The sequence below is a fragment of the Dreissena polymorpha genome, chromosome 3, assembly GCF_020536995.1.
Source record: "Dreissena polymorpha isolate Duluth1 chromosome 3, UMN_Dpol_1.0, whole genome shotgun sequence".
Lineage (NCBI taxonomy): Eukaryota > Metazoa > Mollusca > Bivalvia > Myida > Dreissenidae > Dreissena > Dreissena polymorpha.
In genome coordinates, this window is record NC_068357.1 from 89,017,154 (window position 1) to 89,089,242 (window position 72,089).

Here is a 72,089-nt window from a genome sequence, read left to right on the forward strand (position 1 = left end):
TCAAATGGCTTATATTTGGTGCTAGTGGTCGGTGATAAAATGTGCTTTTTGCCGCTTAAACCTTCAATAAAAAGAACTGCAGAAAGTTTCATTGAAAGTTATTGATATTAAATTCGTTTTATCAATGTTTTCGGAACTTATCAAAACCCATATTTTTATCGAAGGTTCAGAACATACCAGCTGACCATTCTTTTATCTTATACATGCTCATCAAAGCTTTTTCAGAGGTCGCTTAGGATTCAATGTTTTTTTAATCTAACATAATTTCTACAATATGTAAAACGCTCTGTAAATTGAAGAAGATCGATACATTTGTTTTATTTGTGTAACAGGAAGTAAACTGCATGTGTATTATTCCCCGTAGCTACAACGTATTTAACGTTCAATGAACCTTTAAGATTCAATCAATTGGAAAGCCATATATGTTCTTTATTAAGTGGGTAATAGCTGGGGTATACAGAAATATCGGGAGGCATGTACCGGTATATAAGTCACACGTTAGGCTTTTTTTAATGCTTACTGACAGCGGAGAGGACTAGTAAGCTAGGTAATAAACATATGTATATTGATCGAGTGGATTAAATACCGATATTTAGCATTGCCATTGTAACACAAAATATTTTAAATTGAGGTTCGGATATGAGTATTTAGTGCGTAATTACCTGTAAGTCTTATGCGGTGGTTAAACGGCAAACAATATATTATTCTTCAACTGACAAAATGGGTTACGTGCTCGTATTTTTGGCAGTGTTATCATGGAAAGCTATTGGAGTTTCAACCGATACATGCGCATCCCAGATGTCATGTAAATCCTGTACAAAGAAAAACACCTACATACCATTCCTAGATGTTAAGTGCCGGTGGTGTCCGCTGGACAGGAAATGTCACACATTTGGCTCAGAAGAAATATCTTTCATTGGAGAAGATAACAACCCTTGTTTAACAGATATGAATGTAAAAGAATCTTCTCTCTGTGACAGCAACATCAAAAATCAAATATACAATGAAAGCAAGGCATTGATGTTCGCCAAACTGTCCGCTGTTGCATACGCTGAACCTGAGTATCTCTCTAAGTGCATCAATCATATTTTGCCAAATGATAACTTTGAAATTGTTGAAGCAATTGGAAGAAAATGTGAGAGATGGTTTGACTATAAGGAATGTTTCGCATATACAGCTATATCAAACAAGACAAAAACGATTCTCGTAGGCTATCGCGGCACGGCAGGAGGTTTTAAACAACTTGCAGATGAAGGGGAGGTAGAGCAGATTATGCTATCCAATTGGAGCGATCCAATAGCTACTATTGCATATAGAATATGGCGTGGACAGGTTAATACATATTTCGGTTTTGCCTTTCAAAGACTATATGATCCATGTATTCGACAAAGCGTCAAAAAGCTCGCAACTCAGTACAAAAATTGAGAAGTGGTAGTTACAGGTCACTCATTAGGTGGCGCACTGGCATCTTTGACTGCTTACGCTCTAGTAAAAGAGGGCGTTGTTGCGAAAGATCGAATGACATTGTACACGTTTGGAATGCCGCGTGTTGGTGACAAGACATACTCATTTGATCATGACAAGGCCGTTCCAAATAGTTGGCGTATCATCCATTGGCGTGACTTAGTTCCAAGGATTCCCTTCATAGCATGTGGATATTATCATCATAAAACTGCGGTCTTGTATCCTAAAGATATGCCCCTAGGCTCAAAATACACAATTTGCACAGACAACGAAGACGTAGCATGCCATCAACTTCCAGACCTTTCAATTTCCCAACACAAGTCGTATTTTGGACTAGACTTAGGCGGTTACTGCAAAACCAATTAAAAATACAAACGGGATACGGAAGAGCCTCGATTCCCCGAGGACCACTGCAAGGTTATTTCGTTGAAAGATGCAGATGAAATAATTAACAAAGGTAAGTTAAATTGTTCCGATATGAATCGCGGTTCAAAATAATCGATGCAAGTAGTGATTCGAGGCACGCTTTCATTGCATTTTGTGAATAAATACACAATAAAATCAATCCTACACTCAAAAACACTATTTTTTTCCAATAATATCATATGAAAGTTTAAAGCCAAACACCTTATTTGGTATATTAAATTAAAGTATAAATAAGAAACATATTTTAAATACGCCAATTAGAATATATCTGGTGGTTACAATGTAGAAATCCGTCTTTTTGCGCTTTAAAACTGAGAAATAATCGCGTTTGTCGAAATGGACGTATACGTATAGAAATCCTGCTTTAAAAGTTTTAAAAGCGGTACCGTTTGAAAAATAATAAATTCCTTTCCTACTAGGCTATAGATTTAATTTTATCAATGCCAATTAGAATATTTCTGGTAGTTACAAGATAGAAATCCGTCTTTTTTGCACTTAAAGACTTAAAAATAATCGCGTTTGACGAAATGACGCATACGTCTAGAAATCCTACTTTCGGTTTTAAAAGCGGTACCGTTTGAAAAATAATAAATAACTTGCTAACTAGGCTATAGATGCAATGAAAATTTTGAACACTTTCAAATTGAATCTATATGTATTGATTAACATGAGGCAAGGGGTGTGGCTTTAATCATTCAGAGCTTAGATTGTCGGGTTTTCTCGAAGGAAAACAGCTTCTTCACCTTCTTTTTAGTTATTAGTGGTAAGAAAAGCAAAAAGGCGAATACTCTCTGTGGCCATTCTCCAGCATCATACACATTAATTTCATACCATTATTATATTTTCAATTTCAGAAATAAGGACACTCACAAGCTCTGTTTGCGACTTTCAAAAGGACTTCTGTGACTGGACGCGTGCCAGTGGAAGTACGTTCTCCTTCAAAAGGATCAAAGGACCGAGCGATGAAGCGGGTAAAACAGGACCGGCATACGATAGACGTAAATCTTTATCAGGTAAATACGTTCAAATACTGGCAAAATTGTTAAATTGTAAATTCAACTGTGCATAATGCACATATTTTTAAATATATATTATCAGCATAACTGTATCAAATGATCACCTTTAATTTAAAAAAACGACAGATCAATTTATATAGTGAATAAATCTTTCTTATAAATTAATATATTTTTTTTGAATATTTGAACATTTTATTTATAATGAATAACCCCTAGTTTTGCTTCGAAATAGAGATTACCATACTAATGTGATGATGCGACATCTAAAAATATTTTTTTGTGGAATTTTCAAACTTGTCAAAAGATATAAAACGCAACTTCATGGCATTTTCTCATTGCATGCACATAGCATGATCTGAACAGGGCTCTCGTGTTTTCTCACGGCATACCCGTTTCGTTGATTTAGGTTACTATATATTCGCTGATGCCAGTAATAACGAGGGACAAATCGCCAAAATTCGCTCACCGAATTTCCCGGCCGGATCGTACTGTGTAGAGTTCTACTACCACGTGTTTGGTGTTTTGTATAAAGGGAACTTAAAATTGGTGATGTACACAACAGAAACAAAAAGTGAGGAAATATTCAGCAATTATGTCTCACTTGGTGATCAATGGAATCGTTTCCGCGCCGACGTAAAAGCTGACACTCTACGTAATGGAACATTTCACGTAAGTGAAGCTTTCATTAATTTTATCAACTGATTAAACGAATAATATCATAGTATCATTTTTGCTCGTCTATTTACCAAATGTGCTTAATAAGAATGCGCATTTTCTTTCAATTGCAGTTCGAATTTGAGGCGAGGATAGGTAATTCGTTCACCAGCGACGTCGCTCTCGATGACATAAGCATCACAAAAGGGCGATGTCCAAAATAGCAGGAAAACATAACAGAAACATCACCAAATGATAAACATTCGTTCAAGTTGGTCTTTGCGTTTGACTATAATATACGTTAGGTAAAAACGTGATGCAATGTAAATTGCATTTAATGTATTCTAGATATGGGGTAAAACGTGAATGAAAAAGACAGCACTTGTAGTAAAGATCATTATTAAAATTTGCGTTGAAATAATAATTTATAACACTTACATCGTTAGGCGATATTTTTTTTAAGTTTTTGGTATATACATCGATGTTGTATAATTAACATAAATTCCAATCAAGAATTTCCTTTTCGTATAATGCACTTAAATAATTTGGGGAAACATTCAAATGAATATAAAACATTTTCAGGCAAATGCTGCTTTTTAAAATTGTATTTCATTATTGTGTAATGCATTCACCTTTGAGCTACATTTACAAGGCGCATTACTTTAAAACAAATGTGGGTAAAAAGTGGACTAGTGCAAACTAATTAATCTCACTGAAACCTTTGAATTTGGAAGCCATGGTATCATATTCAGTGAGAAACTTATGAAGTTTTCATTAGTAATCAACGTTGGAAATACAGTATGTGTTAGTTGATTGAAGTTTAAGGTTTGTTAATCATTTGTTGGTCTATAGCCGTGGCAATACATGTACATTGTCATCGGGGTTTTTTTCTAGTGTGGTGCGTGTTGTTTGTGTTGTTTTGTTTTAAGCGTGTTTTATAAAAACATATCTTTGACTCACCTATCAAGTTCTTACACCCGCTAGAAAGACTTCACAAGTTACAGCTCACCTTATGTAAATTGTAATAAATAACATATATATCTGTAGATAGTATTTTTTTCTAATTTAGTTTAAGTTTGGTTTATGAAGTTTCGTTTAAATAGAGTCTATAGAATCTTGGTATGGTATACACCTGTTAATCTTTATCGTGAAACATTGTTCATATTTACTGTTCGTTGTTCGGAAACGAGGATTGTCGTTAGTTTGAATTTACTAGATGAAAATGTATAATTAAATGTATATATTCTGTTTGCGTAGCATTATTCTAAAAATTTGTGTCAACCTTTAGAGATAAAAGGCACCAGTGGATACCGTGGTTTATACTTATTTATTTACCGGTAAAAAGAACGAGCATAACAAACGCACCCACGCATAAGGGGTCGATACAAGTTTCTGGCATCTCTGCCCATCTAGATCAGGGATCAAACCTCAAAGTCATTTCGAAATCAAGAACCGCCACACATGAAAACACACAAAACAGATTTTTTTTAAATCAATAGGCATGTTGCTTCTTATAAGTAGGGCCAACATACTTCAAATAATGTGTAAACTAGCTAGCTTGATTTATTCCAGGAGTTTGTGATTTTTTTTTCTCGCTTCCGGCCTATTTTTAGCAAATTTCAACAACAAATTGATTATTTCCTGTTTGTCCGACCAGTCTCAAAAACCGCATTTTAACATGCCAGCTTCTGAAAAACGTATCTACAACAGAGATAATTCTCAGTCAAATGATTAAAATTTCCGAATATGGCAACCAGAGCTGGTTATATATCTGTTTGCGAATTAAGCGATTCCGACTTAAAGTGTAACAGTCTGGTTTCCAGTAGCAATAGTGTAATATTTTATAGACATTCTATTTAAACAAATATAGCTTAAATTTGACATTAATGACTTTTTAAACACTTAAAATGGTGCTTAGTTGCACAACATTTTCTCTCTTAAGGAATTGTCTCGTATCAAATTTGTCTTTGATGCTTTAAAAGGGTGTTGTGTAGCCTCAAGTTGGTTCTGTGGAACCTTGCACAATATAGAATTCATATCAATAGTTTTTCTCGTAATATGTTGCTTACAAAACAGCGTTTCAGCCAGCACTCCAAACATGCTCGTTTCAGTAAATAACGATTAACTATACGACAGAGTATATATATAAGGTTATTACAATTGTTCTGATTTTAGTTTATAAACAATAAATCAACCAATATTCAAGTTTCACTGTTGTATCGTTATTAATTATTACACATAATGTTAAACTTCTTAATCCTTAACCCATTTACAATTTAAAATATACATTACATTAATACATTTTGAGAATAAGAGTTCATTCAGCGTAATCATCAATTAAATCGCTGATGCAACAAATAAATTTAATCTGAAAATATTTCGTTTTCTTGTGTGGTTTGGTTAAGAGCATAATTGTATTTATTTGCGTTTAAAACTCTTAGTAACATTCAAAATTGTCTATCCAATCAATAATAGTTAGATAGTATACACGCCATTTCATTCTTAGCCATTATTTCTGTTCTACAAGTTTATTCATTGAAAGCTACCGCTTCGCAGCACGGAACTTTAATTCCTAAACAGGAAGTAAATATCATGCCCATTTCGCACAACCACGCTTAACCACAACTGAAAACTACATCCAAATTACTTTCTAACGATGAACCATTAACTGAACAAAAGAAAAGAAAGCTTAACGTCTATTCATCGGTTTTGACAAGTTGTGTATTATTTACCGATGGTTTCATATTGAACACACATTTCATAAGATTTATGCAAGCTTTTTGGGGGTTATTAAAAGTCAATTTGACATGAGTTAGGGTTTGAAACAGCTAATTTGCATATAGAACGAATGGACCTAAGGTCGTCGTGGTGGTTATTTATGTAAAACATCTTATTTTTCGCATTTAACCACGTATAACACGAGGAAATCCTTAAAACAAATCTATATTTTTTTTTACAAGAGTGAACTATTATTTTTGGAAGTTGTAGTACTGGACAATGCTTAATAAATGCAACATAACAACAAATGAAACAGAAAATGTACAACAATTTTCTAGAAGCTTGGTTGCTGGCACTTGTCAATTAAAACTCTGATAAATGGTTCCTGCTAATCATGTACCCACGCACTAATACCACAATTTGAAAAAATTTGGTCCAGGCGATTAAAAGAAAAATTGCGGTGAAATGCCCGGGTGTAGTAGAAAGTTGGCAGACGAAATATATCAGATAATTAACATCGAATTTTTAAATCCTTTCAGTTTTTAACCAAGAAACTTTTTTTCGAAGATTTTCCTCTGATAATTTTTCTAGAACCATTTTAAGTGCAGTTATGTACGACCATTTTTAGTGAAAAAACGTTCTAGAAGATTAAACTTACATCATTCAAAAAAACAATTTTATTATTGGCAAAATCACGTTATAGTCAAGATGGCAACGTCTATGCCGAGGCAGATTTTTTGCCGTTTTATACCCTTTATTACTTGTACTAATTTTCTAATTGCCGGTCACTTTCAAGCCATATCAGCAAGAAAGAAACTAATGTTTATTTCTTATTTGATCGAATATTCGCTCAATGTCTCGACTTTGCTCGCTGCGAAATTTTTTAGCGGTTTGACCTAATTACAGAAAATTTTCATTAAGAAAATCAATCGTGATACATCGGCTATCTCCGGACTCCTCTGTAAATAGGCAGACCTCTGTTATAGATGTGTTATGCTTCGCCACAGTGGTAGACCGGCAGCATGGCGCTGTGGAAGCGCATCCGCTTGACGATCGGGACATTACGAGTCCGAAAACCGTCGTCGTACTTTTTTTCATATTTTTCTTAATATAAAAACTAGTTAAGTCTATTGAAAAACATTGAAGATTATAAAACAATCATATCTAATGACATTTGAAAAAAATGCCAGTTTGTAATAACAATTCCCTTAAAACGTGGATGGGAACGAACTTTTTATTAAATTATCGTAGTTCCGCTTGTTTCTTATATGGCATCATTCCAATAAATATGTTCCTAACATTTGTTTTGTTTTTAAAGTGAATATCGTCGTATTTGATTTCGAGATAACATACTTTTTTAAATGTATTTATTTAAAGGGAACATTACATAAAACAGTTTTAACAGATAAATTATTGTCTTGTTTCTTGCAGAAGACTGTCGAGGGCTGTAATATCGTTAACTTATAGTTAATTTCGGGCGCCAAGAGAGGGGGTCATATAACAGCATTTTGATATTAATCAGCAAATTATTTTTCATTCTTATTGAAATTAGTTTTATAATTTAAATAAGGATTTGCAACTGCAAAACGTGTGCTCAAAAATAAAGCGTGTATGGAATATTTTGCGTAAATCTAACAACAACAACAACAACACAACAACAGCAACGAATTGTATCTTTCTAATTAAAATAAAATGACGCAATCGTAAAAGTATACCGAATTTTAGGTAACAAAACAAGAAAAAACAAAGATATAACTTTGATATTACCTTCCGAATGAAAAGGTCGTTAAGTCTTGTAAATAGTTATGATGTTATGCTAAGGTTAATTAAAATACTAGCATAAATAAACGTCTAGCCAATCTGAAATGACATTAACTTCCGGACATTTACTTGCCGCAAACAACCGATCTTCATTGATAACATTTTTGATTTTCCGATTAATATAGGATGGTTCGCAATATTTCTACATATATTGCAAACCATCCTATTAAAGGCACCAGCCCACTGGATCGTCAGTGCCACACATTTGAATACATAGACAGCCCTTGCAATTCAGACACGAACATACAAAACGTTCTTCCTATTCAAAGGCTCTACAATTGATTCGAAAAACAAGGAATACAAATACGACACGTCCCACATAGTAGTAACATGTCATTTCCTTAGCGTTTCTATGGCATCTTTTACGGTCTTCTATCTCGTTGAAAAAGGAGAAATTACAAAAGATCGAACGTCAATGTACACGTTCACATGAATTCCATTAAAGGTCATGAAACGGTGATATATCCGGAAAACATGGATACGAATTCTGAGTACAAAATTCGCGCAGACAATCAATATTTGAGATGTAGCAAATTCATAACGATGTGCGGTGCACAGCATATTTCGTATTGTGGAATATACTTAGGTAAATACTGTCAAACTGAGTTGAAATACAAGAGAGAAATGGATCAGCCATGACTTCTCGACGGTCACGTTGAAGTCATAATGTTGAAAGACGCCGGTGAAATGTTAAACACTCGTCAGTAATAAAATAAATAATATTCATGTTATAATATCACACAGTGCCATTTGAGTGTTGTTTCAAAAGCTAAATAGTTTTACAAGTATTTTAAATGCTTTGCAGACAGTTTCCCTTAGATTTTTCAATGAGATCAATGTAGTCTTTTGTAACTTGCAGTCATATTCAACGTGACGGAAAGCTCATGCGACTTTGAGAAGGACAACTGTGAGTGGACGAGAATTCACGGAAATGCATTCGCTTTCAGGAGCATTATCGGTCAAAACGGCAGTGCAGGAATAACCGAGCTGAATTCTTATTCCACGTGATCCTTCTCAGGAATAACATATATGAAAATGTGAAAGATGGTAATATTGTATGCCAAAATATCATTGCTATGCGTAAAACGGTTTTCACGTTATTAATAAAATAAATAAACTTATCATTCAATGCAAGTTATTACATTTACGCCGAGCTTCAGGAAACATGAACTTCTTCTCGGATCGGTATTGCACAGAGTTTTTCTACCACGTTTACGGTGAGAATATGGGTTCTCTTACACTCACTATGCACTCGTCGAATACCTCTTCTAGAAAAATGATTCACTTATCTGTCTAACAAGGGAATCAGTGGAAGAAACTGCGCATACACGTGGCCGTTCTCAAATGGAATTATGTAAGTATGTGTATGATATTACTTTGAGAGCTTCATGGTCTTAAATGCCATGCCCCTAAAAAATAAAGTAATACAACCTCTTCATTATTTCTTATTAATTTTGATTTTACTAAAGCTGTTTCGTTTGTAAGAAGTACGTTTAATTATGTCATTATTCAAACGCGCTTGGACTGATATGTTTACTACAGAGAAAACATACGCTATACTGAGTATATGCGACTGATAATTACCAAATCCCGTTAATATTGGACTAATTTTTATGATGGATTTTTGTTCTTTTTTGTCTGTTGGTCGGTAAGTTGTCAATTACAAACAACTTCGGCAAGCAGTATTGGTAGAATAAAAGGGCTGTTTGACCTTTATTATCCCCACGCTTTTTAAAGCGTGGGGACATTGTATTGATCTCCACTTTCTGTCCGTCTGTCCTGGCCATTTTCTCCGCCTACACTATTAGCACCAGAACCTCGAAACTTACACACATGGTAGCTATGAGCATATGTGCGACCCTTACGGCGACGGAATTTTGGTCTGACCACTAGGTCAAAAGTTATAGGTAAATAATTGGGTAAAATGGGTAAAAACACCCCTCATTTTACTAACAACATGCGACGCACATGATAATAACTTTTGACCCAGTGTCAGATCAAACTTCCAAATAGTGCACCGTCGCACATATGCTATAGCTACCATGTGTGTAAGTTTCAAGGTTCTAGTGCTAATAGTGTTATAGGAGATGGCGGCCGACCACGCCCACCCGCAATTTTGTTTTAACATAACTTTTTCATTTATTCACCAATTGACTTCAAATTAATACTGAACATCTCTTATGACAACACGGTCTACCTCGACCATCCATGTCCACATTAACCACCTCAGGGTCATTGATAAAGGTAACCGCTTGGTTCCAGTCCTCTTTCAAATTTATCGAGAGGTCCACGGGTACTACTTCCCCGTACCCCCATTTTTTTTCGTACCTAAATTATTTTTTGTACTCATATTTTTTCGTACCCAATTTTTTTTGTACACACATTTTTTCGTACCCAATTTTTTCCTCGTACCCAATTGTTTTTTGTACCCAAATTTATTTTCGTATGAACCTTTTTTCGTACCAAAATTTTTTTAATACCGATTTTTTTTTCGTACACAATTTTTTTTTCGTACCCATTTTTTTTCGTACCCAAATTTTTCCGTACCCAATTTTTTTTGTACCCATTATTTTTTTGTACCCAAATTTTTTTTCGTACCCAATTTTGTTTCGTACCCAAATTTTTTCGTACCCAATTTTTTTCTTACCCTTATTTTTTTAAACCCAATTTTTTTTCGTACCAAATTTTTTTTTCTTTCCCATTTTTTCTTCGTACTCAAATTTGTTCGTACCCATTTTTTTTCGTTCCCGTTTATTTTCGCACTCAAATTTTTTCGTACCCAAAATTTTGTTTAAACATAACTTCTTCATTAATAAACCAATTGATTTCATATAAATACTGAACATTTCTTATGACAACTCGGTCTATCTCGACCATCTATGTCCACATAACCCATCCCGGGGCCCACCGACATTGGCCTTGCCCACCCAAAATTGCCTTTTAATATAACATCTAAGCAGCGTGGGGATACGCGTCGGCCTCTGCCGCGCCACTTCTAGTATTTTTTTAAGTTATATATCTATTATCGATTCTTAGTCGATTTTGTAAAGCAATACTTTTAGCCAGCCTTGTATGACTGATTCATTTTTGTCTTTACTAAGGTTCGATCAATCAAAAATGCTACATTTTACGGTTTACTTTTAATTCAATAATATACCAAGATCGTACTGCAGCTAAATTCAACATTATAAATTTTCAGTTTGAATTGGATGCGAGGATTGACAAAAGCTACAAAAGCGATATCGCTATAGACAGTATCCGCAATACGCGAACACGGTCTTGACAATCAATATGTGATGTGTCTACTTAGTTTAATAACTAAACAAATCTACTTTATGTTGTATTTTACGTGTACTCAACCACATAATATAGTGTTTTTTATTTTATATAATTGTACCAGTACCATAACGTTTTTGTAGATTTTTTATTCATGTTTTTGTTGTCAATTACTTCTAACAGATCGTTTTCAATAATCGCGCTCGTTTCGGTAATTACTGGATACCCGGTTTTTATGTTCGTGAGACAACATGCAAGTCTTTTTGTTTTAATGTACAGCGTTTGAGCAACACCGATATTAATGTTGGGGTTCAATTTAAATTTAGAGACATCGTGTGTGTAAATCTAATAGTTATTTCGACAATTAAATTTTTGATAACAGAAATAAAGAAAGTGCTTCACAACAAATTTAACAAATATATATATATATACTGAAAATAACATACAGTAATTGTTGAATTTAACACTTTCACAAAACAACCGTTATTTTACGAGCGAATATTTCAAGACCCTTTTGTTCCTGTCCGCCACATTGGACATATAAATTCGTTATAACGTAGTTCATTTACTAGTCGGTGTGACGTCATTATAGATCTAGTATAAATAGAGACCTCAACAGTCGTTTAGGCTTCAGTTGACTTAAGTTACTTAGTGGTAAAGACAGGTTAAGGACACAATAAAGAAACTTATTGGTAATGAAATACCGTTGTAAGTTAATAACAACAAAATGAAAGACAAGCTGTGATAACACAACGACCAATTAGTTTCGTTTATACAGATTCTAGAAATATATAAACATTTGTGATGTTTCATTTATTTATTTGTAGTGTGTTTTAGACGCCTTCTTACGGCCGCCAGAAAGACAAGCACATTCATAAGAATATTAATAATTCCATTCTCAGCTTTCCACCTGCAAGAGGCGTAAGGTAAGAAAAGGATATATAGAATAACAAAACCCACGAAAAGTGCTTCTCCGATCATTTTTTGCGGACTAGAGGAAGGTCATGTGAGATATTATACGTAAGTGAAAAAACCCGGGTTTCACGGTACGCCTAATTTGCGTGTGGTTATGGAAACCACGCATGCTATTACAAGAGCACTCCAACCAAGGACAAGAACACACATCTTAATTACACATGTTATTGCATATAACTTTAACTATATGTGTGCCTTTTAAATTGGTCAATAAAGCCCGGAGTAAACATATACGAACATATAGAAAAGGCAAAGCTTTTTGACACAAATTTGTCGAACTTTTTTTTCGTGATTATACGTCCTTTCGAGACTGCAATATGTAGAATTTCATTGAACTTTCACACTTTCTTTTGCGAGAAACACATTCTGAAATTCATTCGTTATGTACAAGCATTATGCCCACGCTGACATGGTTAAGTTGACGAATACTAATTATTTATAAATATTTAATACAATATGGAAATATTTATAGTTTTTTTGTTATAAATGTTATGCCGATCCTACCAGAAACATGATTTGTCTGACCTGACAAATACCACATATTTTCATATCGACCGACGTTTTTTAAATAATTATTTGAAAACGTTTTCTTGAACGTTCGTGTCATTTGCCAGCATTGCCAGTGGCTGGCGAGAGAAACTTGAGAATCACAGACGGCAAACAAACCAATCTGTCGGTTGGTGGAGAATGCGCGGAATGCACTGGGCGCAGTTCCGCAATGCAGTCAATCCAAACTGGCTTTAAATACAGAAATGAATATTCAATTACCAACCTAGGAGGTAACAATCTTTTCAATATGTCGTTTCTTAAACTAAGAAACACTTTTAAACGAGAACTTAACTATTTTCGGGCCGCCCTTCCAGATTCCGCTTGTATGTGAATTAATATGTTACCCCGATTAATTTGCAACGGCGCTAGTGCTTCGGACCAGGCGATCGTAATAAAGTGAAAGCGCATCAATTTCTAGAGTTGTCTGCGCGCAAACATTTTTTACAAAGCACAAAATAGTGTCGGTGCCGATCGATTCCAAGATGTCTGGGTTATTTTGGAGCATTTGCGTTCATCTGTCGGATTGGTCTAGAAATGTATTTGGTTTGCCATCGCGACGTTCATCTTAAAGGTTCTCTATATGGGCTAAACCAGAATTTGTGGGGGAAAACATTATGTTTCCCGGGGTCGGATGGGCATTCGTATCTCACCTAGCAAATCTTTGCGTTAATGACTCAACACATTTGCTCGAATGGACTCTATCCTTCATGCGTAGTTTATCATCGAGTTTTGAGATGTATTGAAATTTAACACAAACCATCCGAAAAACTTTACCTTACATGTACCCATCTCTGTATTTAATATTCATCATTCATATTGTGTAAATATTCACAATGGCTTCCTGGATAATTACTTCTACATATTGATTTATTTAAGAATACGTTAACTCCAGTCTTGTCATAATTTGCGTGTGTTTAGCTTTGATAATGGACTTACATAATCTTATTAGCGTAAAAATCAATAATTAATTTATTAACGTAAGACAATTGTTTAATTATATTCCAGTTTTCCAGGCAAATGTTGCTAAACAAATTTATGCATTTAATTATAATGCTGTAAATCTCTCACGTTTTACAGATGTTCTCGCCTTTCATTTCAGTTCTTTCCTCTCTTGCGTGACCGCTGTACGTTTTCATATATAAGAATGTTGGTAGCATGTGAACGACTTCGTGCATACACAATAAATTGCCCTTTAAAGTTCAGTTTTCAAACTGTTTTCATCATTATTCAGCTAGTGGGCTACAGTTTGTGGCATCTGTATATCGATTTGTGTAATCGATATGTCATGGTATCCACCCTAATAAATAAATAAAGTCAGGGTTTGCTTTCCACCAATGCATCGTTTGCTGGTTGCGTGTTTTGAGTTCATGTGTTTTTTTATGTATAAAACTCCAGACTTTACTCTAGAATTATGTAACGTTATTCTTACACTTGATTAAAATAGTATGTAACCTACAAGACACAATGAAATATATATCGTACGCTGCTTTTCAAATAATTTTATGTTCAAAAAGGTTTTCCATTATTTCCGTTTTGCATGATAGGTAACGGGATCTTCATTAGCGAATGATAAATTATTAAGTTCCTAGTAATTAACAATACTGTCCATTTTTCGATTTACGATCTTAACGAATAGTATTTCTACCATATTTCAATTTCAATTAGCGTTAAGCGCTAATATTCTTTGACTTCTGAGAATTAGCGTTAAGCGCTAACATTCTTTGATTTATGAGAGATGTAAATAATTAAATAAATCGGTAGTGTAAACAGTATATATGTAACGATATTGATACTCATTATAGATTAACAAATAATACAGAATATTATTCAATTTCACTAACCAAGCATTAACATTGTTTTATCAAATCACAAAATAAAGAAATTATTTATTTATAAGAAAACAGCACTATTAGCTTTACTAGTATGATGCCTATAAAATAGCGACAATCATAAATAAACAATATATATTTTTATTCGGATATTGTGCAGCCACATAACTTTCTTAAATACCCTACAATGCAGTGCAACCAAAAAAATGAAAGTAGCGAACAATAATTAAAGTATAAATATATTTATTTGCATCAAACAATAATTTAAGCTTGAAAATAGATAAATAGCAACATCTAACATGAAAGATATCAGAACACATGATGGCGAGATTGCCACGCGCTGTTCTTTAAATATTCTTTAAGGGGCAGCTCCCTGAAATTTGATCAGGCTTTTTCCAAATACGTATTCCACGTGATCCCACGTGGCCTCACGTGACACGTTTATATACCTACTTATTCATATTTATTCGGGTCAAAACTGTGGATGGAACTTTCTCGAATCTTCGAACGTTCACCCTTGGTTCCAAACTTGGAAAACAATATAGATTGGAATGTGGTATTCACTCTCTTAGCTGACTTAACTGTTTTCTTTCTATTTATTAGTATACCAAGGTAAGACTCCGTCATGTAAGAATTAATATGTGGAGTACAACAGGGAAAATATGCTTACGTAGTGCCTTTGGAAACCAATGCGTAAAACTGTTATTACTTTGACGTATTATTTTCAGAAAATGGACTGCACAATTCCTTACATAAAATTAAGCATTTATAACATTATGCAATAGTTATTTTAAAATTTTGTTAATTGAAATTAATTAAAACTTTGTTAATTATGATTAATTAAAATTTTTAAATAAGTTAAAATGAAAATTTAGACATTACATTCATCTCAAAAGATTGTGATTTTAATTGGATTACAATATTCAAAAAATGTGTATGCACTTCCAAAAAGAGATGCAGCATACATGGCAATAATAAATAAGGCGATTCTGCTACAACGTTATTATGGGCTAGATGGCACAGGTTTTTATTTGATGATCATGTACTTATCTAAAAATTGAATATTTAAACACATTAAAGAACTTAAAATCTATCACAACCTTCAAGTTTCTTCCATAAATCCGTTAACTGGTGTTAATATTGGTCTAACAGGGAAAATGTTGGTTATAGAACATAAGTTTCACAATCCAAAACTGTACAACTGTATTTTCAAATTCAAAATCACAGTTGTGTTTCGCATAGTAAATTATTTTACAGAAATCAAACCAATACTTGTATATATGCGTATTATTTTTTATCATTAAGTTATTAATTAAACGTATTTAAAAACAACACTTCACAGCACACAATATTTATTTTCTAAACAAAATGTTAGTGCCGATTGAGAAGAAAATCACGTAATCACAACAGAAAATAAGTTCAAAAGACTTTCTCACGGTTAATTAAAATTGGACAAAATCAGTTATGAATACGCATTTCATTACGAATACGAATATTTATTTTGCAGTCAAAGGCCACAAGCCCATAATATAGACAGTGTAATTTCATTATTATATAAAATGAACTGAGTAGTTAAATGGGCCTTTTCACGTTTGGTTAAATTGACTAAATTGATTTTTTTTCAGATTCGCAAAGTTTCGTTTTAGTTATAATATTTGTGAGGAAACAGTAATACTGAACATTTACCATGCTCTAAAAAAGACATAATATGCATCAGTTGACGATTTAAAAACCTGAAAATTATAAAGCGTTGCAACGCGAAAGGACTTAATAATTCGGGGAGTTCTGTTGTTGTCGTAATATTTTGTGAAACTACGAGGATTTCTTATATAAAGTATAAAACACACCTGTCTTTGTATCAGGAAGGATGACCGAGTGGTCTTAGTGGTAGACTTTTGACTCCAGGACTCTAGGGGTCAGTGGTTCGAGCCCTGCTGAAGGTTACTTTTTTAAATTTCATTCTTGATTTTTTACTGTAGGGTTTTAGATCCAATGTTTACATTTATCAATATAAAGCATTTAATGACAAACTTCAAAACATGCCAAAATCTGTGAAAAGGCCCCTTTAAAGATTACAAAATAATATGATGCAACACACCCAAGCACTTTCGTATAACAAATACTGCTATCCATTTTAATTTCACAATTTTTTAAATATCAAAATGCAAGTATAAATATATTTAAAAGGAAAGCCACAGCGTATGATTCATTATCAAAGCCAAACAATATAATTATACAGTATTACCACTAAAACATGATTTTCCTAATAATTGAATACCTCTGGCTAGTTAGCATGCACACTAGTAACATACTAATAGAGTAATCTAAGAATCATTATTCTTTATCAAAGATAAATAAACAATGCAATACAAACATGCAGTATTAAAATGAAAGCTAGTTTGCATGATAATTACGTAAGTGTGTTATACAATGTCGCATTAGACAAAATTTACAATAACTATGATTATGCTGTGTGTTCACGTGTCGGCCTTTATAAATCATGAGCTCGTGTCGGACATCTTTTTAATGCGTAAGGCAACTCGATTGACAGATATTGTTCAACATTTAGTAATGTTTTGAATTTCCGATAATATTTCGCCTCAGGCAAACTATCCATTTGAGCTTGGAGTTTTTGCAGAGCACAATCTTTAAGCCTGTTTTTGAATTAGAACATGACCATTTAAGCACTTTCGATTTCGTTTGATAACCAAATATAGCCAGAGCCATTCTCAAATAGTACTCTTTTAACATGTGTAGCCCAATTGGGTTTGCCTGATGAATCGAGGTTTCGAAGCAGCATGAATATTTGTCTCGGGTGTCTGTTTGTTGGCATCTGAAGAATCCTGACCCAGTATGCAATGAGTTTACCCGTGTATGTCACATACAAAGCCAGCCGTCCACATTCAGTCAAAACAAAGACATTTGTCACAGATTTGTTTAAACCACTTTTCAAAACATTCTTCATACTGGAAGCCCCATATTTCGACCGAGAAGCAAAGAATCAGCGTAATCATAGCGTCACAAATTTTGAACGCTTGTTTTGGGCTAAAATATCCAAAAAGTTTCTGCCACCTATAAATGCTTCCTAAAGCTTTCATGGCTTGTTTTGCTAGCGTCTCCTTCGTCATTGCCCATGATAACTTCGGCGTAAAGTACGCACCTAAATACTTATAGAAAGACACGACTTCTACATTTGATCCTTTGTATGTCCAGTGTTCATATCGGCGTAGACGACCACCATTTCTTAAAACCATGATCTTTGACTTGTCCAGATTCACTTTCATTTTAAATTAATCACAGAAAACTTCGATATTGTTTATTGATAAGTCGCTGCTATTGCACAGCTGTACCTGCTAGCCCCGAAACATCACCAGCATACATTAATACAAATTATCTATCGATTTCAGGAGAGACATATATTCCATCGCCTTCTTTGGATCCCAAAAAGTTAACCAGATCATTCATGAACATGGCAAATATAATCGGCGGCGACAAACAGCCTTGTTTTGTACCAATGTTACAGTCAAAGAAGTCTTTCAAGCCATTTTTAACTTTTACACATGCTTTTATCTGACTATTCATAGATTTTAACATATTTAAAAAACGACTATTAACACCATTTCTCGATAGATTTTGCCAAATCTTCATATGATTGCAATTGTCAAAAGCCTTCAGGTAGTCCACATACGTAGAAACGGCCTTCTTGTTTTGTAATATATTCTTGAATGATAGCGTGTAAATTGAATATGCTATCAATAGTTGAGTATCCCGACCTAAACCAAGCATGTGATTCATCAAGGACAATGTTTTCGTAACACCATGACATAAGTACTTTTAATATTGACAAACTATTTGCTTATACTATTCGATAGCGAAATTGCCCTATAATTGGTTGACTCTAAGGTTGATCCGTTTTTGTGAAGGGGAGTAATGATACTGTCAATCCAGTTCTCTGGAAATACACCCGTTTCAAATATAGGATTGAAAGTTCTTGTCAAAGATGGCACAATTCGTTCAGCAGTGACCTTAAACATTTCTATACAGAGACCATCTAAACCTGCTTCAGTATTGCTTTTTAGATCTTTTACGCTATTAAAAGCCTCTTCATCAGTTATATCTCGGTTTAAATAATCGGCATTAATATCCCTTGCTAGTTCAGGAAGCGCGTCGATATGGTCACCACCATCCATTTCCGCATTGTCAAATAATTTACGAGAATAATCATACAAATCATCACCAGAAATCATATCACTCGAATCGTTTCTACTCATATTAGCTTTTTTTAATTGGTCCGAAAATTGTGTTGGATTGTTGCTATTGTTACATAACTGCTCACGTTTCGATCGCTGTAATTGTGACTTTTTTGTTACATGTTCGCTAAAACTTATTTCTGTTTAATTTATATTGTTCGAAGTCACCACTTGTGTTTGTCGTACGAAACGTCCTTAAAGCTCGATACTTTCGTTTTTAAGATTCAAACATTATGCATCCCACCACTGAGTTTGAGTTACATTCTTGGTAACGTTCCTTCTTCATACATGTTCATGCGCCTGCCTGTTCAAAAACATTCATGATTGTGTTTATTTTTTCAACAGCGTTTCCGTGCGATGGCTACCGTTCAAAGGCGGTAAACTACGTTTCAAAAAGTTCTATAAATGTTCCACGACAGCCTTCATTCCATTTAAAATGGTGTGCAGTTTTCAGGTTTGAATAATCAACTGGGTGCGTATTTTTGCTGTTCAACTTAACATGCAGTTTTAACAGAAAGTGATCCGAAAAGTCTTTGCTCCCAACCTCAAAGTGACTAACATGCTCAAAGGGCGATGTTGGGATCAATATATAGTCAACTACACTTTTCCCACCGTTTGCAGTTCATGTGAATTGGCCTAATTAGTCACCATCTGATCGTCCGTTTAATGCATGAATGTCAAAAACAGAGCAAAGTTCACAGAGAGCAACACCAAACCTATTAAGCGTAACGTCTTTATTACTCCGTGGCGCACAGAACGTGTCACTTGGATATGCAGTTTCACCGAATATAAAATTGACGTCATCGTTTGGTATGTAGTCCAGTTTGTCAATAATCCTTGCGTTCAGGTCCCCGGCCACTACTCAGTGCGGTGATGGGCAGTCTGATAAAATGGCAAGCAGTTTATCCTGCAGAGTTTCAATGTCGTTTGTGGTGATGTCTTCGTAAATTGGTGATCTTTTGGCGGAATGTATGTAAAGTACAAGATTACATCCTGGCTTAGGCATATAAACTATTTCGATACATTTAATAATACACAATCATTAAACTTGTCGTATATTTGCTTAAAGTGCTGACTAAACGAATCCCGCACAAAAACTGTAACGCCCTCTGAGCCTAGTTTATTTCCACAAAACGTCATATTTGAGTAACACGTATAGCCACTTAAAACTTGATTAAATGCATCTGCACTTCTCCGTTAGGTTTCATAAAAAACGATTATATCGAACGATTTACAAAATTTATAAAACAGTACACCATTTTCGTGTTTCTTCAGACCTTGAATGTTTAATGAGCATATTTCAATACATGTTTATGTTAACCTATTTACATTTACACTGCAGTTTTGGCTTTGGACGGACCCCTTTTTAGGAACTAAACTGAGCATTTTAGTGTTGACGTTGAACACGTAAGTCTATCTTAAATCTCGCGGATATTTTCTCTGCTATATACTGTTGCAGAAAGGGATACAGTCCGGTGCGCGCTTTTACGATCCTTTCCGGTATTTCTTCCACTACCCTACCGGTTACGTTCCCCTGTTTTCGCTTTTGTCGAAAAGCATTTAACACTGCGTCGCGACTCTTTAACGCACAAAATCTAGCTAATATAGGACAATCTTTTTTGTTTGCAAGTATATATGCGTTGTCCAATAGTGGTTCATCCGGATTCAACGAGAAAATTGTATTAACGTAAATACCATGGATAACAACGCCATACAAATTTTTGTCGACCACGAGCTCAATTTGTGTGATAGCTCGGTTTCTTGCAGTTTCTTTCAGATGCCAATTTAAAAGCTTTTGTAGTTTCAACCAATATATTTGTTTTCCTAAGTTCTTTCAAATCATGTACGGGCATGAACAGCTTTTCACCAATAAAAACATCAATCGCCGATTGTGATTGCTTGATAGTAAGTGCCACTGATTTGAAGAATTCAACAGCCCTTTCGATTCCGATATGAACATCAGAAAACATTAAGTATTTGGCAGAATTCGCATCTTTTTATAACAAGTACATAGCAAAATCTGAAGATCATTTAGGCCATGTCCTAATAGGGATCTCCATACACCCCCGCTGGGATTAATTTTCACCTATATCAAGTTGTTCAGTAACTCAAGTAAGTATTTTTTTTCACTTGTCCTCAAACTCAATTGAAAGTGTTCATATCAACCAGTTTCCATGGCAACCGCCACTCAAAATTGGAAAATGGACCAGGTCGACTATATCACATTATTATTATATTAGATCTTATCGTAATACTGGTGCTGCCAATCATAGAAAACTATTCGACATGAATGAAGTAGCTACGGGATTAACTGAAGAGCTCAGATCAGCTCTTTTAGGTATACATGCATACTGCGGTTGTGACACAACAAGCGCTTTCAAAGAAAGGGGGCATATCAACCTATTAAGTTGATGGAAAAAAGGCCACGAACCGTTGCTCCAATGGCTGCTTAAGAAAATACTTGGACAGTTGCAAACGAAGTAGTGGGTGAATTGGATATATTCACGTGTGTCATGTATGGAAATGCTAGAAACGACTCGGTAGATAAATTGCGTTTTCTTAAAATAAAGGAGGTCTGTGATGATAGCCCAAATGCGTCAAAGAATGTAGACTTGTCAGTGTTGCCTCCCTGTAAGGAATGTCTCTTGCAACACATCCGTAGAATGAATTATCAAGTTGGCATATGAAAAAGGTCACACATACCCGATCCAGATATACTACTTGCAACGGAAGGACATGGATCGACTAAAAACACTGATACAGGCCTGATTGAACCTCATTGGATTGATGGAGATATACTTCCGCCTCAAATTGTGTATGTAATGGAGGACATTGCAAATGAACTTGAAGAAGATAATGACACTGATGAAGTGATACTGAAACGGAATGAGTTGGCGATGAAGATAGTTAAACAGTATACACAAAATGTATTTAAATTTAAAGGACAAGAAAAAGCAGCAATGAGCAACTAAATAACTAATAGAAAGAGATTATGTATTTTTCTTGTTTTGTATGTTTACCCCACCCACTTTTCGGGGAATGTTAAATCTATTTAGCTTCAAGAAATGTCCTTTATATCGCTCTTTTTAAATGTCTGCATGTAGTGGCTTATGCTGACATTCACAGATTACTGAAAACAATATGTACTTAAAATTGTTCAGTCTATATAGTGATATTTGTCTATTTTTCCCCGATTGTGTTTGTTTCTCATTTATATTCATGAATATGCAAATAAGATACATATATAATTTGGTCTTTTAAATAAAGAACAATGTGTAGCCTTTGTTTAAACACTAATTTGTTTGTATTACGATAGGATCTAATATAATAATGATGTAATAAAGTCGCCCTAGTCCGTTTTCCAATTTTGAGTGGCGGTTGTCATTGAAACTGGTTGATAGGAACACTTTCTTTTGAGTTTATCTTTGAGGACAAGTAAAAACATTTACTTACTTGAGTTACTGAACAACTTGGTAAAGGTGAAAATTAATCCCAAGGGGAGGGGGGAAATGCATGGAGACCCCTATTAAGACATGGCCTAATTAATTTCATTTTAAATCACGGCATCCCCGTTACGTTGATTTTGGTTACTAGATATTCTCTGATGCAAGTAATAACGAGGGACAAATCGCCAAACTTCGCTCCCCTTATTTCTCAGCCGGATCGAATTGCATAGAGTACTAATACAACGTGTTTGGTGTTAAGGTTAAAGGAAGTTTGACGTTGTTAATGTACACTACAGAAATAAAAGTAACGAAACATTCAGCAAATATGGTACTAAGTGGAACCGTTTTAGCGCCGACGTAAAAGCAGACTCTCTAGGAAATAGAACTTTTTACCTAAGTGATGTTTTGCTTGTCAAAAGACCAAACATGAAATAAAAATGTTTTAACAATTGCAGTTCGAATTTAAGGCGAAGATATGAAATTCGTTCACCATCGACATCGTTCTAGACGACATCAGTATCGCAAAAGGATGATGTCCAAAACAGCAGGAACACAATGCTTAGAGAACCCTCATTGATAACAACTGCACGGCAGAGAAGTGATTGCATCGTTAAAGTTTGCTTGGGCTTTTACATATTTTTAAATAGAAGCGTGATGTAATATGAATTAGATTGAATGATCTTATATATAATTGGAACAGTATGCGAAAAAAAGGCTTGTTATAAAGACAATTACACACATATCCAGTAGAATACTTTTTCATCACACAAATGTTCTTTTTAATCAATGTAGTCACATATACTTATAAGGGGGCATTTTCGTTCGAAGTGTTGAACGTATTGTTATTTGTGGTGATTTTTCGTTATATGTATATGCACAAAGGATTCAATCCATGACCAAATATTTGTCAAACAATCACGTATATACCAATTAAATGTAGTTTAACAAGGTTTAACTGGTCGTCTAGATCAGTGACCGAACCTCAAAGCCTTTCGTAAATCAAGAACCGCTAAAAATGAAATCAAGCTAAAGACACTTTTTTAAATAACGAGGCCTGAAGCTTCCTTAAAAGTTGGGAACACATATTCCGATTAGTTGGTTTAAAATATCCATCATTATTTATTTGAATACTTTGGGACAATTTTTCGTTTCGATTTCAGCATATTTTAGCAACTTTTAACAACAAATTGCTTATTTTCTATATGTTCGACCAGTTCCAAAACCTTAATTTTGTCCATTTCAGTTTTTCTAACGACGTATTTGCAACTGAACAAACTGGGAATCAACGAATTATTTTTTTCTTCTGAAAATTGCGACGGGAGCTTATAATTCACCTGTTTGCGAATTAAGTGATTCTGGCTTTCTGTTTAACAGTCTGTTTACCATTAGGAATCAGACATTTATGAATAATGAAACACCCAAAATTGTCCTTACTTGCTCAACATTTTCTTTATTAAGGAATGTTCACCGTAGCTCATACGTCATTTCGGCTTTAGATGGGTAATGAGCAGCCTAATGATGGTTCAGTGGAATCTTTCTTAAACTACTTAATATTCCCTCAACATAATCGCGTAGTACATTGGATGTATAGCGATAAAGCTGCTGTAAAGCATTCATTATGTGTAGTAGTAGTTATTCTATTATTTTAGAATATTTGCAGTTATAGAATATAATGTTTAATTTGACAATGTACATTTATTTTATGCACATAAACGTGTCGAAGATAATAAGGACACGCGATTCACAATACAGACTTAACGTTTAACGCTTTTATCGCTGATCTTCATACGAGTTGCAAGTTATTGGACAATAGATACTGAGGTGTTCCGACATGTTATAACAAAACAATGGCATTTTCAAGATTGTTGATAACGCCAAGAGCTTTTAATAAATAGAAAAATACTTAAATGGATACGTGAAATAACATGCACCAACGAGCAAGCATTCGATTGAAATATTCAATGCACAAGAGAAACACTGCAATAATTGATCGATTTTCGAATGTGACACTGTTGTGGAAAAAGGGTTGTTTCAACTTCCTGTTAATTCTTGCATTCTTTCGCACGTTGTTTGCAATAAATACATATTTTCAGAGTGGTTTGTAGATTATTGTACCTAACGGTGGACTCTTTTAATACAGACTTAATGTCAATCTTACTCTCTTTTCATCTTTAAAAAAGTCTACATAAAATGCTTGCTTGTTCGCTTATTGTGAGATAAGTTTATCTTAAACTGATATCATATTTTCACTATTTGCAAATGAACCATTTCTGCATCGCATGTCCATTCGATGGGTACCTGCATACTTCGCGAAAATTCTCTAAGGCTATTGACAAACGGTCAGTTTCACATGTAAACGTCTCTGTTATTCTGAGTAAAATTGATCCGATACCGAAACTGAACGATTGGTTGTACCTTTGTGGTGCTTAGACTGGAACGATATATCGAGACTTCTCGTTAGATCATATGCATTCTCAATCGATAAGACGTACCATCGGATATCAGCATATACATGGGCATGCCAAGCTCGAGCAGATCCACTACAAATCTGTTAGTTTTATACCGATAACCAGTTAAGTGTCGATTATTAATGTCAATAATGAAACGATAAAACAACTGTTTAGTGAAAAAAAACATTAACATTATGTTTTACGCTATTTAAAATGTTATTGCTTTTGATAAAATTAACAATCAGTTCAAAATTGAATGTTATATGTCAATAAAGTGTATTTAGTGTATTTGAACAGCATTTTATAATTCAATCAAAACCCTTTTGAACATGTCTTTCATGGTTTATGCAGGCAGGTATTTATTCATTCGAACTCTGATTGAATAGTGTAATCTGTTAAAGATATTTATATACGTCGATTTGTTCAAAATCAATACCGCTTCAACCCGGAAGAGGTGCGATTGGCCATAAATATTATAGAAAGTCACTGAACATAGAAAAACTATTCTATGTGTTTGGTTTACATTATCGTATCTTAGCAGTGTATGGCCACCGTTAATTGGTAAACAATGTGTATAATCAATACAAACACATGCTTTACTGTAACTTAATACTATACATATTGTTTTGTTTAAATAAAAGTTTACAAAGTTTAGAGTTACAAACGTGAACGACATTGTGGGCAGTTTAATATCCACATAAATGAGTTCATTGTTCTCCTTTCTGGTGGTATCATCTCAAATCATAACAATCGAAATTTACAACTAGTATGTTAGTTTATGCAAAGTATAATAATATCTAATTGAAGTACTCACAAGAATTAACTCCAGGTAAAGACAGTAATAAAACCCGTGCGAGAAGTGGATAATTATTGAAGATACATATCAATGTATCGAACAAGTAAGGCGAAAAAGCCGCGTTAAATGCTTGCATATATGTCTTGCTGCCATCGCTTAAAAGTGTGTCGGGACAGACGTAACAAGGGCTAATCACAGTAGTAAAGAATACCCCTACCCCGACACCGCTTATTGTTATATGTAGCAAGTTGGTCAATATATCGCATATAAATAGCGCTCCTTTTTAAATGAAACTTTACTCAAACTTAATTTTGTAACTTATATAGTACAGTAACAATACTGCGCTTATGTAGTTTGTTAAGCTACTGAACGAATGGCGCAATTAAACGTGCACAACAATCAAATTCTTTCAACAATAGTGGCTGTGTTTCAAAGTTTATAAGGTCTCGTCGCGCTTAAGTCTGCATTATGTGAGAAGATGGGTCCCGGCAATCCTACCAAATTAACTTGCGTCACGAAGCTGGGCGATGTGTGAAATGTATCTTCGAGCTTTCATTACGTCTTTATTTTCTGAAATATATTCAATTTTGGTGTGGCCTTCTGCTAGGCCGTGTGCCTTTTTAAGAGGGGAGGGTGAGGGACCGCGGACCCCTCATTAACATCCACCTGCTTGGTATGGTTACCACCAACCAAGCTAACATTAAACCGCAAAGGTATAAAGCTCTTGTACCAAAAACTTCGCTTACCGGACAGCCCTTTTAACAATAACTCTTACACATGGCCTTTTGGTGCCTTAGTGGCCGCTGATAGAGTCTAAGACTGTATGTTTTAGCATTGATAAACCTAAAACAAAATAACGGTAGCAATTTTAATAGAAACTTTTAAATGATTTCAGGTCATATCAGAAATCATGCCTTCGTCGCCAAAATATCCAGAACATACAAGTCGACTATTCTTCTTCATTATACCTGCTAATCGAAGCTGTTTCAGATGTCGCTATTGATTAACTGTTCGTTTAAAGCTAAACACAATTTCAAATACATGTTAATCACTCTATAATCTGATGTAGGCTCTACGAAGATCGAGGCATTTAGTTATTTCTGTAACAGGAAGTAAACTGCTAATCTTTTCTTCCCCATAACCACAACATATTTAACGGTTATTGAGCCGTTTGAGATTAAAACTATTGAGAAGTCATACATGTACTTTATTGAGTAGTTCAAAAGATCAAGTAGGTTTAATAATCATTTTCAAGCAAATTATACTTTTTCTTTAACTGACTTCAATTTTATTCATAATTTAAAGTACAGTTCAAATGAATATTCAAATGTTTCAGGAAATGCTACTAAACAAATAACTGCCTTTGATTATTAATATGTAAATTACTTCAGTTTAAGCGACATGAAAAAGGTACATAATTTGCCAACAGATATGGGTAAACAAGTGAACCTCTAAACACATGTTAATTTCACTGAAACTTTTGAGTTTTGAAATCATAGTGATATATACTACAATTTTCATTATTGTTCAACGTTTACCCATCGTTCTTGAATGCTGTTCAACTATTTGTGTTAATCATATGTTGGTCACCAGTCAGTACAAGTTTATTGTCGTCAGCCTAGTGTGCTGTTGATGGTGTAGTTTTATTTAGATTTTTCTACTCGCTACCATCTGCCCATATCCTTTCCGATAACCGTATCTTCACATTCCAGCTTCCATATTTATCTGCAACAGAAACATCTTTGACTTAAAGAAAAAAATTGTTTTCAAACCGCAATATTACGAACGCCTTTTTAAATTTCTTCCAAAAAAGGCGACAGGAGCTTACAAGCAGGTCTTAAGCACTCAAATCACGCTCGTATCATTAAATACAATAACCTATATGACGAGAACCATCTACGTGTGATTACATGAATATGTTGTTTTTCCTTTTATAAGGGTATGCACCAATGACAATTATCTCGTTATTTATAAAGCTTTTCAAACATAAGATTTTATATTTAATAATCTTCAATCATATACAATTAAACATGGGGATTTTATAGAAATTTGAGAATTGGTGTTCTTGTCACTTAATTATTATCATATGCAATCATGCAGCGTCATAAAATCCAACGTGAAGAACATAAACAAACATATACACTGTAGTGTTCTCCTATATTTTGCTTTGAAAAATAATAAAGCTTACATGCAGTATGCTTCCTTAATAACAGCATTATTTGGGCATTTTGCTAGCAAAATGTTTATATAAACCCGGACATATGAAAACCTTAAAACATATTGACCTAGGATTGAAATATAGATCTACATGTTTATAGTGCAGAGAATAATACTTTTTTAAAATCCGAAACTGCTTATGTTATTGATTTAACAGATATCAAATCGATAATAGCACTGAAGCATAAACGCTTTTTTATTCTTATTATTGGATTATTTTCAACAAGTTTATGCAATGAAAACCACCGCTTCGCAGCGCGGAACATAAATTTCCTAAACAGGAAGTAAATAGCATGAACAATTAGCTCAACCCACTGTCACCACATTAGAAAATAAATTGAATAGACTTACCTACGATCTACCAATAACTGAACAGAGGATTAAAGAGCTTTTCAACTATTCATTGGCTTTGAACACTTGTGTGGTATACATTTTACAGATTGGTGATATATGGAATACCCATTTAATAAAATAAACGCTAGTTTTGTCATGTGACTTTATGTCGAAAGTATGATCATTGAGGATTGTAAACAGTTAATGTGTATAATAAACGAGTGGACCTTAAGTCTTCGTGGCTAATTTTCCATTTTATTTTTCGCTTTTAAATGATGTGTCTAATACATATCAATACACATTGTTAACACACTGGATACTCAGGACTTGAAGTTGTATTACGGTGCGACGTTTTTAAAAAAAAGCACCATTAAATCATATGATACACAAAATGGATAACAGTTGTCTAATAGCTTGGTTGCTGTCAGTGGTCTATTTGAACGCTGTTATAGTTTCAACCCAATCATGCGGCTCCCAAAGTTCGTGCGAATCATGTACGAGCAGGAATACCTTTTCACCAAAACAAGACATCAAATGCCGTTGGTGCTCACTAGATAATCAGTGCCACATATTCGATGAATTCAACAACCCTTGCGATTCCGACATGAACATTAAAGAACGTTCTTTATGTAAAAGCTCCGCAAGTGACAAGAAATACAATGAAAGCAAGGCATTGATGTTCACGAAACTGTCCGCTGTTGCATACGCCGAACCAGAGTATTTGTCAAAATGCATCAAACATATTCTTCCAAACGACGATTTCGAGATTATGGAAGCTATAGGGAGAAAGTGTGAGAGGTGGTTTGACTACAAGGAGTGTTTTGTATACACTGCTTTATCACATCGTCATCGCACTATCCTCGTTGGTTACCGAGGAACGACACAATTCATGCAACTTACGGAGCAAGCTTTTTCGGGCAAGTCGGCTGATACAGATTGGGTATTGACACATGAAGACGGAAAAATTCATAGGTATTTCAATTTTGCGTTTAACAGGCTATATGATCCATGTATTCAAGAAAGCGTAAAAAAACTAGCCACAGAATACAAGACGTACGAAATAGTGGTTACAGGTCATTCTCTTGGCGGCGCTATGGCATCTTTAACTGCCTACTCTCTAGTTCAAAAGGGAGTTGTTGCAAAGGAGCGCATGTCACTGTACACGTTTGGCATGCCGCGAGTTGGAGACACAAGATACGCTTTCAATCACGACAACAAAGTTCCAAACAGCTGGCGTATCATCCATTGGCGCGACATGGTTGCAAGGATTCCTCCAAAGATTTTGGGATATTATCATCATAAAATGGCGGTTTTGTATCCGGAAAACATGCCGCTAAATTCTAATAATTACACAATTTGCACAGACAATGAAAATTCGACATGCAGCTTGTCGATAACGATGAACTTGGAGCAGCATAGTTCGTACTTCGGGATAAACTTGGGTGACTACTGTCAAACTACTTTGAAATACAAGAGAGAAACGGATGAACCCAGATTTCCCGAAGGTCACTGTCAGGTCATAACGTTGAAAGGCGCCGGGGAAATGTTAAATACGAGTGAGTTAACCCATTTATGCCTAGTGGACTCTCCCATCCTTCTATATTGGATCAATGTATTTCCAAAATAAGGGATGTCTAGTTTATTTATTTCTATATTTAGAATATTTCTTACCGAAATTCCTTTAAGCAAACAGCGCAGACCCCGATGAGACGCCGCATCATGCGGCGTCCATCTGGGTCTACGCTGTTTGCTTAAAGGAATTTTTTCTAGACGCTAGGCATAAATGGGTTAAAATATATCTTATGTTACAATATGTTTGTACAATTGTCATTAAAATTGTTTAATATTGTTATAACTGAGTTATAGTAATGTGTAATTATCAATAAAAATTATTTTCCATTATCATACATACATTCGTTTGTATTTGCAACGAATATAGCAATAGACTTTGTAAACATATCCACCATTAATTAACTAAATCTAAAAATCATTCACAAAAGTTAATTAAGAACATGAAAAGAAATTATAATAATATTGTTATATCTCACAGTACCATGCTAGTATTGTTTCAAAATCTAAATAGTTTTACAAGTATACAAAATGCTTTGCAGACTGTATCTCTTAGATTGTTCGATGAGATATGGATATTCTTCTGTAACTTTCAGTCATAATAAATGTGACGGAAAGCACGTGCGACTTTGAGATAGACAATTGCGATTGGACGAAAAGTAACGGAAGTACCTTCTCTTTCAAGAGAATTAATGGTTCAAGCGACAGTGCAGGAATGACCGGACCCAGTTTTGATTCCACGGGATCCGTCTCAGGTATAACATACTAAACATGCATATGTACAGGGTTTTACGTGCATTTAAAGACATTCAATTGACATATTTTCTGATGACTTTCAAAACACGAAACATTTTATGCACAAATTTTATGATCCGATACTATAAAAAATCATCATTCAATGCAGGTCATTACATTTACGCCGAAGCCTCAGGTAACATGAAGCAATTGACAAAACTGCGCTCTCCAAACTTCTTCTCCGGTTTGTATTGCTTTGAGTTTTTCTACCACATGTACGGCGAGGATATGGGTTCTCTAACGCTCACTATGCACTCATCGAAAACATCGTCCAGGGAAATATTTCAAGAATCTGGCGACCAGGGAAATCAGTGGAAGAAAGTGCGCATAAACGTGAACGTTACCAAATGGAAGGATGTCCTGATCTATGTAAGTGTTTTCTGAGATTGTTACGATTTCGTTTGTTATAAGTTTATTTAATTAGGTTACTGAAAAAAACGCGCTTAAGGTGATCGGAATGAAAAATTACTATACAATTATGAACAGTGTGTATACTTATACGACTTACTCTAGAGAAATCATACGATATGCCGTGTATATGCGATTTATAAAAACTCAATCGTAAATATTGGATCAAATTGTATGATGTGTTTTTATTACTGTTATTATAATTTGTTTCTTGAGATAATATCAATTAGAAACGACTTCTGACAAATTGCATTTTTATTGCGTTATGGTTTGACTTTCATTATTATCAAGTAAGAAATATATTATCATGTCTTAGTGGATTCCGTAAAGCATTACTGTTAGCCTTCCTTGAATGACTTATTCATTTCTTACTTACAAAGGCTGGATCATAGAAAATAATAAATGGTAATATGTATTCGCAACGCAATAATAAACCACAATACAATTGTAGTTTAATTAATTATTATGTTCTTTCAGTTTGAATTTGAGGCGAGGATTGGTAAAAGCTACAAAAGCGATATCGCCATGGACAGCATCCGCATTACACCAACAAGGTGTTGAAACTGATGATAGCAAACTGAGAAATGTTCAATATAAATACATCCAGAGAATCCTGGCTACAAAAACATATATTTTTAAGGCCAACCTGTCCAACACAAATTGGTGTGATTTATGTAGTGAACACATTGCTACAGTATTTCATCTTTTCTTGGAGTGTTAACATATTCAAACTCTATGGAACCCATTGACACCCTTTCCTTTTTAGAGAAACAACAATTACATTTTAAACTGTCTTAGAAATCAGTTTAAGGGTAAAGTCCTTCAAAATACTAGAGGTTAATAACGCTGTGAATTGCATTATTAGATTAACGAAGTATTTCATATTCAGCATGAAATACAGAAAAACTATAAATTGTTTTATCAATTATTCAAATATTGAGTTTCAAATTAAAAAAAAGAAGTAGCCCTCGACAATGATACACTAAACATATTTGAAAATAAATGGAAAGAAATTAAACTTTTAAAATCGAGTCCAGTTGTTTCTACCCAACTCATGCAATTTGTCTTTTTTATATTCCAATTTTGTTTTTTTATAAGCATCACAAACAACCAAAGCACAAAAGTACACATAAAAAGTTGTTGAATCTAAAGGAAAACTTAAGGTAAAAATATGTTTATATTAGCATACCTTGTATAATATGTTTAAATGTATTGCTACTATATGAAATAACTTTGTTTTGTGATCATATAAATGTATATATGTTATGTTTTATATTAGACATAAATTATTTAGGCTCTGTTTTATCTCATCTGTTGGTTCGTAGTTAGATCTGAACGCTATTCTTCTAATAGGTTCTTTTATTTTAAATATTTCAGCATCGTATATTCCCTAGCTAAACACATTTACTCTTCTATTCCCGGGACCATTTCTTCTAGAGTCCACGTGTTTGTTTTGGTAACAGATTCACTGAAAAGTAAATCTCATCCGTCGATTGTTTTTTTTTATAAATTTTTTGAACTTCTCTTCAAATATGATTCTTTTTTCTACAGCTAAATGTAGCCGCAAAAGTTCTGGGTGTCTCTATAACCCTAAAAAGACGGTCAATCTCTATAAAAACGTGTTCTGCACATGCAGAATCGAAAACACAGACTGTGCACCTTAAAGGGATCTTTTCACGCTTTGGTAAATTGACAAAATTGAAAAAAGTTTTTTCAGATTCGTAAGTTTTCGTTTTAGTTATGATATTTGTGAGGAAACAGTAATACTGAACATTAAACATGCTCTTATTTAGCCATTATATGCATCTTTTGACGATTTTAAAACCTAAAAATTATAAAGCGTTGCAACGCGAAACGATTGAATAATTTGGAGAGTTCTGTTTTTGTCGTTAAATTTTGTGAAACTACGAAGATTGCTTATATGAGGTATAAAATACGTCAAGAATGTGTACTCGGCGGAATAGCTCAGTAGGCTAAAGCGTTTTTACTTCAGGACTCTGGCAGGACTCCAGGGGTCACTGGTTCGAAACCTGCTCCGGGCAATGTTCTTTTCCTTTTTTTATTTTTGTTCTTGTTTTTTTACTGGAGCTTTTACGATCCAATGTTTACATTTATCAATATAAAGCATTTAATGAATAAGTTAAAAAAAATGCCAAAATCTGTGAAAAGGCCCCTTTAAAGACGAGGTTAGAGTTGGTTTAGCATCTGCCCTTGGTCTCCACCGAACCTATTTCATATGGCTTTAATTTGATGCCAGGTAAACAGCATTAACATTTCATGACGGCCGCATGTTGGGTTGTCTTTCATACAAGTTATGTCAGTAGGGAATGACTATACGTTTGTTGCTTGCCCTTTTGACTCATTTGAGAATTGTATATCTTTGGCCATTCCCTTAACCATCCATGTCCATCAGGTTATATATTTGCTGGTTAACGTTGCTATTGCAAGGTAGGTCAACTTGTTCACTCTCTTCTTGTGTTCCAAAGTCTAATCAAGACCTGTTTTGAACAGCGCTGTCAAAAGAACACTTCGCACTCACTGTCAGGTATATTTTACTGAGTCATCTTGTAATTTTGTGGTTAAAGACCGTTTAAATGAAATATTTACACTCTGTCATTTCAGACAGACTCATTCATTACTCTTATTAACATGTAAATTAATAAGCGCGAATGGCGGCGTATTATCAAACCGCAAAATTTGGCTGACTTAATACGTTGAGTAAATAATCCCACCGCTGCCATCAAATGTTGGGAAACAGTTCAGCGCAACTATCCTAGTGACAAATAAATTGGTTTACTAAAAGCAAAGCGAATATTCTTTCAAATATCTTTTTTATTTACAACCAATAACATTTTAGTTCCATGCATTATCATTAAAATATATGTTCAATATGTTTACTGAAAGACAGAGGTTATTGTATATGATCATAGTGTATATCTTTTAACAATTGATATAATAATAGATGTTTACTAAAAGTTGTGTAAACGGATATTAACTTATAGATGGAAATTTGTTGTTTGTGAACATTTCATCCATTTATTTCATTCATAAAGATGACATAATGTGCCCTGTGCCCAACACAAGACACAAGGTGCCTTCAAAAATATATATTATGCCGAACACAGACGAATATGTGCTTCGACTAGGTGCTCACACACAAACATTGGACTTCCAAATGCAGTCATCCATCAATTTGTTGGTTCCAGAAAGCGTGTAACATGATACTTGCAGTGTTTTATTAATCTGGTTGCGCTTTGAAAAAAAAAGCCAGAAGAAACTTCTGAGTAGTGCATTGTTTATTGTAAACCCATAAAAATAACTATCAGATCGTATTAAAGCATACAATTTCATCAGAATCTCACATCACAGACTTATTCATAAAACAAAGTACCTTTCACATTCTACGTTATTTTCTGTTGAAAAGTAGAAAAACAACGCACCACAATGATTCAAGTCACTGGCAATGTTCTTAATCCTTAAACTGTCTAATAAACACACTTAATTCAAAACATCGAGTTATTCGGGTATAAATAAAAAAAGTATAATTTAATGTCATCAGATTATTTCGAGACATATTATATTCCATCTGTTTTAGTCACACTTTATGTAAAGTATCCATCTTAAACACAATAATTCGCCATACTTTAATGGAACTGCGTTTCAAAATGCTCAGGCACTCGCTTCCTTGAAATAGCAATTGTAGTTTCAACGAAGCTTTTGAACAAAAAAATTAATTAACATAGCTGTCGAATTTTACTTTGAAAAAGTGTACATGCAGGATTGATCTTCGGCGATATTTCATAATTGGTTTTAAAACTTGCATGATTGTAAGTTATAACATAGTCATGTGACTTAATCATAAATGACAAAAAATCCTCTTATGACTCTAGCTATATTCACCATAGTTTATGTCCAGTTTGTCATAGTTACACATTTCAGCTAACACGCTGTGTCGTTGTCCCGCTCACGGGAAAATCGATGCAAAATGGTTGGTTTAGATCTAATCCGGTAATTCTTTGTCATGGCCATTTCACGGCAAATAAACCAGAATGACTTATTCAACAAAGAAATTATCCCTATAGAAAGATATGTACTTTGCCTTTGAACAGTTAAACTAAACGAAGACGGCACCTTCATTGCCAGATTTAACCTTTGGCGTTAACTCTGATTTCAACCAATATTTTCAAATATCCAAGAACCTTTATAGAACAAATATACATGTTTATTGAAATTTAATCAATCTCACCGGATTCAGTCAATCTATACATTCCAAACACATGTTATTTTTATAATACTTTTAAAAAACATCCAAATACTCAGAAACTGTTCACATTTTCTCAAGATTGCGTTTTTAAATTTAAATGTCATAACGCTTGCTGTTTGGCTTGTCTATACACCGCTGAAAGACGTATTCAATAACTATAACATGCGTAAGTCCATATCCTCGGTGATTAATGTACATACCCTTACTCAAGCCAGTCGCCGTCACCAATGACGAAACGATAGCAAACACATTTCCAAGTCTCACAAGATATTGATATTTCTTCTAATCCTAATTATTTCAGGTGACAGCCACCCCGACCCTGGACCTGGCAGCAGCTCAGTTTTTTTCTGACTCTGACTGTATCATACTATATAAACCAACTTAATAGTGGCATAAATGTGCATCTGAACATGCAAAGCATAAAACCAAATATGGATTATTTAGAAATTAAAGCTCAAGCTTACGATGTTAGTGTGTTTACAGAGACATGACTCAACGCCTCAATATCAAAACATGACCTATACATACGAAACTTTTCACCGCCAGTCCGCTGTCAGAGGGAAAATAAACAAGGGGACGGAGTTGTAATTTACTTCGTTCTGACCTGATATTGAACGGTCAAGAAGCATTATGCCTAGAACTTTCTGTAAATCTTTGATAAGTGGAATATCCCGCCCTCTTATTCTAATAACAGCTACTGGGATCTTCTCGACCCAAGTATTGATTGAGCTTTCACTCCATCCTATGATAACGCGCAAGTAACTGGTGATTTCAACATCAATATTAATGGCACGAATCTAATACAATGAGTCGACTAATCCAATCAAATAACGCCAAACAGCTGATCTTTGTAGCAGACCCATTAATTCATGGTCGTATACAGTAGCACTGTCCTGTTGTTGCTATCCTCAATTTTGACTAACCGATTCCTACCTTATTCAAAAGCCGTATTTGGCTTTACGATAAGAATGAATTCACAGCATTTATAGAACAATTAAAGCTAGTTGATTGGTCGGATGCAATCGCTAGTCATAACTTCGAGAATGTTTCTGACATAATATCTAATGCTGCGTTTACACTATGTTCCCGGCGACCACGGCAATCACGTTTCGGGCCACCATGGAGGAAACGGAATGAACGTGAGGCAACGTAGGGGAACGGAATAGCCAAACGTGACACAACGGGGTTGACGTGGTTGCCGTGCCAAAATTTTAAACTGTCAAAAAATTTGCCACGGCAGTCACGGCGGAAATGAGAAACGTGATAGAACTTGTTAAACGCAACACAACTTGACAGTACGTAGCAGGCCGTAACAGAACCCGAAAAGTGTCCGTACTCTGACGGGAATCCTTTTCATTCCCCGACATGTTAAGTTTCTATCACGTTGTGTTACGTTTTGTTACGCTTTGTCAAGATAACCACGGCAAGCTAGGATAATTGATAGCCGTTTTGCTACGTGTTTAATCCGACCCGTTACGGTGTGTTGCGTTTTGCAGGCAGATGCGTTACGGCCAGTTGAGTTGTTGTACGGTCTGACACGATTCGCGCGGTCTGAAGCTGAGTATATAAAAGCCGTGCTTTTCAGGAAACTTTCATTTCAGTCTGAACACTCGATGAGCAAACATGCCACCAAGAAAGCGCCGAACAAAGGCTACCCCCGCGCTGCAAACGACGTTCAAGTGGAGGAACAACCTGAAAGTACTTGCCTTCCACCAAATGCCTCAGAGTCAGTGCCAGTTTCAATCCAGGTGTAAGGGAGGAGCGATACTTCGTATCTTGTCTTGAGATGACTTGAGATATCTGTTCAAGGATCTCGTCGAATAGTTCTGGGGGCATCCTCAGATAATTCTGAAAGGTGTTGATATCTTCGTTGCGGAGTTCCCTGGCATCAAAGTGCCCCTGCTGCTGCCTTCTAGCTTCCGATAGCCATGGACGAACCCACAGGGACCTTGGCCTCCTTTTTCGTCTTTTCCCGGACTGTTTTGCTTCTTTCAGCTCTTTACAACGCAAAGATTTTATTAATGCTGCAAATAAGCAGGCAAACACAAAATCATCCTCGCCGTTCACATTCATGTCACTGGAATTATTTTGTTATAATAAATACTGTTGCTTGAGAGTTTTCTTTTATACCGGGAGCACAATCGTGCCTGAAACCTCTCGGATGTCCACGTTTGATCCGCACGGTATCTTGACAGAACGTGACAAATGAATGACAAACGTGTACAACGTATCAGACCTGCATGACAAACGCAAACAACGTGCGGGAACTTAACAGAACGCATCGTACCTTGAAGCAACATTTATACATCCGTGGCAGACCGTGGATGAAAACTTAGCGCACCGTCGAAGGGCCGCGTTTTCGCTTCGACGGCACGTCACGGATACCTTGATAAACCGTGAGAAAACTTAGCACAACCTACCAAACCTTGGATTAAAGGTCAAAATTTGCAAAAGCCACACGGCGCTATACGTTTCGGACAAACGGGACTGCCGTGGTCGCCGGGAACATGTTGTAAACGCAGCAAAAGGTGCCGCTTATACATTATTATTCTGCGTTTACACAATGTTCCCGGCGACCACGGCAATCACGTTTCGGTGGAGGAAACGGGATGAACGTAAGGCAACGTAGGGGAACGGGATAGCCAAACGTGACACAACGGGGTTTCCGTGGTTGCCGTGCCAGAATTTTAAACTGTCAATAAAATTGCCACGGCAGCTACGGCGGAAATGAGAAACGTGATAGAACTTTTTAAACGCAACAAAACTTGACAGTACGTAACAGGCCGTAACAGAACCCGAAAAGGGCCCGTACTTTGACGGGAATCCTATTCATTCCCCGACATGTTAAGTTTCTATCAAGTTTTGTTACGTTTTGTCAAGATTACCACGGAAAGATAGATTAATTGACAGCCGTTTTTCTACGTGTTTATTCCGACCCGTTACGGTGTGTTGCGTTTTGCAGGCAGATGCGTTACGGCCAGTTGAGTTGTTGTACGGTCTGACACGATTCGCGCGGTCTGAAGATGAGTATATAAAAGCCGTGCTTTTCATGAAACTTTCATTTCAGTCTGAACACTCGATCATTATAATGCCACCAAGAACCCACAAGGACCTTGCCCTCATTCTTTGTCTTTTCCCGGACTTTTGTGCTTCTTTCATCTCTTTAAAACGCAAAGATTTTATTAATGCTGTTAATTAGCAAGCTGACACATAATCATCATCGTAGTTCACATCCATGTCACTGGAATTATTTTGTTATAATAAATACTGCAGTTTGAGAGTTTTCTTCTTTACCGGGAGCACAATCGTGCCCAAAACCTCTTGGATGTCCACGTTTGATCCGCACGGTACCTTGACAGAACGTGACAAGTGAATGACAAACGTGTACAACGTATCAGACCTGCATGACAAACGCACACAACGTGCGGGAACTTAACAGAACGCATCGTACCTTGAAGCAACATTTATTCATCCGTGGCAGACCATCGATAAAAACTTAGCGCACCGTCGAAGGGCCATCACGGATACCTTGATAAACCGTGAGAAAACTTAGCACAACCTAGCAAACCTTGTATTAAAGGTAAACAATTGCAACAGTCACACGGCGCGATACGTTTTGGCCAAACGGGACTGCCGTGACTGCCGGGAACATAATGTAAACGAAGACATCAAACACGGCTGCAGCTTGGGTTAACTGAGGTCAATTCAGAAATCAAGTAACCAAGGCATTACAAAAGTCTCAATTTTAACACACACAAATACAGATAAAACGAATAAATTCAACAACTAAGCATCAAAATCATGGTTCCAATTAGCGAAACAATTATTACAGCAACATAACAAATCGAATTTAAAACCTACTCCCATTCATAATAACGTTGACATATTGGATATAAAGATTTCCTCAATCTATAACGACATCAGCTCTAAAATGTTGATGTGTATTTGTCGCCGACTGAAGTTTATGTTTGAAAATAGTTATTAATTTCAATTTTGTTTATTTATGCATTCTCTTCAATTTCAACGTATCATGCGATAAATCATTTATTTACAGCCAAATATTGTTTCACTGCCTGACTTCCTCTTGTACATCATTCAAGCAAGTCGGAACTTCTTATGTTAAATGTTGTAAAATATCTTCCGCCTGTATTGGTAAAACTTTTAAAATAAGGTAAATCCCCGGCATGAGCGTAGGTAAAATTCAGAAAGAGTCACCAATATTTAGATATACAACTGTGATTGTATATAATATTTAGTTGAGCTTTTTTTAACACAAATTTTATTATCTTTTATTCAATTTCTTATAAACAGGTGTTAACTTCCGTCAATAATGGCATTAGAAAGCTATGCTTATAATACATCTGCCTTCTAAAGCAATTGAAAAGAACAAAATCTCAACTAATAAGCAAACATAGAAAATCGGCATGTATCAATATTACAATTCCTTTAATCAAATTATATCAACCATGAAGTCATGGTTAAATATCAGGTGTTAGGTAAAACGGATGTTAGGGTTATAATACGTTCGTGCCCAGATATAATCATACATACAAATTACTAAGTTCTTCAAAAGTGGGCAAAATAAATCTGTGATTTGGTCCCGTTTTATCATTTTGAAATCCTATCGTCTATGTTTGATATAACATTCATGTTTCTATATATTTTAATGGCCATTTTTTCTGAAAATACAAAACAAGTACAGAGTTAAGAAGAAGATCATGTTATAAAGGTAAACATAATTAAACGTTAGGCGTCTTTTCCATTAATAAAGTATTGTCTTAACAATCGAATCTATCACACATAATCCTAAAACAACAAAGTGAATAATGCCTCAAAATCAGTGATAGTTCATGTATTAGATTGTTGTACGCGAATATTCATGCAACTATCAGAATTTTCCATGTAAAATGTTTATATTTAGATGTAATGCTGAAATACGCTTATATCAATCCTTTGTTCATGCAGTTTATAATTTAATATTCTGCTACCTTCTGCTTTTTGCAATAATTTACACTCATATAATTCAACATGCTTCGTTACTTTACAGTTAAGTGTCGCATTAAATAACTTTCGTGCGGGTTTTGTAACCGCAACAGACAGTTAGTGGGCGAACAGGTTGTGTAAAAGATTATTGAGGAAGTTATAAATAATAAGATAAGATATATGTATTTATACAAGTTTGTTGGTAAAACTGTCGACAAACATTTACAGTATACATAAATCAAAACCACTCGAATGTTCATTATCCTTTAAATAATTTACAAAACTGGAGTTGGTTAGAGCGGATCGTGCATTCATCAATAGTGGCTACATCGTACTGTAATGGGAATATTAGAAAGTCGTAACGCTAAATAATAAATACGATTCAACATACGTGTGTGATTTAAATAAACTAAAAATCTTCAATAGTATTAAAAAAAGTAATTTTGGGTTTTACTCAAACATATTAAAAAATTACGAATGATGATTTTTTTTTGTTAGCTCAACTGTTTGCAGTGATTTGCGTGAAAGCCGCAGTTTTAACTGAATCATGCGGTTCCCAGAGCTCCTGCGAATTGTGCACAAAAACGGGCACCTACATTCCTGGCGTAATATGTCGATGGTGTAGGGCGACCAGAACATGTCACACGTTTGGCTCACCCTTGAACATATGCCAATCAAGCGTGACGGAACCGGCTCAGTGCGAAGGAAGATACAGTCACAGCAAGGCCTTCACATTTGCCAAAATGAACGCTGTGGCCTACGCAGAACCAGAACATTTGAAAAAATGTTTTAACGCACTTTTTCCTGACAATGACTTCGAGATTATAGAAGCTATCGGCAGGAAGTGTGGAGCAAGGTGGGGCATTGACTTTGAGGAATGTTTTGCATATGTTGCAATATCTAAAAAGAGCGAAACTATTATCGTCAGCTATCGCGGAACGTCAGGAAATAAACTTCAACAAGCTTTACATATATTTCAACAAATGTCGTCATACACAATTGAGGTCAATTCATATTTCAATTCTACGTTTAAAAGACTATATGATCCGTGTATTCGCGACAGTGTCAAGCAGCTCGCTAAAGATTTCAAGAATTATGAAGTGGTCGTTACAGGTTACTCTTTAGGTGGCGCGCTTGCATCATTGACTGCTTATGCTCTAGTTAAAGAGGGCGTTGTTGCAAAAGATCGATTAACATTGTACACGTTTGGAAGTCCGCGTGTTGGTGGCAAGAGGTACTCGATTGATCATGATGAGACTGTTCCAAATAGTTGGCGAATCATCAATTGGCATGACATTGCTCCAATGCTTCCCCTCGAAATAGCTGGATATTACCACCATAAAACTGCGGTTTTGTATATAGACAATATATTCCCAGATTTAGGATACATAGTTTGCACAGACGAGGAAAAAGACGTTAGATGTCAATTACCGGTGCCTTGGCCGTCACTTGATCAACATACCACCTATTTTGGAATAAACTTGGGAAGCTTCTGTCAAACCAAATTAAAATACAAACGAGCCACGAAAGAATCCACATTCCCTGACGACCACTGTGAGGTCATTTCGCTGAAAGACGATGACAAGATTTCCAACACTAGTAAGTAAGCGTCGTCAATTACGCTGAATATTTTATTCATATTATTATCAATCATGATTGCTTGAATGGTTTTTGTTGAATATTTTGTCACGATAAATGAATAATTGATATAGGAATGTATGCAGGCTCAATTTTTGTGCAAAAATTGTAAGGATGATCGAAATATTCCTGACCTTTCAGTTATAAAAAACGTAACAGAGAGCGCGTGCGATTTCGAACAGAACAATTGTGACTGGATGAAAAGTATCGAAAGAACATTCGCATTCAAGAGAAAGAAAGGACCAAGCGACGACGACAAAGCAGGGGTGACCGGGCCAGAGTCAGATTCAACGGGTTCAGGTATCGTATTTCCTTTAAATGTACACTGGAAATCCGCTTGTTAGACAATACGGTATAGTTTAAATTTGACGTTTTCAACTACATATTAATTCAAAAATAAATAGCGCATCCAAAGTGCTGAAAGGAGTCATATTACCGTGGAGATATTTATTTCATAAAATTGGTTTTGAATACATCAAGGCAATGCCAATTAGTAAATCGGTTACATCATCAACAATTTTTACATAATAATACACAATTATGGTACTTTACTAAGTGAGACGCTTTTAATAATTTTTACGGGCTGATGACCAAACCAAACTAATAAAACAACCGTCCAAAATAGAACCTCTCATATTTTGATTGGACCGCATGCAATGTGATTAATATGCTTCCAGTTATAGTTTTTTGCTATGGTTTTGTCATGGATGTATGTTAACAAATAATTTGGCAATTGCCTTAAATTAAGCATGTGTTAACGGTAGTAATATTAAGTTGTGTCCTCGGCAAATTTAAATATCACTTAATTAATTGTTCAACTGAAGTTGAAAAGAAGTAAAACATAATTTGTTTTATTTCAAAGACGATGGTCTGGTCAGAAGAAATCAAGTGCCTACTATTTATATAACTTTGAATTATGTTGGAAATAATGTAATGACTTACTTACTTGCTGTAAGAAATAATTATAAACATTGAGCATTGTAAGATCTTTCACTGAGATTCTTTATTTGTATTCTTTACCGGCCCCGGTGATGTTCTTAGAGTTTCATATTTGATATGTGGTATTTTGCATTATTATAATGTTTCAGAATATGCTAGACAACAGTAACATCATATTAACTGTTAAAATCTCCGCTTTCTATGCAGGTTACTACATATACGCCGAGGCATCAGGAAATATGGAACAATTGGCAAAACTGCGCTCTCCAAACTTTTTCCCGGGCAGGTATTGCTTCGAGTTTTTCTACCACATGTACGGCGAGGATATGGGCTCTCTAACGCTCACTATGAACTCTGTACCATTCAGTTTGTGGTACTGGTCGAATGTTTTTAAGGTATCTGGAAATCAAGGAAAGGACTGGAAGAGTGTTCGCATTGACGTGGACGGTAGTCCTATTATTGAATGGCGGAATTTCATGATCTATGTAAGAATCTTTATGAATTCGTTTTTAGACTAAAACGATCCCATGGCAATATCATATAATGCCAAAATGGTGATTGGACCATCTTGCGTCTATCAACTATTTATATAATATTATTGTGTCTCAATTAATTTAGTACAACTTCACTTAAGTCATTCTGTTATTACTTACGTTGTATGTTATTTAACATTCATTCTGTTATTACTTACGTTGTATGTTATTTAACATGACATCGCTTATTTCTTTTAAGTGTTATACTACATAATGTTCTTTCAGTTTGAATTCGAGGCGAGAATCGGCAAAAGCTACAGAAGCGATATCGCCATAGACAGCATCCACATTACACCAACGAAGTGTTGAATATCAGTTTATGATGAGTCAACTTTGTACTAATAACTAAGCAGGTCTTTTGTGAGTAATATTATTCTAATTATCCTCATTGCTACATGCTTATGATATTTTATCAATGTAGCAGTTCTGTTATTATTTTTGTGTTCGTGTTTTTGAATTTCAATTGTTTCTTACGACTTGTTTTCAACTAGTGCGCACTTTTCGTCATTTATTTTTGTATCATAATACAGCGTGTACCGCATACTATCATTCTGCTGGATACTTTGGTAGCATTTGTTATACATTTCACTTTTTTTTAATCAGAAAAAATTGAATCGTCTTATCAAAAAACAAACAAAATACAAATAATTCATTACTCTTTTACATGTTATTGCCTTGGTAAGATTTGTAAGTGTGTGTGAAGTCAGCTTGAATCATACTAAATAAAAAATAAATAAAAATATTAGTTACTCTTGATATCAGTAAAGTTGAGGATATCTCAAATATGTTTCATATAGGCTAACTGAATAACCGCGGCAGTTAAAGTAACAATCACGCTCAAAAATATCGAATATTTCGTTAAATAAAGCTAACCCATACAAAAATCAATGTTCCTTTTAGCAAAATGCAAAATTTCAACGTTAGATATTGTCTGGTAGAATTGATTTAACGAGATACAAAATGCTCGTTTTAATTTTTTTGTGGCCACAAATAATTCCATTAATATCTCCCGTGAAATATCCGAACATTTACGGGCGAACACGAGATTGGATACGGTAAGCGTCGGAAGCATGACGTAGCTCTCATGAATAATCATTCTATGAAATCAAAATGAATTCTGGGTAACTGGAACTTAGCGAATGCGAAAATGGCTTGTATAAATTATGCAAATGAACGCAACCCGAATGAATCCGATCCTGACTCGAAAGCGAAAGTAGATTACATCGTGGAACGATATTTAGATATTTACATGCTTAAAACTTGCCGAATGCTTGTAATATAACGTTTTTACATCAATGTTACTTGTTTTTAGGGTCTTCCTATTGTAATTAACCATCGTGTGGTACAACTTGTTGTCGAATGTTTTTATATAGCATAATACAGTAGCCGTATGTATTCGTGAGCGTGATAGTGACTTTAAACGTCGCATTTCGCCAATATGACTAGCATACAGTTGACTCCCTTTAACTATACATTTTACTAGGTTTTAATTAGCTCGAAACTTTTATTTGTATCCAAAGTATTTATTTCATATCGCTCAATCTAATCATACTAGAAAAGAAAACTAGCGTTTAAGTTTAATTTGTAAATGAGTATTCCTAGTTGTTTTGTTAACAATACGGTTTTGAAAAACAACAACAATAAAATAAAAATCATAGCGCTGTAGGCGCTGAAGGCATGGGGCTAGATTTAGTGGGCTTGGGAAGAAGTATTGTCCGAATTTCTCACTTTGTCCCAATTTATACGGATTGACCCTAACAATTGAGTGCAGAAGCTCAAAGACTGTAAGAAAAGACAATATTTGTGTATATACTACAGTGCACATATACGGTGAAGGACTACACAATAATGGTGGTGGAAACGATAACCTTTTGTTCAACTATACAAAAGAAAATCCACTTACCCTGAGAAAGAACGGTGTACAGATTGTGTACTTTGTCTCACGTAGAACTTTTCGCGCTCGATTTGCGCGCTCGATATGTGGAGTGAAATACCATGTCCGGTTACTTCGTCTATTTCCAAGAATGAACGTAAATATTACTTGTCTTTTTTCTGGAATGTCTTGTTAACGCAAAATAAAATAACACTATTTTAGAAGATGTTTATAAATACGAAATATAATGTCTTAAAAATGTCTCAGAAAAAATTCTTCTTATTGTCTCCGTAAACACTCTTATCGTTTCGGCCTAGACCGTCAAGTGAGGAACTTATTACCGCATGAATATGTAAACAATTAAAACTATGTCGTAGCAAATGCTAAGCAAGTTTGCTTCATTAATATTTTTTTTACATTTTTTATGACACTGTCATGTTATATAGTGATGTTCTGTATTTACACGGCGGGTTATTGAGATATGCGAAGAACTACTTTTATTGTGCATGAATTAAGTGGTAAATCGGACTTTTGGGAATTTGGTTTTTTGGCGGCCAGCCAATTCGGATAGGCTCAGAAATTGATATCGTTACTATGGCCTTAGGGCTACGCCCCAGGCCAAAAACAAGCAAACGTGAAGCCAAAACACCTACTGATCATACTCAATAGAAAACACCAACTAATAGCCAAATGGCATGATAGTGACCTGTCGAGCCTCTAAACATTATACATTATTAAGAACAGATGAAGAGCCATGTCAATATCAAGTTTGTGTCTTCCTGACTGGTAAAAGTGCTTTTGGATCGGAAGTGAAATGTTCCATTAATACTGCTATGGCCTTGTATATTGTCATGGAACTACGTTAACTATTTTGTTACAATATGTGTTTAAAGCAAAGCGTTGTTAACACTTTAATGCGATGACATGTTGTAGTTATACATGTATTCAGATTGTATAAGCTTATGATAAATAAATGCATTGTATCATTATAATTAATACTTTCGTTATAAATAACAAAAATCACTCCTACTTATTTCGGAATTTGTGTTTGTCCGCCATGCTGGATATTTACATATTTTATGACGTAATTCATTTAGAAACATTCATTAAATCACCATCACTAGTCTTAATAGGGACTGCAGCTGTCGTCTTGACCTCATTTGACTTCAATCATGCAATAAATACGGATGGGTAAAGGAAATGACAAATAAAGAACTTGGGAATGCTAAATAGTAGTAATTTGAAATGGCGAAATGACAACTAGACTTACGGTTCAAAGAAAGTTATTTGAAACAGAAATGAGAAGAAAAATAACTGAAAAGTACCGTCACCGGGTAAAGACGGTAAAGGGCGATATTTAATATCGCGGTTTCAAAAAGTCCTTGTTTTCCACGCTACGCCTAATGCGGATTGGAAAATGGATAATACCTATGATCTTACAAAGACACTAACAAAATCGCTTCAAACAATATTTAAATACTACATATACTTAAAAATAACTATACGCGTACCTAACAGATTGTACAACATCCCCCGTGTCAAATTAGACGAGTGTGTATAGACAAACAGATCTTTGACAAAACTTACGCGAACAAATTGGTTTGTAATGTTAAGTCCGCGGTGGAACTAAGGACCGGAATTGTTTTAAAGATACGATTTATTTTAGACGGCGAGTAGGTTGTATGTTTATTTATAACATATTTCGCATCAGTTTATAAATCGGGCAATAAAACGCGATTCTGCAAAAATGTATTCCTCCACAAATGTATAACCATAACTTATACCATAGGAAATAGTTAAAGTTAAATATGCATGACGAATACAAATCTTACCGTCGATTACTTCTAACATATGCAATCTTAAAATCATTGATGCAATAGCCAAGATTCCATATTATTGAATACATAATCAAATTTGTGCATTTAGGCTGAAACGTTATGTAAACGTATTATACCTTTAATATTTTTGAATGTTCTTCTTAATTGCACACAAAGACAAAAAACAAGACTTACTGAGGCTGTGACATACGGGAAATATTATCACTAAATTAATCTAGTTTGTGGTTTAGAACAAGTTGTCTCATCATTTTGAAAGGTTGGTACTGTTAATTATTTTTTCTTACCATCTGCACAGTGTAATAGTAGTTTATGTGTAGAAATTTCCTTCATTATCACTTTTTCACAGCTGCACTCTTCAATACTAAAACTCTTCGCTGAGTGACTTTAAAGTTTTAATCATAAAACAACTCTTTGTAAGTGAATAATTATGGTCTAGTTGCGATGATTTCTTATACACACAAACGCCATTCTATTAAATAAATAAACAAAAAATCCACGTTGTATACAATTGCTTGACCTTTTCTATACTTGAACGTTATTCGGAATCCAGGTTTTGTAAACTGTCTCCGGAGATGAAGGAGAAGCTTCAAATTATTTTACTCGATCACGTGAACCGTTTTAATTCTAGAATAAATTCGGTTACTTAGGTCTTCAGTTTTACGATGATATCGAACGCTTGTTGAACTTGAATCTTGAATGTTAAAGTTTCTGTATATTTTATTTACAGTCTATGTATTCAACCATCGTTTTTTTAAACACAGTAACACTACCACGCACGCGTTCTTTTCAATAGTTTCATATATGTAGATCCATTAATATTTATGTCTAGTTATGCAAAAACACAATTGTATAACCATTTTCATGCGTATCCCAAAATTGAACGCTATTATTATATGAATTACAATGACGTGAAATGGGATTTTTACGAGCACAACACACAGCCATGTAGGCACTTGTCGCATTATTTTTTCAGAAAGGACTCTGCAACCTCGATGATATATATAATAGGATAAACTTTGAAAATGCATAAATAATAATCCCTACTTCATTCTCATTGTGCATATAAATTACAGTACATAATCCATCGACAGTGGAATTGGACATTACTTTAACTTAAAGGTATTAAGAATATAAATTTTACATATATCTACAAAATAAAGCAAGTTTGAATTGAATAAAATTGAGCCTTAATACATTGATTCTTATAGCAAACAAACTTAATAAGTATATGTTTAAGTTTCAAACAATTCTTCTTGCAGACAAGGCACTCATATCTGCACTCGTTATTGTGGCTCTGTATATGTCAATCCAGATATCCTTTCTGGCGTAACTCGATCCCGAACATGGAACATTTGAAAGGTTTTCCAAACTATGGTTCTTCGCATGCACTTTCAGGAAGGATGCATTTAAAAGCTTATGCCAAAAACACTGTTTTTGCAGCCGCTCTCCTTAAAAAACGTTATGTGCACCTTAAATGGGCCTTTTCACGTTTCGGTAAACTGACACAATTAAAAAAAGTTGTATCAGATTCGCAACTTTTCCGTTTAAGTTATGATATTTGTGAGGAAACAGTAATACTGCTCATTTCCCAAGCTATAAAATATCCATTAACCATGCATCTTTTGCCGATTTGAAAACCTGACAATTATAAAGCGCTGCAACGCGAAACGATTGAATAATTTGGAAAGTTATGTTGTTGTCGTTAAAGTTTGTTTAACTACGATGATTGCTAATAGAAAGTTAAAAATACATTTTTCGTAGCATGAGCACGGATAGCCGAGTGGTGAAGGCGGAAGACTTTTACTCCAGGACTCCAAGTGTCAGTGGTTCGAGCCCAGTTTAGGGTTACTTTTCTTTTTTTGTATTTTTGTTTTTACTGGAAATTTTTAGGTCCAATTTTTAAATTTATTAATATAAAGCATTTAATGACAATTTTCAATATATGCCAAAATCTGTGAAAAGGCCCCTTCATGGACTTGTTCACATATTTTGGCATGTTTTGAAATTTGTCATTAGCAGCTTTACATCGATGAATGTCAACATGGAAAAGAAAAAAGTCCAGTATTAAAGAAGAAAACAAATAGGAGAGAAAAAACTCATCCAAACATGGGCTCGAACCACTGACACTTTGAGTAAAAGTCTACCGCTCAAACCACTCTGCCATCCGTGCTGATAAACGTCATATGGGGTTTCATACTTTACATACGCAATCCAAGTAGACTCACAACATATAACGATAACAATAAAACACTCCTTATAATTAAATCGTTTCGCGTTTGTAACGCTTTATAATTTACATGTTCGTAAATCATTAACAGATGCATGCAATCGACATTTTAGAGCATGGTAACTGTTTAGTATTAATGTTACCTCGAAAACAACATAACTTCAAGAAACACTTGCAAATCTGAAACAGATTTGTCAATTTTGTAAATTTAGCAATTCGTGAACAGGTCCCTTTAAGTTGAGATCTGGTGACAAATCCCTATCCACACTGCAAATGCGAGTCCTCTCTCCAGCGTGTTTTAGCTGAGATCTGGTGACAAATCCATATCCACACTGCAAATGCGAGTCCTCTCTCCAGCGTGTTTTAGTTGAGATCTGGTGACAAATCCATATCCACACTGCAAATGCGAGTCCTCTCTCCAGCGTGTTTTAGTTGAGATCTGTTGACAAATCCCTATCCACACTGCAAATGCGAGTCCTCTCTCCAGCGTGTTTTAGTTGAGATCTGTTGACAAATCCCTATCCACACTGCAAATGCGAGTCCTCTCTCCAGCGTGTTTTAGCTGAGATCTGGTGACAAATCCATATCCACACTGCAAATGCGAGTCCTCTCTCCAGCGTGTTTTAGTTGAGATCTGGTGACAAATCCATATCCACACTGCAAATGCGAGTCCTCTCTTCAGCGTGTTTTAGTTGAGATCTGTTGACAAATCCCTATCCACACTGCAAATGCGAGTCCTCTCTCCAGCGTGTTTTAGCTGAGATCTGGTGACAAATCCATATCCACACTGCAAATGCGAGTCCTCTCTCCAGCGTGTTTTAGTTGAGATCTGGTGACAAATCCCTATCCACACTGCATATGCGAGTCCTCTCTCCAGCGTGTTTTAGTTGAGATCTGTTGACAAATCCCTATCCACACTGCAAATGCGAGTCCTCTCTCCAGCGTGTTTTAGTTGAGATCTGTTGACAAATCCCTATCCACACTGCAAATGCGAGTCCTCTCTCCAGCGTGTTTTAGTTGAGATCTGTTGACAAATCCCTATCCACACTGCAAATGCGAGTCCTCTCTCCAGCGTGTTTTAGTTGAGATCTATTGACAAATCCCTATCCACACTGCAAATGCGAGTCCTCTCTCCAGCGTGTATAAGCCTGCTGAGATTAGCCTTTATCAAAACCAAAACACGCTGCACATAACCAACCTCTCCCTGTGTGAATTATCATATGCTTAGTAGGGCGGGCATTGATCACACACAAAACTGTTCACAAATATTATAATTGTGTTGCCGCTCTCCATGCGAACATTCATATGCTTAGTGAGGGGGAACTACATTTAATTACAAAGCCTTTTCCAAAAACACTGCAACTGTTTGACCGCACTCCTGTGTGAAACCTCATATGCTGGGTGAGGTGGAAACTAATAACACATCCATTTCCTCAAATATTTCAACTGTGGGTATTCATATGCTGAGTGAGATTGGAGTTTAAGAAATAGCCCTTTCCACACACTAAGCAGCGATACTGTCAGTCTACCGTGTTATCCTTATATGCTTAGGGATGTTGCTTGATGAAATAAATCCATGTTGCACCTAGTGAAGTATTGCCTGACTTTACGAATCCCAGTTTTGAACTGTATCGTTACATCATTTAGACACGTTTTATCGATTATTATCATTAACAATGGACACTAATTGTGACTTTTAAGGACTTTCTATGATATCCGATATTTGAAAAAAAGTGGTGACCAAGTTTCCTGAATGTTTGGCTGGAATGATCGAGGGTTTAAATAACTATGTTTAAATTATCTTAGTAATCTAGTTTCTAACACATAAATAAAAAAAAAGATGCGCAATGGTAACATACTAAACAAACTCTGTTATGACCGTACATGTGGTTGGTCTTTGACCTGCAAGTATGACGTAAGCTTTTACTTTAAGGACTCTGGTATTGCAACCGACACTAGGACTCAACGCTGTGAGCATTTTAGGACGATTAGTTTAGGACTTATTGTCTTATTTTTAGTTAAAAATATCGAAAAGTTGCATTCAAGAGGTGTCAATGCGTATGTACATATGTATACGTGCGTACAAACGGACTAGTTCATCACAAGGATTTTATTTGCAGTAGTTATCTTCTTTTATAAGCAATTATTTTGTACTTCATTCCTCCTTTTTTAATCCTATTTTAGCTAGATTAAATCGGAAACCTATGGCTTATTTGAAAAGCTCTCGAGTCCGTTTTTTGTGTGACTAGAACCAGTACTTGTTGTCTATGGTTGTCTATGGTGGAGATCTTAACACCGCTCAAACATGTGGGATCGAAACCATTTCCTCCCGGTCGCTAGGCGGACAAAATATCCACTACGCCACGGCGACCATTATTGATCTTGACCAAGATATCATCAGACAAAAAGTTCTGTGATGTTTGTGGAAACATTTGACTGCTCCAGTGTTTATAAGGTTTAACAAAAGCCATATTACGAGAATTCTCCCCATGTTTGTCCATGGATACACCCATTGTCTGCCTCGGCTGAGATATCATTAGAACAAATGCTATAAAAATTCATGAGGATTGGTTAAAATAGATAGGATGTCAAGAGTGGTCACACGTATGTCTTTCATTTCACCTAGTGACCTATTTTGTAGCAAAGGTGGCTTAGTTCTGAACCCCACCAAGATATCGTCAAGACAAAAAGCTCTCACAAGGTTGATGTTGACGACAGGCGATGCACGATGGACGTCAAACAAAAGATGAAAACAAAAGCTCACCATGAGCTAGTTTTTTTCAGGTGAACTTCACAGGAGGACCATGGCCCTACGGCGCTCAACTGTGACCCAAAGGGACCAAACTTTCGTGAGAAGTTTGAGTTAAGAAGAATAAAAGTCCTTTCTGAAAAAAACATTTCAGTAATGGTATAAGAGGAGATTTGCTAGTCCCTAAAACAATGAGCCTTAATTTTAAACAAACCGGTACAATTGTCAGAATCATATTGCAATGATAATTCAAATACGACAAAATCAACCCCGCTTAAAACACAACATTTTGATAACCAAATAAAATACTAATCTCATCAACAATCTTGTGGCCATTCTCAACAAACCGGTAACTTTTTTCGGACTGAGAAACGAGAACTCTACAGTGACAACACGTTTTGTTTTCTTAAGATGACTAGGGGACTTAGTTTTGCGACGGATGTGACCAAGTTTCAACTTGGCGTACATGTTATCAAAGTAGTTATTTTGACCAAGTTTCATCAATTTTGAGTCATTCAGTGTTAAAATGGATTTCTAAGATTTGATCTAGTTCCTAGTTTTGGGACGTCGATGACACAGATTCTAACTCGGACTTAATATTATAAAGATAAACAATCTGTCCAAGTTTCAAGATTAAATCCTATGTGTGGCCAATAGAGTGGTTTTTATAACATTTGAAATGTTGACCTAGTTCTTGGTCGCAGAAAAACCACTTTCGAAATCAGCCTAGATATTGTCAATATAATAATTCCTTCTACGTTTTATCATGAAAATATGGAATTTCAAATGGTTACTTTTTCTTCTTCATAGATTTGACCTACTTTCTGTATGCCAGTGATCCAGATTCGAACTCGAACGAGATAATTTCATAAATAATTTTCTCACAAAGTTTCATTAAGTAATAAACGTGGCCTTTAAAGTGGTAACATAGTTCCTCTTATATTATAGACGGTGGCCTAGCTTTTTGACGCACGTAATCCAGAGTCAAACCGGACTTAAATATTTCAAAGATGACCGTTCTCCTCAAGGTTCATCAAGGTAATACCACACATGTGACTCTAGAATGGAAATGAGCAAAAAGATGACACACGACGCAAATCGACCAACATAGCCTTACCATAAACCCACACCATCAGTAGAGCTAAAAATGTGACCTATTGGGTGTAGCCAGTTGGGACGAAAGAAGAATTGTTGCAAATAATTGAAATAACTGCAGTAATCATCTATGTATTTAAAAATATGTTTGACACAGAAATTATGTGTTCTCAGACAGTATCAGAACAATGTATGTTTGTTTATGTAATTAAAAAAGAAAAACAGCCCTAAAGGTGGGGCTTACTTTGACCACAGGGGCATGAACATATTTAGAAGAGGACCACAAATATCAAAACCGGAACACTTGCGGTTTTTATAAATATTTTGACCCCCGAGGGTGGCAAGTTTTGACCCTAGGGGAATAATTTGTACAGCTTTTTTTTTTAAGATGTCATATTAATATAAGGAAAACAAGTAATCACTTGGGAATGGCCAATGCTATCACCAGATTCATGTACAGAACAATATGGAAGAGGACCAAAAAAACAACAACATAAAAACCCTGACCCAAGTATTTTCAGATAACATGTTAAAAGTCATTTACTATATAAGTCTATATCATCCTTAGTTTCACTCCTTTATATTGTTAGCCTGGACATGGCCAGTTTTGATCGCAGGGGCATTTTTTAACACACTTGGTAGAAGACAATCATACAACGACACATTCCAAATAGCAAACATCTCGACAATGCGGTAAGGAAGATGTTGTTTTATTTTTTACCAAACGCATAAAAGGAAAACAAGTTACCCACAGAACGGGCCCACTTTTTACCCCAGGGGAGATTTTCCCCCCACGTTTTTAAGAGGACTACCGAATAATGTTAAACACCACATATCAAACGCCTAACCCTTGCAGTTTTAAAACTTTTTTTCAAACTATTTTCTTAATAAGTCTTTATACCCCCCCTGGCTAGTCTTTGGACTCCGGGGCATGATTTGAACAAACTTAGTAGAAGACTACTTGTGAATGTTACCAAATACTAAATTTCTTAAACATGTGTTTTCAGACACGAAGATTCTTGAAGTTTTCATTTAAAATATTTTGTTAGCTCTGGTTACCTTCATATCCAATAGACCGGAATGGTTTGAACACCTTTGAAAGAGTATTTGCTCTCAAGAGCTAAAAACTGTGTTTCAGTATTTCAGTTTTATTGCGGCGGTCTGTACACTTGATATCTTCTCGGGTACTATACGACAATATTTTTAAGCATTGGACCGCTTTCCCCACTGGACCATTGGTGACTTAGACATGAATAAATCATGTCACAATGAGTTAAACATCGGAAGAAAGATTGCCTAGCCGGAAACTCGATCTTCCGTACCATTGTTTACAATGGGTTAAAATGGGGTATCGCTACCGTCTGAACTTTTGTGTCAAAATTTCCATGACAACTCGATCACAACTTATAAATCTCACCATCAATTATATATGTTAATATGTGACATTGTGGACATTTATTTTAAACGATTGTGTTCACCCCAAAACAATATTTCCTATTTTGAAAAGCTTAGAAACCATTGTGGAAAAGAAATGAATGATCGTTATAAATTTAAAATCCAAGATTCTTATGTTATTACAGCCATATTATCTTTTTGCACATTATTTTCTAAAGCTAATTGTATAAAATTGTTTCTGTCGGATCAGTCCTAAAACGCAATGTCCATTGTCTTTCATTTCTTCGCGTAAATATGTCGAAAACATTTTCTGCAGATGTTTCTTTTTCCCTGTAAATGTTGAGCAATCTGAATCCGGAAAGTCTCGCTGTTGTGATTGTGTTACATAGCTATGTGTTTACTCTTCGCATGGTGCTGAAGGAACGTTTAACTGTAGCGGTTGACACAGGCATGCAACCATATACAAAAAGTATAGCAAACATCCCAAGGTAAATGTGTTTTTTCATTGAATTCAGAGTCTCTTAGAGATCATCCTGGGGATTGCCCTGTCACGTCCATTTTTTCCTACATATTCTGATCTCCGATAGGAACTGGTCTCTCGTTACCAAAATTTCGTCTTGATATGCCTGGAAAATCTCCGCACCGACCTCGTGTGTTATGTCAACGGCTTTCCTTGGGAGCAAATGTTGAGCTATGTATCGGGGCTGAGCTGCTGTTTCTAATTCCGACATCAGGTAGTAAACTAATGGGAAGTACATATTCAGCTTCCAATAGCCAGATGGGCTGGCTGCTGGAACATTTGGCCTGTTCTGTTGACGAGCAGCTGCGCCATTCATCGGCATAGAAGGATCAACATGTATTGATGCAGCTAATTCCACCACTGAGTCGTATAATAATTCCCACACATCGGAATCATTTCTTTCATCGTTCAGCTGAAGGATGAAAACACGGGATTCTTCGATGGTTGCAAACTGATCACATTCTTTCTTTTGAAGAAGATTCGACAATTGCACCAGTCCAGACAATGCATGCCCACAGTGACCAGGGTAACCCTGAAGTCATGTCGTTCAATAGCGGCTTGTTAAGGACCTGCCTTCGGATCTCCGTGATCTTTTGCTTATTCCCCTAATGATGTTTGGGCACTGAGAAATGCCGCTCTGAAAGTATAGAGCAATTCGAATCTCAAAGCCCAGCATGTTTTACAAAGCGTCTTCAACTTATGGTGTCCTTCCATGTTTCCTCTTGCGGTCTCGTCATTTGCAAGGTGCTCTTTAAATACTTTCAATTTCTTTGTTGTCTAATTAAATATAAAGGAAATTTGCTGTAAGGTTTTTATTACATTCCTCACCAATGGCTCCTTACATACATGAATTATTCACAGATTTAAGATGTGCGCCGTGCAATGGGTGTAAATCCATCCTGGAACCAAACGCCTAATTTTTGCCTGAACACCTCTGTACTTCCCAGCCATTTTGGCAGCTTCGTCATAGCTTTGCCCGGGCATCTTTCCAATTTCAACACCTTGTTCTCGCATGTTTTCTAAACAATAATCCCTTAAAGCTTCTCCTTCTGTTTCCGTGCATTCAACAAATCCTATGAGCACTTCCCTTATCTGCTTTTCAGTCGTCATAAAAACGTAAAGAGAGAGCCATCTGCTATTTCGTAACGACACAGCGACATATGTGGCTTTATCGGCTATGAATCCAAAGTAGGGCGCTGTTTTGCAGGCTTTCACTATATCTTCGCTGACTATACCTCCACAAATTTCAATTATCTCATTCTGAATGTCTGGGGAAAGATAAAATGTCTTGCTGGGTTTTGATTCCAAGTGCTCTCGCAAAAGTTGGTTGCCTTTGCGTCTATACTTTAATTAAATTAAGAAGTTAGTCTTACTGTCTTCGTGTCCGCGTAGAGAGATGTTTTGCTTGCCAAATAATATGGTGGTTTCAATAATGATACTCAAAATATGCCTATTCTTATTTACCACTTGATCATGGTGACTGTAGACGTGCCTTGTGATGCACTTTGCTTTGCCTTCCATTACGCTGATGTAATCGTCTGCGCTGGACATAGCAGTTTCGTGACTTTTCATAATTGAGTGACGCTGGATCGGCTACTTGATGTTACTCCAGTCCGTTTTGCAGGAAACACCAAATGTTTTCTCCTTTGACGTTCCGCTTTGAGGGCCAAACAAACCTGCATGCTGCACAATACACGATGTCCCATTTCTCGGAATATTGGAGCTATTTAGTATCGATGAACCAGGCTGCCTTGCCTTAAATTTAGACTAAATTGCGAAGACAAAGGTTCGAAAAAGTGTATGATGTAATAATCTATCGGCATTGTAACGAACTTTATTTCGTCGGTCGACTTAAAGTCAGACAAAATATCTGGGTTTGGTGGTGAAAACTGTTTGTTTTTGGAGGCTTCCATTTTGATACAGAGGTTATGAAGATGGCGAATGACGTTATAATATAAATGACGTCACCAATAAATCAAAGAGAGACAATTAATACCTTACCTGCTCTACGAACTGTAAGAGTTGTCCACCAGTCAGTTTTAAAATTCCGCGCAATATTGTCTCAAATGTGGTGTCTGCGTTACATTTCTCCTTAGTATACGCACAATGCACAATGCGTTATAAAGAAACTTCATTGTGTACGCAACTGCGGGTTGCTACGCCCCTGCAAACTTTCATCCTTCAATTTTTATTGACACGTAATTAAGTTTATTTTGCCATGTAACCTTAAAAAAAAGAAAAACGATATGAGAAATTTAAGCAAAAACAAAAGGCTGTTCGAATGGAATGTTATCAATTTTACACGAGTGGTCTGTAACAGTGTCTGTCCGAATATCCTTTATTTTGGGAAAGCGCGTTTTAAAAAGGTGCGAAATCTGTCAACTTAGGAAACGAAGGGCGCAAGTTTAAACAACCGCAATTTCAATTTTTTACAATTTGTATGAAGGCTTAAGTATATTATTTTCGTAGATAAGTCCGCGTGTTAATAAAACTGTAGGCCTCAATTTAATAATTCATTTGCACGTAATGTACACGTCTGTGTAACTCAGCACAAATAATCAAACAATAAACAAAGCGATGTTCTTTTAATTTCTTTGTATTTCCATTATTCTATCAGCAACAACAATAATAGTGAAACAAAATAACAACCAAAACACTTACAAATATAATCAAAATATAAACGAAGCATTTTCTATGTGCCAGTATTCCATAAGAAACAGCACGAATAGTAAAACAAGATAAAAATCACTTAACTCAATACCTACTAAGAAATACAATCAAAATATTATATTTACCACCTCCAGTCAACAGCGTTGTAGTCGATTGTGCTGCTCTTGTATTCATCGTCGGTGTTGTGGTTACTGGTGCTCCTTTGGGGACTGGTTTCGTTGCTGTGGTTCCTGTTGTTCCTCTAGCTGTCCGCGTTGTTGTTGGGCTTCCTGTTTCTTCCATAGTAGTCCGCGTCGTTGTCGTGGTTCCTGTTGCTGGTCTATTATTCCGCGTCGGTTCTGTGGTTCCTGGTGATCTTCTTGGTGCCGGCTTCGTAGTTGTTGTTCCATTTTCTCCTCTTGTAGTCCGCGTCGTTGTGGTTCCTAGTCCTCCTCTAGAGGTCCTCGTCGTTGTGATTCCTGGTGCTCCTTTTTGGGGCCGTCGTCGGTGCTGTGGTTCCTGTTGTTCCTATAGCAGTTCGCATCGTTGTCGGGCATCCTTGTTGTCTCTTGTTATCCTCGTCGGTGTTGTGGTTCCTGGTGATCTTCTGGACGCCGGCGTTGGTGTTGTGGTTCCTTTTTCCCTTCTAATTCTCCAGGTCGTTGTGGTTTCTAGTCCTCCTATAGTAGTCCTCGTCGTTGGGATTCATGGTGCTCCTTGAGAGGCCGTCGTCGGTACTGTGGTACCCTTGGTTCCTCTAGTAACCCGCGTCGTCGTTGGGGTTCCTGGTGATCCACGAGTAGTCCGAGTCGATGCTGTTGTTCCTAATGCTCCTTTGGGAGCGTCGATGTTGTTGTTCTTTTCGATGGTGCTCCTCTGGTCAAATCACAGTATAGCCGGGCTATTGCGCTTCCCAGATTCCCTACAGTGCCCCACACAGATGGTAATGGTGGGAACTGGTCGCAACTGGTCGGGGGCCTCCCAAAGAGGGGTCTATCGTTTTGTAGTTGAACTAGTCCTAGAACGGGCAGGAGCTGAACGTCTGACAGCTAAAAGTTGCCTCACCATCCGCTCAATGCATGTCGCAACTGCGCCAGTGCCCCTTATGCTAAGATGGAGACCATCCTTTCTCAGCATTTCCCGGACGATACCTGTTATTTAAGAATATTCACTTATCATAAAATGCCATGAAAAGTGTAGTTTATATGAAAACGTACTATTCCTTGGACGGGTTAATGTTTTAACCATTAAGAAATACATACAAGAAACATTACTAGAATCGACCGCATCCATCTAACTTAATTGCCTTGTAGAATCAGTATAAATTCAATCAGGTGAAACTTAAAGTTTATGGAATGTGGTACAAAATCCATTACATAATTACCGGTATAGAATATACAAAGTACAGATAATTTTAATGTTTTTTTTACCGTGTGTATTATGTAAGCCGGGCACTTCCACAAAGAAGAGCCATGGCAGTTTGGCCGCTACTCTGGCCAGCATTAGGTTCACGGACGTTGCGCTCTTGTTGTAAGCCTCCAGAACGCTCGCCGAAGAGACCCACTCGGAAACATGTTCCTCCCTCTCGGCAGAATGCAAAGAAGAACAATACTCATCCTTAAAAATACGATTTATATGAATGAAGGGCTTGTTCCGGTTTAATATAGAATAATATAATGTAAAATCGCATTTTGTCGGAATATTTGTGAGCGTCAAAACGATATGCACAAAATTGAATTATTGAAGGACCAATCAACGATGAGATAAATTAATATCAATACAAATGGTTTACCAAAATAAAAGAAATTTATACAATGTTTATTTTTTTTATTTCACAATTAAGTATGACAACTATTGGCTTTACCATGGGTTCGTAGAGCGAACCTTTTCGCATAACTTCTAAGATCTCGAATGATCTAAACAAGAGAAGACTCGCCGATATCGTTCGGTCCTGCAACGATCACAACGACCTAGCAATATCAATAAGCTAATAACTTTCTTTTTAGACTTGTAAACGTGCATAGCCTAGTATTCAATATTTAATACAAATCAACAAAAAGCATGCGATATGTAGAAAACGCATGTAACTTAAACGTACCAACAATTTATATGAATACTTTGTACATAAGTCTTGCTTGAGCTAAGATGGATGTAACGAAGTTCGTTCGATGAATAACGCCATGTGAATATTTTATAACGTAATAAAATTATTCATTTATAAAGTCAACTAAATTGTCAATATGATCGATAATATTCTATTGCATATGTGTTTCGGTGGCTTTAACATTTTGTCAATAGATATAATTTCGTTATTTAATCCAGACACACGAACAATCGAGACTAAATTTTGTCATGATAGATGTTTCACAGATACACAACATAATTGGTGAATATAAAAACTAGCAAGTCATTTAGGTTGCTATGATAGCAATATCAGTGTTTTATAGAAATTTAGTTTGCATTTTTAATATTTCTTGCAATGTATCGAGGATTATACACGTTATACTAATGAGAAAAAGACACACCTTATGTTTCAGTATATCTGTTAAACTAGGAACGACTCCAGCTTATCCACCACTGTTAACTGTCTAACAAAATGGGACTAACATTCAAACAAGTATTTATTTAGAAAATTGTACATCTTTGAAAACCTTCATTAATATGAATATTAAAACACAAGATTTAAGTTCTCATATAAATGTTTACACATTTGGTAAACTGCAGCAATTTATGAATATAGATAGTTCCCATCGTATTATACCAATCTCATTTAACGACTTAATGTCGAGATTCCATGCTGAGACATATGCAAAAATAGCCGTGGAAAACCTCCTAACAGAACGTTTATTGCGATACAAAAATGAACCAATCAGTATAAGATCTAGGCCCTTATTGAAATGTCTATTAAGGGTAGCTCAATTAGAATGATACCAGAGATCAGATATATCTTGTATCGCACCTGGTCAAACAGACACCTTCAAGTTTCTTGAATAACGTCATCAAATTCAATCGGTGCGCGAATTTACCTAAATGTGTCATTTTGTGAATTAGAAATTGAACGTTACCAAAGGCGTTCAGGTTTTTCTTGAGTGATAATTCTGTTGACATCAGGGGCCTATGTGTGTATAGGTCCCTTTTTACATATACTTATAACATTGTATTGCATGCAGGTTTGTATGGAAACACACGCGAGTAAACCCAAACTAATAATAACTTTCAGAATTGGTTATGGACCATGGCTACGGTAAATCAATTATATTTTACAGTTAACAATAAATATATCTTCTAAATGCGTTTTCATATCGACGATCAAAGAAAGAGCTGCTAGATAAGCACTTCTTTATTTGAACACAACCCCTCACCCCCAACCCCTATAAAACAGCGGTTGCCTACACTGTTTATTAGCAACCTGCTGTGGTGATCCTAATCTTATGAACGCAATACACTGGCCACTAGCTGTGGTACTGGACACATTACTCCAAATATTAGTCATTGCATTAAATATTAAAGAAAAATCTCGCCATTTAAAGAAAATTCCATAGAAGAACATAGAACATATTATATAACAGTTTGGCAAAATGGACAACTATATAGGAAGCATTTCGTGTTGCACTGATGCGGGTCGAATCTTTCGCGTATATGTCTTTTAGAGACGACATGTTTGTTTTCTAGTAACCTTGCATTATTTCTATCGAAAGTGTCGTGGTTAGAGTTTTCATTTAAAGGGATGATCAACCAGTTTGACGAAAAAAGAAAAGTTCTAAAATACCGTATTTTTTACAATTATGAGTAGAAATTGATAAGAATATCACGACTGGTATATTACATTACTTGTAAAATGTTGTTAAGTTTTCATAGTTTCAGTATATTCGGTTGGCAAAAATGGTAATTATGTTAACTTGAAGACAGTTTTGAGCTTAAACACACATGGACCTGTGCATATAATCTTTGAGATGTAAAGGGCCTAGTATTAAACACATTTACCATACTGATTCGACATTATTGTAACGCGCAGGATGATCTACTGATATCCATTTAACCTCGATGCAAATCTTGTTGGTGCATAGACATATTTAAAACGTTATTCAAGACTTCATACACAAGTGTATTATTGTTTACAATAGACATGGTTATTGTATGTGCATTTTAGGTCATATATACGGTTTTCTAAGCAGTTTTCATGGACAGGTAGACTCAAGAACCGTCATAGTTTACCTTGCATGAACACAAAGATGCTTCTATCAGGCAATCGCAATATATGCATCAATATTCGCAAATTAACCCCCATTTTCATAACTGGCGAGCACAGAAGCCACACGCTTCGTCACTGGTATTAATGCAAAAGACAGAGAACATAAAAATAAAAATTGACGACCGAATAAAATACGCATGTTTAGGTTCGATTTGTTAATTGATGATGTGTTTCTATAATGTGTGGAGTCACAATTAATGTACGGTGGCATAGAGGGGCCATGGGAAATATTTTGTACACATTTTCATTTTTATAAAATTGTTTTATACACATTTGGGCGTTTTTCTTACATTTGCGCACGACTTGTTTTAGTGTACATCTATTTCAGTAGTTGTTATTAGTATCGTGAATAATAGTGATTATGTTCTATATATCGACCAAGTTGGTGGTGTAATCGATGAAAAATGGTATATATCATGTTATTGTTAAACACACTAAGAATCTATTATTTACAAGCCATGTGTTCATTATTAATTTTGCATTATCAGAATATATGAAGATGTTTCTGGTCGAAAGACAATTCTTGTTTCGTCTAAGTAAACTTGAAATCGTTCCAATGGCGATTTCCAGACAGCTGACCGCATACTGACCGTGATAACGTGCGAGATGTTATGTACATAAGGCATGTAAAATTGAGGTCATGATCACACTGATGGAACGACAGCTTATGGACAAATCCAACAATTAAGCTTGTTCAAAGGCCAGTTATAAAAAAAGTATGTCTGGATAGTGAACATCAATATATATATGGTTTAAAATATACCACCGCACAGAATGCAATATGGGAGTAATTGTACAATATGGGAACATTGACTTTAGGCATAAACCTTCAAAACGTTGATGAATAGGAGCATGACCATCAACTGTTCCCGAGGGCTTGGAGAAACAATGCCGTCTTGCAAGAAGTGCAAGAAGAGGTCCGAGCGCAACAGCACATACATCCTCTTCACACATACATGGTGAAACCCTACGCCAATCGGTATCTCAAGTTGGATGAACGTGTATATAACTACAGAACACCAAGAGCAGGCAGGATCGTTGAAAACGCCTTTCGCATACTCGCAATGAGGTTTCGCTGCCTACTTGGTACACTGGGCGTTGTTCCGGAAAGTGTCATCTTGATCACAAAGTGCTGTCTGATGCTCCACAACCTTATGAGGATGAGGTATCCAAGCCTTCAAAACGTTGATAAATAGGAACATGACTATCAACTGTTCCCGGGGGCTTGGAGAAACAATGCCGTCTTGCAAGAAGTGCATGAAGAGGTCCGAGGGCAATGGTGCAGCAGGCATATCTCAAGCACTACTTTTCGAGCGATGCGGGAAGTGTGCTATGGCAGATGCATGCCATCGACAGACAGACTGGTTATAGAATGTTGCACTCGTGTTTCGATTGTGGAACTATGTGTATTTTAAAGGTGTATAAAGGTATATAAAATGATTATGATGAGTTAGAATAATGGTTTGTCAGCAATTCGAGAACATTTTAAAATCATTAGGATCAACATGCGTTCAATTTCGCGAATCTAAAGTTCTAGACGTTATGGCAAGCGTTGATATTTATGGTGATTTTCAGGTTCTCAAGGCGTAGCTGGCAATATTTTAATCAAAATATTTTGTGCATTAATCTAGATACGATGAAAACGAACAACTCTAGAAACTTACTATTTAACAGTTTAAGATCATAGTATAATAATGCAAAATATTTTCTGATGGAACTTTTAAAATCGGACTTGTATGCTGAAAAGAATTAAGAGTATTTAATAAGGAAACCTGAAAATGCGAGTTTATCATGAGAAACATTCCAGAAAAATAATGTAACGGATATTGTAATTATTACATAACCAATATTAAAACATGTCTGTTATAACCGTTATTACTCCAAGTTTTTGGACGCAATTATATAATTATTTTAATTGACTATTAATTTTCGGATATGCGCGTTTTCGTCTATCATTAATGACTCTAAATTTTCGGACAATATATCTTACAGCACTATTTTCCAATATTTTGGCACAGTATTCGCTTATCTTGTGACGCTTGGATCGTGGATGTTTTTTCAAACTCAATAAGGTCATAAAACCTGGGAGACACAGACCTGAGGACAACGGACCATTAACTTTTTGTAATAGGATAAATAACCATGTTTACCGGTAGAACACAATCGCTTCACCAAACAACATTTTAAATGATATCTTCCTTGAAAGGAAGCGGTATATTTCCTTTTTCCTTTTTTTTGTTCTGTATCATTTCAGACAAGAATTAGCAAAGCTGTGAAGTTGTTTTTATTTAAAAGTAGAAATTACTTTTATTTAATTATTTAATGCCGCTCACTTTCTAGCCATAGCAGAACCGAAGTGATGCGCGTATATTTCGTAGTAATATTCGCTGTATATCTCGACCTTACACTCCGCAAAATTTCTTAGCAGGATCTGTTCGCAATTTAATTAGTGATCTTCGCTGGGTGCCACTTATTAAATTACTGCCCTGTGTACATAACATAATACATGTATATACATTTTTAGCGGCGTTGAATTATCATTTTAAACTGGTGTATTAAGTGATAGTTGGATCGAAAACAAATGATATGAAGTACAGCACTGGTGTCAAATCATCTAAGCTGTGAGTAATCAATTGCATAAATAAATGAAATACAGACTTGATATTGCTCTCACTGTGGGTACTAGTGGGTGGGGAGTACTATTAAAAAGTACCACCAAGAGAAGGGCCATGACCCCCAAAACGTCACGCATGACCGAGCAGCAGATTGTTATCGTTTCCTAAATTTATCTAGGCATCCGATGGAAAAAAAACAAATGACTACTACTGACGGTATCATCAACCAAGGGTATCAAACAGTATATTGACTTTTTGACCAGCGATTGTTAAGTACATCTCCATGAGAACAATGGGGATTTCGGTGCAGCAATTGCGTTCAAATATCGGAACATTTAGCCAGCCTGTCAAATGTAAAAAACATTTCAAACACTAAAACCAAATGGACTGTCTTTGGTATTGTTGTTTCATTTGATGTAAGCGCAGTGCGTGGAACCAAACCCAGGCCCGCGACTTCCGGGCAGGACGTAGACATCACAGCGTCGTTGACACGGCCCCCACGCGCATGTACATCAGGGCGGTCGATCAGCCAGATATCTATAACAGACATGCTACACTTACGGGATCCAACGGAGATCTCCAATACGAATACAGGGGATACCGACACGGACGGCGTCGATCAACTAGATTACCAAGATCTTAACTCTGGTCTTATTCTTCTGGAAATACACAAGGACTTAAAAGGAATACATAACAAATTTGATATCATGGAACGTAGAGTAAATCAACTTAAATCAGAAAACGAAGAGCTGAAAAAAAACTCGTGCAAACAGTCAATGACTTATCAGAACGCCAAAAGCAAGTTGAATCTGTCTCAGAAATAAGTTAAATCAAACATGAAAAAATTAAATCTCAAATGAAACGAAACAATCTCATGTTTCATATTGTTCCCGAACAGCAAAATGTAACGCGATCGATGTTAATTAGCACTATAAAACATCAACTAACGGAGAAACTGAGCATTTATTGTGATTCAATTCTGATCGACGACATTTTTTGCCTACCGTCGCGAACCGGCAACAGGCCGATTCTTGTTCGATTCACCCTTCTTCAAAATCGAGACCGCATTCTGACGGCATTTCCGGATGAAGCGGAATAAAGGCGATCCTGGATTCCGAATAGAAGATCTTCCGACGAGAATCGCGAGGGAAAGAGCGGTGTTATTTCTTCTATTATAGCAGTGTATCGCCGAGATGAAGGGTGTGCATTTCAAGTTTGTCAAACTTATTGTTGAAAACCCAACCTACGAATACGACGAACAACAGAAAAGGCCCGTCCACGTTGATGGATAGGGGAGTGGCTAAGGCTCAAAATACAAACTTGATGAAACTTGTATAAAACTATTTTCCTTCAATATTGAAGGTTAAGCTAAATTCACAAAGGACATAGAATTTCTTAATTATGTTAATCAATTTGATTTGATAGCTTTATATGAAACTTGGCAAACGCGTTTGTGTGAACATGGTGATGTTTTTAGTGATTATACTCTTCTTCAAAATCCAAGATAACAGAGTAAAAGTAATATTCGTTATTCAGGCGGTGTATCAGTGTTAATACGAGAATCACTTTGTCGAAACGGCATGATAACAAGAATATAGAATCAGTTAACGGATTGTTTTTTATTATATGTAAAAAAGGTAATGCTTTCTTCACCAAAAGATCTGATTATGCACTTCACATATGTATCTCCAAAAGGTTATGTTATATATGACGCGGAGGAAAACGATGGTTTTAGTGTATTAAATGGCAAATTAACCATTATAAAGTTCGATTTCCCAGATACCTCGTTTCTTATAGTCGGGGACTTCACCGCTCGTGTTAAATATATGCTTGACTGTATCCCCCAATACGATCTTGATTTTATTTATAGTACAGAAACCGACTTCCCAGGTTATAATTTTTGCCTTCGGCGTAATTCGAAAGACTTGACGATAAATAAGTTTGCGTACTCTCTAATCGAGCTATGTTGTATTCATGTTGTACATATGCTAAATGGTCGACTGCTCGATGGTGAGGACGGCAATATTACATGTGTTGCAAATAACGGTCATAGTATTATAGATTGTGTCTTAGCTTCATCTGATATGTTTCTAATATTTCCCCATTTAGTGTTGATTTTATTGATTTCTCAGATCATTTTCCATTGTACTGTACTTTGTATTGTAAAGACAACGATAATCATATGCTTTATGAAGAGAACTATATGTTTGATAAACATGCATACATAAAATATAAATGGCGTCAGGAGGTTAAAGATTAATTTTTGAATAATTTTGAGAGATTATATGAAGTGTTTGTCAATACAGTCAACATAACGAATACCCTTGAAAAACTGAATGATTTTTCAAAACAGCGGGTTCCAAAATGCGCGTCAGTCGCAATATTTGTACAGCAAGGTTATCAGAGAGTAACCAGTCTGATAGGTGATACCGAGAACGTGAGGTGGCAAAGCAAAACAAGTATAAACTATTACGTCGGTTTCGAATGACAGACACTCGAGAAGATCTACAGGATTATATGGATGCTAGAAACGTGTTCAAAAACTTATGTAGAAAGAAAAAAAGTAGAAGACACGACCTGGTAAAGGACGTACTAGCCCAAAGGAAATTTGGAGGCAAATAAAGTTTTTGCATGGTTACCATAATACAATAAAGGGTATTGATGACAGTATTTATGAAAATCGAAATCGAAAACTTACTCTTAATCTTTACTTAGCAGACAATACATCCACTTCCGTTAACTAGAACGAGATTGCAGATCTGGCCACCCATATAAACGCAGACGTACTAGACGGTAAATATCTGCCTACGAAGTTTAAGCGAGCATTCGTTTGTTGAAATGTACCTGTAGCACAGGCGTAGATGGGTTATGTATGGAAATGTTCAAACATACCTGCCAGATCATTGTGCCTTATTTAAAAGACTTATTTAATGCAATTTACGATGAAGGTAGTTTCCCCGCGGAATGGAGCGAAAGCATTATAGTGCCGTTACACAAAAATGGCAGTAGAGACGAGCCTAATGAGTATAGGGCAATATCGCTTATAAGTAGCAGAAGTAAAATATTTACAAATGTATTAAATAAAAGGCTGACTAGGGAGTGCGAAGAAATGATATAATTATGGAATCTCAAGCTGGTTTTCTTAAAAATTAGTCTACGGTGGACAATATATTAAACCCGCAGGCTGTTATCTAAAAGTACTTGTGTAAGAAAAGAAGGAGAATGTACGTGTTCTTTATTGACTTCTAAAAAGCATTTGATTCGTGTCTTCATGACAATTTATGGCGTTGTTTAATCAGGAAATGTATCAAAGAAGACTGCAAGTTTCCGAATATATTTAAATCTATGTATATCAACTTAAGGTCGTGTGATAAAGAAAAAGATGTCTTAACAAGATTCTGTAATGCTCGATCGGAACGGAACAGGGCTGTGTCAGCTAGCCTCTGATTTTTTCACTGTTTATCAATGATCTAGCAGACTTTTTGAAGTTGAAGTGCGAAAATGGAGTCCGGTACAAAACAAAACCTACTAAGACGAATAAACTGTATTGAACAATTCTGCTCCCTAACAGGGATGAAAATTAAAGTGGAAAAGTAAAAAAAATATGGTGTTTCGCAACGCAGGCCCGCTTAGATCCAATGGTTTTATAACGGTGAACAAATTGAAGTTGTGCAGATTTATAAATATATGGAAGCGTATTTTACGCGAACCTTTTATGGACCAAAACCCAGGAAATATTAAGTCTACAAGCTTCGAATGCGTTGGATAACATATACAGATTAAAAAAAAACGATTTGGTGACTTCCAACCTAAGGATACTTTTAAATTATTTGATGCAATGGTGATCCCAATTTAATGCTACTCATCAGAGATATGGGGGTTTCGTTTCAATGAAACTATAGAGCGTGTACACTCCCGGTTTTGTAAATATGTGGCGTGTTTAAATCAAAATGTTCCAAACTCTCTCACTCTCTCTCTCTCTCTCTCTGAGTGAATGTGGGCGGCTTCCATTAAATGTAACGTATATGTCGCGTTGTGTTTATGTCGCGTTGTGTTAAGTATTTGACAAAACTGACTCAAATGGAAGACAAAAGGTATCCGAAAGACTGTTACCTGATGCTACGTAACTTAGAACCGAAGGCAAGACAACGTACGTGGGCCACCGGAGTTAAACAACTTCTGTTTGAGAATGGCTTCGGGTTTGCTTGGATAGCCGGTGAAATTGGAAACGTCAATATTTTTATGAAACTTTATTTTATAAAAGGAGACGTAAAGAATCTGCTCTCCAAAGGATGCTGGATTTTTATCCACACACTTGGGGACTTTTCTAACGCATCACTTTTCAATCTCAATTATGAGTAAAGAAATTGATTTAAATGTATACATACGATCATTTGACAACATTCTATGCAAGCTCAAGATAAAATCATTCATCCGTGACGATTGGACGCTTTAGCACGTGGGGAAGGTGTGGTTCCATATTTGTGCACGTGAAAATGTTGAAACGCGATTTATTTCTAGTTTTATTTCAATTTAATTATTTAAGGTGGGTTCTTACACAAGGAAAACATTAAATTAATTTACAAAACAATATAGCTCGTATGAATATTCAGGAGCGCAATCGTGCACTTTGCATTTTACAGGCTACCTTTCCCACTTGCTAAAGCGTCCGATCGTCACGGATGAATGAATTTATCGTTAGCTTGCACATATTGTAGTCAAATGATCACATGTGCAATTTTAAATAAAAATATTTACTCATAACTAAGATATGTAAGTTTTAAAAGTGTTGCGTTAGAAAAATCACCAAGTGTAGTAAAAGGCGATATAAATGTTATTCCAATTTAATTTTAATTTCATAATTCTAGGTAAGTTTGTACACAAAAAAAAACCATTATATTAATTAAAGATAAACAATATGGCTCTTATGAATATTTAGGAGCGAAACGGCTCAATCGGCATGTTGCAAAACGGTCAGTTATTAAGACGTGTAAGTTTATGCGTTTTAACTTTTCACATTGTTTTTATTTTACGTTCTGCGAGTTTGCGAATTTGACTTTTAAAGCAACATTCTTAATTTGTTAAGTTTTATATTTTGTTGTTTTTCAATTTCAAATAAATTTTCATGAATAATCAGAAATGTGTTGAATTGGTCCAAATTTCAACATAAGCCGTTCAAAAATAAGGGAGCTATATTAATATGATTAAGTGATGCGTTAGAAAAGTCTCCAAGTGTACATCACCAGAAGCACTACATTATAAATATTTCAAAACTCTCCTTAATACCGAGAGATACATAAATATGGATTAACCGTATATTTTATAAAGGAAGTTATAGAAAGTTCGTTGTTCAGGTCACCAACTACACATTGAAAAGGGTCGTCATATGAATATGAATAGATAATATAGATATTGTTACTTTTGTTTAAAACGCATGTTTTATGTAATTGAAGACGAAGTGTGCCGATTATATGATGAGATCAGACTTAAATATTTAATGGACATTTAATGGACATTATTGGAAACCATTATATAACTTTCAATCCGTGTTATACAATGATGTCGAAATATGACAGAAAGAGTGTAATTGCTTTGGCAAAATATACGCACGAAGCGTTTACTACCCGAAAGAAGTTTTTGAATGATACTTAATAGAAAAGTGTTTCATGACGTTAAACGTACTCTTATTATGAAACATATAACTTACATTACTTAAATGTCAAAGTTATGATATAATATGTTATATATTTGTATGCTTATGTCTTTGTGTTACATGTTCTGCTCGTTAATACTGTATTATTAATTAACATATCTCTGTTGTCACCACATTGGGTGATTAGTGAACTATTGAAATTAAAGGGGCCTTTTCACAGATTTTGGCATTTTTTAACTTATTCATTAAATGCTTTATATCGATAAATGTAAACATTGGATCATAAAAGCTCCAGTAAAAAATCAAGAATAAAATTTAAAAAAGGAAAAGAACATTGCCCGGGCCAGGTTTCGAACCAGTGACCCCTGGAGTCCTGCCAGAGTCCTGAAGTAAAAACGCTTAATCCTACTGAGCTATTCCGCCGTGTACACATGCTGAATGTATTTTATACCTTATATAAGCAATATTCGTAGTTTCACAAAATTTAACGACAAAAACAGAACTATCCAAATTATTCAATCGTTTCGCGTTGCAACGCTTTATAATGTTTAGGTTTTAAAATCGTCAAAAGATGCATATAATGGCTATATTAGACCATGGTAAATGTTCAGTATTACTGTTTCCTCACAAATATCATAACTAAAACGAAAATTTGCGAATCTGAAACAACTTTTTTCAATTTTGTCAATTTACCAAAGCGTGAAAAGATCCCTTTAAATGAGTAATCAACACACTATGCTTTCCCAATATGAAACCGAAATTTCCAGGCAAATATTGAATCGACCTCAAACGCGACGCGTCTTTACACTGAGTGTGGCCGAAAGTTTCAGGCAAGGAGTGGCCCTAGCCGTCATGTAAGACAACACAGAGGACAAGCCCTATACGGTTGTTGCGGGATTTTTTTTAATGCACATGTATTGCAAGCCGTTTTACAAAATAGCGTTCTCTAGATCTTCCTCAAAGACAGCTTACGCCCAGGAAACGGACTCGAGAGCGTGTATAAGCCTGAGGCTTATCGAGCTTAATTAAATAGGTTTAAACTAATATGTTGTATATATCGATGGTGTTTGTTTTTCATTGTTAAATGTCTATGACCATGTGAGCTCTATATTAATATTTCAGAGTCGATTATTATTTGAGTACAGTGAGTGTTATTCTCAGCATACGTTGTCAAAAATGTATACAGCTAACACACAAGCTAAGTAAGCTGAAGTTGAAAAACTGACAATTTCCAACACGTCAAATTTCGGATTCACGGACAAGCGGCCCGCGAGGCATCTTCCCAGTGTGGGAAACTGTTTGCGACACGCCAACAGGTAACAAAATATGGCTGTTGTCCACAACGCGAACCCAGCAAACTTAATGTTAGACACATGTGGCTCAAATCGTACGTCCAAATAGGGCCTCTGGGATCACACGGCTAGTAAGCACAAAACGTGCAGCGAATGCCTGCAAACGCGTAAAGCATACAGGTACGCAAAAAAATTATAGTCACAAACATCAATAAAACACATATATGCCGTAAAAGGTAAAACTGTGTATGCATTTATGTTAATTTATATTAACTGCATCTTAATTAATCGACCTCTTATATATTGTTTAGTATTATTGACAATTGTTCTTTAATATGATCTCTTTTACATTGATTTATGTGATTTGAAGCTGTGATTGAATGTTAATCTCATTTATTTATGTGATTTGAAATTGTGAGTTACTGTTATTTCGTGCAATTGACAACCAACAATATTCATTTTTGGGGTCTTATTGCAAAAACAATTTAAATAATATGTCGAATGATTTCAAACCGTCTTGTCAGCATTTAATGTAGATTTGTTTTATCAGTGTTAAATGTATCTGAAATACTACCCATGATA

General features: G+C 35.6%; 2 protein-coding genes and 1 long non-coding RNA gene across 3 annotated transcripts; all 3 read left to right on the top strand.

Annotated features, from left to right (window-relative positions):
• Positions 1–462: 462 nt before the first annotated feature.
• Positions 463–5,690, top strand: LOC127875212 (uncharacterized). The gene is made up of 4 exons (XR_008047324.1): positions 463–1,921; positions 2,745–2,903; positions 3,313–3,575; positions 3,695–5,690. It is a non-coding gene; the product is annotated as an uncharacterized LOC127875212 (long non-coding RNA).
• Positions 5,691–28,168: 22,478 nt separating this feature from the next.
• On the top strand, positions 28,169–32,290 carry LOC127875192 (uncharacterized). Its single transcript, XM_052420045.1, has 4 exons — positions 28,169–29,776; positions 30,386–30,544; positions 30,694–30,953; positions 31,470–32,290. Exons 1-4 carry the CDS (start codon positions 28,600–28,602, stop codon positions 31,551–31,553), a joined length of 1,680 nt encoding a protein of 559 aa, XP_052276005.1. The 5' UTR covers positions 28,169–28,599; the 3' UTR covers positions 31,554–32,290.
• Positions 32,291–40,675: 8,385 nt separating this feature from the next.
• On the top strand, positions 40,676–44,015 carry LOC127875198 (uncharacterized). The gene is made up of 4 exons (XM_052420053.1): positions 40,676–41,838; positions 42,019–42,177; positions 43,024–43,301; positions 43,575–44,015. Exons 1-4 carry the CDS (start codon positions 40,983–40,985, stop codon positions 43,656–43,658), a joined length of 1,377 nt encoding a protein of 458 aa, XP_052276013.1. The 5' UTR covers positions 40,676–40,982; the 3' UTR covers positions 43,659–44,015.
• The last annotated feature ends 28,074 nt before the right edge of the window (positions 44,016–72,089 follow it).

Coding starts and splice junctions, on each gene's coding strand:
- LOC127875192 (XM_052420045.1), top strand. CDS start 28,600: ATGATACACAAAATGGATAACAGTTGTCTAATAGCTTGGTTGCTGTCA. Junction 29,777..30,385: donor CGGGGAAATGTTAAATACGA/GTGAGTTAACCC, acceptor TGTAACTTTCAG/TCATAATAAATGTGACGGAA. Junction 30,954..31,469: donor GGAAGGATGTCCTGATCTAT/GTAAGTGTTTTC, acceptor ATGTTCTTTCAG/TTTGAATTTGAGGCGAGGAT.
- LOC127875198 (XM_052420053.1), top strand. CDS start 40,983: ATGAACGCTGTGGCCTACGCAGAACCAGAACATTTGAAAAAATGTTTT. Junction 42,178..43,023: donor GTCAGATTCAACGGGTTCAG/GTATCGTATTTC, acceptor CTTTCTATGCAG/GTTACTACATATACGCCGAG. Junction 43,302..43,574: donor GGCGGAATTTCATGATCTAT/GTAAGAATCTTT, acceptor ATGTTCTTTCAG/TTTGAATTCGAGGCGAGAAT.